At 39.8% G+C, this 72,089-nt stretch overlaps 1 protein-coding gene across 3 annotated transcripts; it reads right to left on the bottom strand.

Annotated features, from left to right (window-relative positions):
- Positions 1–7,167: 7,167 nt before the first annotated feature.
- On the bottom strand, positions 7,168–55,204 carry LOC124788509 (prostaglandin E synthase 2-like). 3 transcript variants are annotated; one of them, XM_047255789.1, is made up of 6 exons: positions 54,728–55,203; positions 54,416–54,625; positions 42,697–42,896; positions 29,041–29,152; positions 12,494–12,594; positions 7,168–7,696 (listed from the first exon to the last, which is right to left on the bottom strand). In XM_047255789.1, exons 1-6 carry the CDS (start codon positions 55,028–55,030, stop codon positions 7,435–7,437), a joined length of 1,188 nt encoding a protein of 395 aa, XP_047111745.1. In that variant the 5' UTR covers positions 55,031–55,203; the 3' UTR covers positions 7,168–7,434. The 3 variants fall into 3 exon arrangements, with proteins under 3 accessions (XP_047111745.1, XP_047111737.1, XP_047111752.1); XM_047255781.1 differs by having other exon boundaries at positions 42,697–42,899; positions 54,728–55,199; XM_047255796.1 differs by lacking the exon at positions 54,416–54,625 and having other exon boundaries at positions 42,697–42,899; positions 54,728–55,204.
- Positions 55,205–72,089: the final 16,885 nt, after the last annotated feature.

Here is a 72,089-nt window from a genome sequence, read left to right on the forward strand (position 1 = left end):
TCCGGATGGGGGTTTGTCGGGGATGGCCAGCTCGTCCCACGAATCCCCCGATCGGACTCCGGCTGTGGCTGTCTGGGATACTGCCCACATTGAGGCTGACCCCTCACCCGTGGTAGAGTGGGAGGTTGTCTCGAGGTGTGGCAGGGGGCGAACGGAAGGCCTCTCCAGTTTGTCTGACGAACCGGTTTCAGGCTCTGTCTCCGGCTGATACTGATCTTCGGTTGGACATGGCTGCTTGTCCTGTTCCAGAGGTTGCCCCTCAGTCAAGATCCGGGCGGTCACAGAGGGTGGGCTTACTGGTAGTTGGGAGCTCCAACGTCAGGCGCGTAATGGGGCCCCTTAGGAATATGGAAGCAAGAGAGGGGAAGAAAACAAATGTGCACTCCGTGTGCATGCCGGGTGGAGTCATTCCAGATGTGGAAAGGGTCCTTCCGGATGCCATGAAGGGTACAGGGTGCACCCATCTGCAGGTGGTCGCTCATGTCGGCACCAACGACGTGTGTCGCTATGGATCGGAGGAAATCCTCTCTGGCTTCCGGCGGCTATCTGATTTGGTGAAGATTGCCAGTCTCACTAGCAGGATGAAAGCAGAGCATCATCGACAGGACTGACTGCGGACCTTTGGTACAGAGCCGAGTGGAGGGTCTGAATCAGAGGCTGAGACAGTTCTGCGACCGTATGGGCTGCAGATTCCTCGACTTATGCCATAGAGTGGTGGGGTTTCGGGTTCCACTGCATAGGTCAGGAGTCCACTACACATAACAGGCGGCTACACGGGTAGCAGGGGTTGTGTGGCGTGGACTGGGCAGTTTTTTAGGTTAGATGGCCTCAGGCAAGTACAGAAAGGGCAACACCCTCAAAGGGCGCGGGGCAAAGTCAGGACATGCGGAGACCAAGCAGCAATCGGTATTGTGATTGTAAACTGTCGAAACTGCATTGGTAAAGTACCGGAACTTTAAGCGCTGATAGAAAGCACCAAAGCTGAAATCATTATAGTTACGGAAAGCTGGCTGAAGCCAGAGATAAATTCTGCTGAAATTTTTACAAAGGCACAGATAGTGTTTAGAAAGGATAGACTGCATACAACCGAAGGTGGGGTGTTTGTCACTGTTAGTAGTAGTTTATCCTGTAGTGAAGTAGAAGTGGATAGTTCCTGTGAATTATTATGGGTGAAGGTTACACTCAACAACCGAGCTAGGTTAATAATTAGCTCCTTTTACCGACCTCCCGACTCGGCAGCATTAGTGGCAGAACAACTGAGAGAAAATCTGGAATACATTCCACATAAATTTCCTCAGCATGTTATAGTCTTAGGTGGAGATTTCAATTTACCAGATACAGACTGGGACACTCAGATGTTTAGGATGGGTGGTAAGGACAGAACATCGAGTGACATTATACTGAGTGCACTATCCGAAAGTTACCTCGAGCAATTAAACAGAGAACCGACTCGTCGAGATAACATCTTGGACCTACTGATAACAAACAGACCCGAACTTTTCGACTCTGTATGTGCAGAACAGGGAATCAGTGATCATAAGGCCATTGCAGCATCCTTGAGTATGGAAGTAAATAGGATTATAAAAAAAGGGAGGAAGGTTTATCTGTTTAGCAAGAGTACTAGGAGGCAGATTTCAGACTACCTAACAGATCAAAACGAACATTTCTTTTCCGACACTGACAATGTTGAGTGTTTATGGAAAAAGTTCAAGGCAATCGTAAAATGCGTTTCAGACAGGTACGTGCCGAGTGAAACTGTAGGGACGCGAAAAACCCACCATGGTTCAACAACAAAGTAAGGAAACTACTGTGAAAGCAAAGAGAGCTTCACTGCAAATTTAAACACAGCCAAAACCTCTCAGACAAACAGAAGCTAAACGATGTCAAAGTTAGCGTAAGGAGGGCTATGCGTGAAGTGTTCAGTGAATTCGAAAGTAAAATTCTATGTACAGACTTGACACAAAATCCTAGGAAGTTCTGGTCTTATGTTAAATCAGTAAGTGGATCGAAACAACATATCCAGACACTCTGGGATGACAGTGGCATTGAAACAGAGGATGACACGCGTAAAGCTGACATACTAAACACATTTTTCCAAAGCTGTTTCACAGAGGAAGACCGCACTGCAGTTCCTTCTCTAAATCCTCGTACGAACGAAAAAATGGGTGACATCGAAATAAGTGACCACGGAATAGAAAAGCAACTGAAATCACTCAACAGAGGGAAGTCCACTGGACCTGACGGGATACCAATTCGATTCTACACAGAGTACGCGAAAGAACTTGCCCCCTTGTAACAGCTGTGTACTGCAAGTCTCTAGAGGAACGGAAGGTTCCAAATGATTGGAAAAGAGCACAGGTAGTCCCAGTCTTCAAGAAGGGTCGTCGAGCAGATGCGCAAAACTATAGACCTATATCTCTGACGTCGATCTGTTGTAGAATTTTAGAACATGTTTTTTGCTCGAGTATCATGTCGTTTTTGGAAACCCAGAATCTACTCTGTAGGAATCAACATGGATTCCGGAAACAGCGATCATGTGAGACCCAACTCACTTTATTTGTTCAGGACACCCAAAAATATTAGATACAGGCTCCCAGGTAGATGCCTTTTTCCTTGACTTCCGGAAGGCGTTCGATACAGTTCCTCACTGTCGCCTGATTAAGTAAGAACCTACGGAATATCAGAGCAGCTGTGTGGCTGGATTGAAGATTTTTTAGCAAACAGAACACAGCATGTTGTTACCAATGGAGAGACGTCTACAGACGTTAAAGTAACCTCTGGCATGCCACAGGGGAGTGTCATGGGACCATTGCTTTTCACAATATATATAAATGACCCAGTAGATAGTGTCGGAAGTTCCATGTGGCTTTTCACGGACGATGCTGTAGTATACAGAGAAGTTTCAGCATTAGAAAATTGCAGCGAAATGCAGGAAGATCTGCAGCGGATAGGCACTTGGTGCAGGGAGTGGCAGCTGACCCTTAACATAGACAAATGTAATGTATTGCGAATATATGGAAAGATGGCTGCTGTATTGTATGATTATATGATAGTGGAACAAACACTGGTAGCAGTTACTTCTGTAAAATATCTGGCAGTATGTGTGCCAAACGATTTCAATGGAATGATCATATAAAATTAGTTGTTGGTAAGGCGGGTACCAGGTTGAGATTCATTGGGAGAGTCCATCAACAAAGGAGGTGGCTTACAAAATACTCGTTCGACCTATACTTGAGTATTGCTCATCAGTGTGAGATCTGTACCAGGTCGGGTTGACGGATGAGATAGAGAAGATCCAAAGAAGAGTGGCGCGTTTCGTCACAGGGTTATTCGGTAAGCGTGATAGCGTCACGGAGATGTTTAGCAAACTCAAGTGGCAGACTCTGCAAGAGAGGCGCTCTGCATCATGGTGTAGCTTGCTATCCAGATTTCAAGAGGGTGCTTTGTTGGATGAGGTATCAAATATATTGCTTCCTGCTACTTATACCTCCCGAGGAGATCACGAATGTAAAATTAGGAGGCTTTCTGGCAGTCATTCTTCTCCCCCTGGAACAGGAAAGGGAGGTAATGACAGTGGCACGTAAAGTGCCCTCCGCCACACACCGTTGGGTGGTTTACGGAGTGTAAATGTAAATGTAAATGTATACAGGTAGCAGTAAAATCGCATACACAAGGTATCAAAGTATAAAAGTGCAGTGTACTAGCAGAGCTGTCACTGGTACTCAGATGATTCACGTGAAAAGGTTTCCATTGTGATTATGGAGACATGAAAGGAATTAACAGATTCTGAAATCGGAATGGTAGTTGTGACTAGATGCATGGGACGTTCTGTTTGGGAAATCATTAGGGAATTCAATATTCAAAGACCCACAGTGTCAAGAGCATGCCAAGAATACAAAATTTCAGGCAGTACCTCTCACCACAGACAACGCAGTGACTGGCGGCATTCACCTAACGACCGAGAGCAACAGTGTTTGCTTACAGTTGTCAGTGCTGACAAGTAACACTGCATAAGATAACCACAGGAATCAATGTGGGGACAAATGTATCCACTGGGGTGGTGCAGTGAAATTGGTGTTACTCAGGGTGTATACATGGACAAGGAAAATAAAATTTCCGGATTTTTCCCGGATTTCCCAGTTGAAAATACACTTTCTCCTGGGTGAAAATGCACTTTTCCCGTTTTAAGTGATAGTATACTTTTCCATGCCAAAAGAATTTCCTGGCACTTTAGAAAACGAAACTAAGGGGGGAAAAACATGTTTTGGAAAGATCTTTGATGTGCAGCAACATGTACACTGCATATTTTCGTGTTACGAATGTATATATTCGAATTCCACCAAACACCGCATTTTACTTTCCGAAGCACTGAAATCGAGATTGTGACGTGCTTTTGTAAGCCAGTCATAGCTCATGTCATGTGATCTCACCAGTTGATGACAGCATAGGACATGTGATGTAGTCAGCCAATAGCAAGATCACTCTTACGTAACGCAAATGCACAAGTAAGAAAGGTTAATGGTTTAAATTAATATACATAGTGTTGCTACATGAAAAACAAAGCTTTCACATATAATGGTGGTCTCAAAGATTAATAATCAGCAAGAGAAGCTTCCACATGTAATGTTCATCTTTCTTGCGCATGTTACACTTTACGTTACATCACACAAATGTGTCAGTAAAATTTTTAATAATGACGTAAATGTCTGATCTTCTGGGTTCAAAATTCTTCTAGATGGTCGTCCTCAAAGAGTTGTTTTTTAATTGAGAGTCAAACACTCTGTGATTTAAGAAATTCGTTGTACACTCTCGCATATAGTTCACCTTGTGTGAAAGGAAATTTACTTTGAAAGTAACGCTTTTCAAACCACCATTCGTAATATTTTCCTGTGACCTGTTACAAACTAATTCGTTCCAGCAGTTGCCAGAGAGCGCCAGATAACAGGCATCACTGCTCTTGCGCAGCTACGATGATGCAGGAAGCCCGTATGTTTGTACATGTGAAACATTAATAGATCTTGCACTATGTCACAAAAGAAACGGGACATCAGAGGATACTTCAAGAGCATCGGAATTTCATGAACCATACTAAAATGCATAATTCGGCTTAAAGTGCTCATTCGTATGTCCAGATTCGGATGTAAATTTTCTTGGCATACCAGTACTGAATCATCTCATGTATGGTTCTTTATTATGCCGTAATGCCATACGTGCTAGAAGATGAAAACGCGCACTTGAAATGCAGCGAACAGTTGAAACTAACCAATACCGTGCAATTAAACACTTCTTTTCAAATAAATTGAGTGCCTCAGTGGAAAAGATTAATAAAAGCCAAATTTCTTTAGAAAACCATCAAAAATAACTTCATTGTTCTGCTAGGTGATTAATGCTTGACTGCCCGAAAGGTGGAAATAAAATAAAATCTGAAACTAATAACATATTTTAGCCTTTCGTAATTATGAGAATGTATTTTAATTTATTTGATAGCTCCCGGCCACAGAAATTTGTTTTGTTTCATTTGATGTGAGAGCAATAAATGAAGAGGAAACAGCAAAACAACTAAACATAATCACAGGTCACATGGAGACTACCCACCTCCCCATTACTGCTCAGACTGCTCTGTGCATAGCCCCGGGTCTATGATATTTCCAAACTGGAGCAGTATGAGATAGTGGCGCCCAGCCACACATCCGTAGCCAGAAGTGGGAGAAGGTACTACTCATAAGCGACTCAACTGCGCGCGCACACAAGCTGTCTCACAACTGCTCAAACAAATCTAATGTAAACAGCTGTCACGTCATGCTCATGGGAGGCAAGTTGTTGTTAGGAAGCATTGCATAGTCTTCCCAAAGCCTTTGACACACTTTGCTGTCGGCAGACGCATGTATGAGCACTGTCTTTCGTTGTTGTATATGGCACATTTCCTTTGCAACTTAAGTTTTATTTTCGTTTTTTTCCCCTCTCACTCATGTTTTGTTGCTGCAGTATTATTCTACAATAGCGGGATACAGTAATATGCTTTGTTGGAGAATTGGTTCTTACCAGTCAAAATCACAAAAATTTAACTGAAAACTAAAACAATGAAAAATGCCCGGAATTCTAAAAAATTCCCGGGTTTTTCCCGGTTTTCTCCCGGATGAAAAAATTCCCAGGTTTATCCTGGATCTTCTGGACTGTATACACCTCGTTAATGAACTGTGGCAGTAGATGACCAATTCCAGTACCTTTGCTAATACGACATTGCCTGCAGCACCTCTCCTGGGCTTCTCACCATATCAATTGAACCCTTGATGACAGGAAAAGTGTGGCTGGTCAGCTAAGTCCTGATTCCAGTTAGTAAGAGCTGATGGTGTGGTGCAGACCCCACAAAGCCATGGATCCAAATTGTCAATAAAGCGCTGTGCAAGCTGGCGGTGGCTCCATAACTGTGTGGGTTGTGTTTACATGGAATAGACTGGGTCTTCTGATCCAACTGAACTGATCACAGACTGGAAATGGTTATGTTTGACTACTTGAAGGCCATTTGCCGCCATTCATGGACTTCACATTCCCAAACAACAATGGAAGTTTTATGGATGACAATGCACCACGCCATCGGGTCGCAATTGTTCGAGATTGGTTTGAAGAACAGTTCAAGTGAATGATTTGGCCACCCACATCACTCAACATGAATCCCACCAAAATTTATGGGACAAATCGAGAGGTCAGTTCATGAACAAAAATCATGCACCAGCAACACTTTCATAAATACGGATGGGTATAAAAGCAGCGTGGCTCAATATTTCCTCAGGGCTTCCCATGACTTATTTTAATCCATGTCATGTCGAGCTGCTGCACTATGCTATGAAAAAGGTGGTCTGACACAATATTAGGAGGTATCCCATCACTTTTTTCACCTCATTATACTAATAAGTGCTTGCTTTCAAAGAATACACCACTGGAAAGCATCCTTAATGTAACTTATTGTAATACTCATTTATAATTGATGCAGTCAAGCAAAGAAAACACATTAGTTAGGATTTGGATGTGTCGTGGACAATTTTACAGTAAATAACAGTCACTGCCAGTGTTCTTCATAATTGTTATTGTTCTTTGTACATTAGTAAGCAATCGTCATAAATATTATTCCTGAAGAAGTTTGCTTCACTAAATCACATAAACAGGAACTTAAAATAGGAACAAAGCTCTTTTTAATCTTGATTATTTTACCAGGCAATAAAATATAAATCATAAACTTTCCAAATAATTGTGACACTGGGTTACAACCATATCTGATGCATGTTAACATATCCTCGACAAAACTGACTCATTGGTAGTAACTCTGCATTTATTAATGCATGGCTGCATATAATAATGACTATTTTCCACAATGATCAGAAATGTTTCGCACATGTAATCTCAAAATGTCACTAATGGCAGTCAGTAAGGTAATCATCAACTGCTCATTGCCACACTTCCTGCATGATTCTGAACTGATTCTTTCATTGCACTGTACCACGGTCCTATCTTCGTGTTTGCGAGAAGGTCCGCAAAAGCATTACAACCTTCTATACTAGTCAGAGCACCATACACAGCCAAATCAGCTAAGTTAGGTCTGCTTCCTCCCAGAAATGGTGTCCCTTGTTTCTTTATAGTTTTTATCCAAAAATTGCATTCATCATAGAGAGACTGCCGAACATCGTCTTTCAGGTTATGCCTAAAACAAGAGCACAAACAAAATTTCAGCATACAATTAAGATAATTAAGCAGAACAAGATGAGAGAGAGAGACAGCATGAAAAAGATACTTGGATGTAAGGTATTTACAGCAAGATAATTTGGTTTACTGGTTTTTCACATGGAACACTTACTCAATATGTCTCTCAATATATTTGTATGTACTGGAAACTAATGACAATGTCTTAACAGATAATTGAAGGGCTCGGAGAGATATAGTCATAAGCCACAACTTTCACGAAATTGAGTTTTTCATGTTGCAGCATTCTTAACAGTGTCTTCTTCACAATGAGTTGAAAAAGTTCCGTGTTACTGCAACAGATGACAGGCTATGATGGAGTGCAGTTCTATGCTGTGCCATTTGGTGGTAGTTTCAGAAGATACACAGTCACAAGCCACGGCAAAATGGCAGGTGGGTCAGGAACGTCTGAAGCGTCTTCGAGTCTTCAACGCATATTTGACACAGACAGTAGTGGAAGTGAAGAGCTTTACCCTTTGGATTCTGACAGTGATGAATCTTGGCATCCATTGACCAGCAGTTCCAGCTTAGATGATGTTTCGTTAAGGAAATAAAACGGTTTATTTCTGGTGATTAATTTATTGTGGCTTGAGACTTTGTTTCTCTCAACATTGGCAACGCATTTGACAGCCATCCTGTGTGTTAATGATGAAACTTGATGGGCACATTTATATTACTGCTTAATGGTGCAATAATGTAGTTTCAAAGGCAAAAGATGTGTAAAAAATATTTTATCATTAATGTGATTTTAGTGAAATTTAATGTTTTATGTGGCTTATGACTATATCTCACGCAAATTCTTAGACTATTTTGCTCTTCATATTATACCTTGAAGTAAGTAGAATAAATTAAGAATCACCCAAAAAACCAAAGCCTTCACAGAAAAGAAAGCGACATTTTGATCAGTGGAAGAAAAATAAAGCAAAACGTCGACGAAATGCTGGTCAGCAGTATAAACCCACAAGACTGTTCAGGCTGCTACTATAGGAAGTCCCTGCATTTGTTCAAATAAATGCTTCACAAAACTGCTTGCAGAGGAAGAAAACATTTTTCATTCATTTTGGGACATAAGAAACTTTAATGCCCCGAATACTTACCTGATGAGCTGTAAGGAAATGGAACAGAAAAAGTGGAGGTTTGTTCACTATTTAAATACAAATGGTTTAATATTGTGTACATTTATTTCATTTTGTTATATTTGTCATAATTTCTTTCAAAGCTATCCAAAAAAGACTTCCAAGAAAATATCATCCAGGGATGTTACATTTTCCTGTAATGTGAGGGTATGCGGAATAGAAGTCATGATCTGCAAGGAAGCTTTCCTAAGGGTTCATGGCTTACAGATACATGCACGAGGAGTGAGGAATTTGCAACATCAAATGAAGCAGGGATTTGCAGTGCCAAAAGAAGATGGAAGAGGTTTGTATGTTACTCTGTGCTATAAGTTAGGGATGTACTCAAACTGGGTACTATACAAATATTTCTATTAGGAAGAGGATATAAGCTCATCTTTTCTTTCTTTCAGGAAAACATGGAAACTACCCATATAAATTTCAAGACGAAGCTGTACAAAGTGTTAGAGAATTTCTCAACGCCATACCGAAATGTAACAGTCATTACAGCAGGCAACAGAACCACAATAAAGTGTATTTGGATTGTGATCTCACAACTGCTTCCTTATTTCGAGATAAATACTCAGAATACTGCAACGAAAAGCAGGTTTCTGCAGAATCTGAAAGTAAATTCAGAGAAATTTTCGTATCTGAATTTAACATAGGCTTCAAACTACCAAAAGGTGACACCTGTTCAAAATGTGATGGATTTCTAATTGCAATAAATAAACCAGAATTACGCGCAGAAGTCACAGAAAGGAAACTACAATATGAACTGCATCTCAAAAAGGCTGACAGAGGACAAAATATGATTGGGTCTTTAACTGCTCTGGCTAAAGAAAATTCGAAAGAGCATCATGTGATAGCAATGGACATGCAGCAAACATTCCCCACACCTAAACTAACAGTAGGTCCAGCATTTTAAAAGAGGAAAATATGGACATACAACTGTGGTATCCATGACTGTGGATCAAATAAGAATTATATGTTTCTGTGGAGCGGGAAAGATGGAGGATGGTGTTCAGATGAGGTTGGGAGCTGCTTATTGAAGTACTTGGAGATAACTAATCCTCAGACAAAACATCTCCACATAATCATAGACAACTGCAAGGGTCAGACAAAGAATTGGATTATTATTGCTTTCGAAAGGTCCCTTGTTGCTACCAAAAGATTTGATTCTGTCCAGCATTACTTCCCTGTGGTAGGTCACACCATGCTACCCTGCGATCGTGATTTTGGTTGCATTGAACAGTATGCAAGAAACAGACGTCCAACAGTGTACACTCCAGATGAATGGGCAGAAGTAATAAAATGTGTGAGTCCAAAACATTTTATTGTAACTAAAATGGAAAGAGAAGACTTCAGAATTTTGGAAAGCCTGAAGACATTGACCTCAAAACGTACAGAATCCACGTCTGGAGATCCCCACCATTTCAGTGAAGCTACTCAATTTAAGTTTGAGTCTGAAGATCCCTTCAAGCTAAGTGTAAAGCACTCTTATTCAGACATAGGAGCTTTCATGTCAGTGGATATTCATTTCAAAAAGAAAGGAAGGCTAGTTGAACCAAATCCATATCAGCTGCCAATAAAATACAGAAAGCCACTACCAATTAATCAGAAAAAATTGATGATGTACTGTCTCTTATGCCATATATACCTGCAGCAAATCAAGATTTCTTTCGGTCATGTACTGGAAATAACGTGTACAATAATGAGGTACAGGAACTTCCTTGATGCAATTGTATAAATGAAAAAGTAATTTATACATCTCAGATACCTGATATGTATATACACTCCTGGAAATGGAAAAAAGAACACATTGACACTGGTGTGTCAGACCCACCATACTTGCTCCAGACACTGCGAGAGGGCTGTACAAGCAATGATCACACGCACGGCACAGCGGACACACCAGGAACCGCGGTGTTGGCCGTCGAATGACGCTAGCTGCGCAGCATTTGTGCACCACCGCCGTCAGTGTCAGCCAGTTTGCCGTGGCATACGGAGCTCCATCGCAGCCTTTAACACTGGTAGCATGCCGCGACAGCGTGGACGTGAACTGTATGTGCAGTTGACGGACTTTGAGCGAGGGCGTATAGTGGGCATGCGGGAGGCCGGGTGGACGTACCGCCGAATTGCTCAACACGTGGGTCGTGAGGTCTCCACAGTACATCGATGTTGTCGCCAGTGGTCGGCGGAAGGTGCACGTGCCCGTCGACCTGGGACCGGACCGCAGCGACCCATGGATGCACGCCAAGACCGTAGGATCCTACGCAGTGCCGTAGGGGACCGCACCGCCACTTCCCAGCAAATTAGGGACACTGTTGCTCCTGGGGTATCGGCGAGGACCATTCGCAACCGTCTCCATGAAGCTGGGCTACGGTCCCGCACACTGTTAGGCCGTCTTCTGCTCACGCCCCAACATCGTGCAGCCCGCCTCCAGTGGTGTTGCGACAGGCGTGAATGGAGGGACGAATGGAGACGTGTCGTCTTCAGCGATGAGAGTCGCTTCTGCCTTGGTGCCAATGATGGTCGTATGCGTGTTTGGCGCCGTGCAGGTGAGCGCCACAATCAGGACTGCATACGACCGAGGCACACAGGGCCAACACCCGGCATCATGGTGTGGGGAGCGATCTCCTACACTGGCCGTACACCACTGGTGATCGTCGAGGGGACACTGAATAGTGCACGGTACATCCAAACCGTCATCGAACCCATTGTTCTACCATTCCTAGACCGGCAAGGGAACTTGCTGTTCCAACAGGACACTGCAAGTCCGCATGTATCCTGTGCCACCCAACGTGCTCTAGAAGGTGTACGTCAACTACCCTGGCCAGCAAGATCTCCGGATCTGTCCCCCATTGAGCATGTTTGGGACTGGATGAAGCGTCGTCTCACGCGGTCTGCACGTCCAGCACGAACGCTAGTCCAACTGAGGCGCCAGGTGGAAATGGCATGGCAAGCCGTTCCACAGGACTACATCCAGCATCTCTACGATCGTCTCCATGGGAGAATAGCAGCCTGCATTGCTGCGAAAGGTGGATATACACTGTACTAGTGCCGACATTGTGCATGCTCTGTTGCCTGTGTCTATGTGCCTGTGGTTCTGTCAGTGTGATCATGTGATGAATCTGACCCCAGGAATGTGTCAATAAAGTTTCCCCTTCCTGGGACAATGAATTCACGGTGTTCTTATTTCAATTTCCAGGAGTGTATTAATGTGTAAAAATTATATATTCTGCTTGCTGTGTAAGAGTAGTTAAAATAAATCTTTACAAATTCATACTTTATGTTTTAAACAATTTTTTGGGAGATATAGTCATAAGCCACCGTTTACTACATCTTAATTAGAATCATTCTAAAATTAATATTTTATAGCATTCAGAGTGTTGACTATTTAACAACATGCTTTGCAAGTATTAAGCAAGTGTTTGCAGTGGAAATAAGGTTTCTATTTTGTATTAAACATTTTCAGACCTCTATGGAACTTTAAACTCGCTGTATCTCAAAACTACTTCGATGGGGCTTATGACTATATCTCTCCGACCCCTTCAATTATACTGTCTTCACAGTTTTCTATGACTCATTATTTTCACAAGAATTATTTACAGGATTAGTTAACTTTTCTCAAATGGACAATAAAGTACCTTCTCTTCAATCTCTTGCCAATAATCCACATTGCAACGGCACCAACATACACCATGATAAACCTTTCCCATGCTGGAAACAGTTTGTCCCACTCGCCAACCTGCAAAACAAGTGCATAATTTAGCACATGATCTATATATTGGAATTGTACGATAGGTGTAAATTTAATCCATAATTGAAGAAACTCTTCCGAAAAATGCTTTCAGGATTTATGTTTTGCAGTTCGTCTGAAAGCCTACTAGGTTCCCTGTTATTGTTTTACAGCTAATCCAAATTTCTTCACATCATAAAATATATTTATACTCAATTATTGTAAAACATTACTAAAATATCTAAGAGCATTAGTAAATTTTAAACAAAATAAAATGTATGTAAATGGTTGACAATTCATTTTCAACAAAGGGATAAGAAGAATACTCCTTTACTTCTCATTGTGGTATCTCTATGTATTACTACTGGTAGTAAGTCATTCATTTTAAAAAACATGGCTCTAAATCAGAAGCTAAAGCTTACAGATACACTGCTGACATGAAACTTAAGCATCAGGAGGGGAAGATGAAATGAAATGAAATTTCACAAATTGAGAGGTTATGTCATTACAAAATGAAGTCAGATTTTCAAAGAACTTAGCAATAAGAGCCCACTTATCACATGGTTCTGCACTCCCTCTGGCCTGAATGTATGCACTGTCTCAGTTTGGAAGGGTGTCATAAAGCCATTGTATCCTCTCCTGAGGCAAGCATCCCACAACTGTTGTAACTGGTGTTTCATATCCTGGAAAATCGAGCTGGGACAAGGCTGACATCCAAGATCCAAGCTGCCCCCCCCCGCCTCACACACACACACACACACACACACACACACACACACACACACACACACACACACACACACAGAGTCTATCAGGGACAGACCTGTAAATCTTGCTGGCCACAAGAGTACTTCAACATCACACACACCGTTCTCAGTCATGTGTGGATGATCATTGTCCTGATGAACAATAGCACCATCAGACTGTCCCATTAGAGGCAACATGAGGATGCAAGATGTCCATTTGTACCCTTGTGTTGTCAGAGTTCCCTCAATCAGTGCCAGCTGTGAACTAAAGTAACACCCAATGGCTACACACACTATGGCACCAGGAGTAATACTGCTATGTCACTCCAAAATATTGAAACAATGGGACCTCTCCCTAGGTTGCCACAGTACTCGCTACCGACTTCCATCTGGAATAATACAGAACCATCTTTCATCAATGAACACAATGTGACTGTATCCACCAGCCGTCCATGCTTCCTGGCCATGGCACCATTTAACACAGCTGTCTGTTACAGTGTTAACAGCAGGCTACACATGGGACAGTAATACCATAGTCCAGCTGCTGCTAGTCACTGACCAGAGGACCAAGAGGACAGAATGTTGCATGGAGTCCATTACTTGTTCTTGGACGGCAGGTGCAGATGGGACGAGGTTACGATGTGCTTGGTGCACAATGCGGCGATCCTTCCTTGTGTCAATCAGACATGGTCGACCAAAACACTGACGATTAGTATGCCTGCCCTCATGTTCCCACACAGTCCAACATCGGCCAGTCACATCCAAAGGCCCTAAAAATCTGGATATTGCTAGATTCAACCAGCCACCCAGATGGAGACCAACAATGAGGCCCCTTTCAAACTCTGAAAGGCATTGATAATGCTATACCACATGAGTATGCAGCACCTTCACACCCTTATTCAACATCTTGCACTACTCACACCCCTTATGCCCTGAAAGGCCTGGTAACAGCAATAACACACTCGGGTAGCTGTTCTACCGGCCGCAGAGTATTGCAAACCTTATCATTCAGATATCTGCCATAGTGTTTACAGATATGTAGTCACACTGACATCCCACCATGTCTTCTGGGAGCTTCACCTTTTTAGCCAAGCAGTATACTTTACACTTTATGTCATTGGCTTCCTTTTTTTTGGTAATAGCACTAGTGTTAGTAAGTGTTGTTGGGGCTGTAGTGCAGCTATAGTTGATGTGATGTCATTCTTTCCTTAGGTAATTTCAAAAGTGACAAGATGGAAATAAAACTTCAGTAAGGGAGTGATCGAGACAAAACACAAGGGTCTGTCTCCTCTCACGCAGTTTATATACCATAATGATAGTAGAAATTAGACAAATTATTATTCCACAGAACCCACCTTAAAAACATTTTATTTAATTTCAAAGCATTACTGATTTGAGAATCCTACAAATATACAGCAATGTTCTGAAATCTAAGCCATTGTTATTAAAGCAAGAAAATTAAGTCCTGAAGTAACAAATAAATTTTGTAAGCTACAGTAACTCAAAAACATTAGTTGCCACAAAACACAATGATAACAGTGCAAAGAATGGTACAGATAAAAACAAACTTAAGCTTCTGGGGAGTGATGCAGTTCCCCTTACTTGGAATATGTAGGTGATACTAACCCAAGTAGAACAAAGTGAGGACTCTAAATCAAGGAATTAATATAAATGGACAACACTAATCTACAAGACAAACAAAAGTAGGTATAAGAATAGTGACACTGAAAATGAAAAAGGTTTTCTCATTATCTGTGGTTACACGCTAAAAAGTCGGAGAACCAAATTCACGAATAAACTAACTACATATTCAGCTCAAAAGTAGGTTCACCAGATATCAGGTATGAACTATAAAGGTGTGTTCATATATGTAGTGATAAATTCATTTCAGTGCAGCAATGAGTAAGAACTTTGGTGATAAAAGATCTAAGGACTCAAACTAAATTTTTTCTAAATATCACATAAAAAATGAGCCCGTTACCTATACTGATAATATTTTAACATATTATGGACCCGAAGAATTGTCTGCTTTTTATTTTTTTTGTTAGGGACATTCTCACCATTCAGAACAGTTCACTGAACCGCCAAAAACACGCAGGGAAGTCCTACATAAAAAATTTACATAAAAAGAAATTTTAATGAAGAAAATTTAACTCTTTTTCATAATAATGTAAATGAAACACAAAACCCCTTTGTCCTAATATTTCAAACAGTGCAAATTATGTTAAGTTCTTAGGCAGTGTTCAAGGTGCAGTCAACAAAGTCTTTCCATCAGAATCTATCATAACAAAGTAACAATTAAATATAAGTATCCAACTGTTATTTTAGGCACTAGAATGATATATTTAACAATGTTGTGAATACAGCAAAATAAAAGCCAAATAATAAGCTAATTCCATGACATAAGAATACAACAATGACCGTGTGGTCTGTTGTCAAAGCTGAATTAGTAGTTACAGTCTGAAAGAGAGAAATTCCTGAAATTAAGCTTGATGGTGTCATTATTATGTGAGTGTGTGCTGTAAAGTAATGACTCCAAATTTTTTATTCCTTTCTCAGTATTAGTTAAGTACTACATGTCATGCAGATCATTCGGTCACCTTTCCTGCTTTGCTGACAAGATGCAACCCTCTGCCACAAGAGGGATCTGAATTGTTGTGTGTAATGTGGTGATGTGTAACTACATCAGCGCATGAGAAACAGCATACTACAATCAAGTTCCTGAAAGCATGAATCTGATGAATTCCTCCACACATTAGGCACCCTCTCCTATTCTGCGTCAACTGCAACAAATCAGTGTCTTTGGTTCACTGTCACTGTTCATCCTCCATACGGTCCTAACTTGGCCCCACCTGATTTTCAACTGTTTCCAAGACTTAAGAACACCTCTGAGAACTTCACCTTGATAGTGATGAAACAGTACAAGCAAAGGTGAGGTTGTGGTTTCATCAACAAAGTCAAAGATTCTACAGTGATGGTATCAAGAAACTAGTCCCATGTTGGGAGAAATGTTGTTCATTTCCAGGGTGACTATGTTGAGAAATAAATAGGTAGACACAGAGAAAAAAGCTCTAGAATGTTAATAAAGTTTGATTTATTTAAAAATCTTTAAGAGTTTTTGCATATTTGTAAATTCAGGTCAAATATCAGAGTGCTTTAATGAAATAGATTATCAAAACAGTAAATCCTTTAGCCTGGTTTAAAAATTTGAAAGCTCCAAATAGTTTTAAAAAAAATAGACATGGAAACAATTATATTGTCACTAAAAAAAAAAAAATCCTGAATTTTAAACTTCCTGGTGGATTAAAACTGTGCGCTGGACTGGGACTCAAAACCTGGGACCTTAGCCTTTCATGGGAAAGTGCTCTGCCGACTGAGCTATCCAATCCTAGCTCATGAGCTGCCCTTACAGCCATACTTCTACCCGTATCTCTCTCTTATCAAATTGGCACATACTCTGGTGTAGAGTGAAAATTCAGTGATGACTGTTACTGGGGTAGGGACCATAGCGTAGGGAAATGGATGCACAAGGAACATAGAGACTGAGCAGGATATGGGGTGACGGGAGAAAAGGGGGATCATGAAAAGCTGTTCTAGTCGTGGTGGGCAAAATGGTACAAAGAATGAACCTTATTTCAGTGCACAATTTTATGAACCATAGCCTTGTTGAAGTAGACAATTAATACATTCAGGACGAGGATAGTACTGGGTGATAATAGGTGCACTGTGCATTTCCTTGACTTTTATCATTTCCTTGACTTTTATAAGCATTTTCTCATGCCATTATTTGGCGAGTAGATCTATTATCTATCCAGTTATATTAAATAAGAAGTCAGAGAAACCAAAACTGTTGAGTATCTAATTAATAACTTGTGTAACTTCGCTTTCGCAATGCACATTGAAGCACGTGCTGTTGACATGGAGGATAGAAAATAGCAAGCTTTCCACAAAACACTGGTTTGTTGTACACCGTGTCATGTTGTAAAATGTTGTATTAATGTGATGCTTCAGCGCGTGTAATACCGTTGAGTATAGGCTGCCCTGTCCCTCTGAAGTAAATTATTCCACATGTGTTGACCTCACAAACACCCTCTGAGTGTGCAGCATATCAATGGCATCATTGATTGTCTTCTAATTTTGTTTTTGATCTGACAGATCAGTTTAATGTTCACTTGGGCAAGAATTTTCTCCACCTGGACCTTGACTGTATGGTACAATAGCGGTACATTGTTGTTCTAACCCCAGATCTTTGTCACTCTTGTTCTTTGTGCGTATGACTCTTTGTTGATGCTTACAGCATTAGCTCTGAAGGTGGTATCCAGCTTCTGGCTTCTGCAGTTCTGGCTCCATGTTGTCAGCATCACAGATTCACTGAGCACTTTTGCACTGCAAGTGTAATACAGACTTCTTGTGCTGTGGGTGCATTGTGGAAGTACATTTTATGTGAAGTTGCAAAAGTCTACACATGTAAATAGTACCATGTTTATTTTCAATCAAATTATACAGCAAGGTATTGTTCTTTCCAGAAACACACCTAATGTATCACGAGAATTGGAACTGCAGAAGAGGAGAGGGGGAGGGACCCATTAGGAATGTGTGCTGAACATCAAAAGGAATCATGTCACCTGTTACAAATATCCTTCAGATATTAACTGTACGCCATCAGGCCTGACTGATTGCCATATAGCCAAAGTGGATAATGTTGATCGATCACAACTAGGGACCGGATTTCAATGACTAAAAGAAAAAATACAAGTGAAATATGCCTTTATGACCTAAAACTAATACGAACATGACCTTAAAAAATAAAATACAACTTTACTTAAGTTTGTTTAAAAGCACTCTTGTTGATTTTTTGTGTACCATGTAACACAAAATTCACTTCTGAACAAATTGTGAGTATAGGACTTACTTTTTGCAGCGTTTGAAACTAAATAGCACTTATTTTTGAAATGTCTGTTTTTACTACAAAACACCACTTGTTTAATGTATTCCTGTCAATCTACAGTTTCTGCATAGTTGCACTAGATCAGAACATGCATTTTCTAGTTTTCTATTTTCAAAGATTTACAATTGTCTTGATGAGGATAGTTTTGTACACAGAAAGTTCCTCTGCACATCACAGACATCGCATATGAGTACATGAAGATAGCGAGGTAACTGTAAGCCAGCTTTAGTTCCTTTTCTTCGAATATTGTGACATTTCCAGAAAGACTGTCATTAATTTTGGACATTGCAGAATATCCACAATTCTGCTGTAGAACACTTTGCAATTTTTTGTTCACTTTGTCAGCCAAAAAGCCATGAGCTTGATCCAATTCACTCGGTACATGTTGCACAATATTTGGGTGTCACACAGCTGAATACCAGCTGCTTCCATTGATACAATGGCTTTTGATACCACTGAAAACTTGACACTGATGTATGCTAAGTTCCTAGACAATGTACCTGTAGAGAGCTCTTTTACATTTTTGATAGTACTTTATTCATCACTATCAAGATCACAAAAGATTGTCTAGCAGTATTAAGCCGAGAACTGCATTGTGTAAGAACAGGCTGAGAGGGTAGGGAGGAGCAGTGAAGGTGCTCGTTCCTTCAATTCCTGCACCTATAGTGGAGCTTTCACATAGATTTTCTTGCCACAGGAAGTGATGTACCCCATACTGGGGTAAGGAATCTGAAGCTTCTTGGCTGCTTTAGCCATGTATGAAGCACCACCTGCTACTAGCAACAAATGTTGTCTCTATTCACACCATCCAGCCACAGTAGCTTCACAGAGCTGTCAAACAAAATTGCAACTGTCGAGTTGTTTACTCTCTTGAGAGCTTCACATGTTAGGAGGAACGTCCACTTTTACACCACCAGCAAGAACAAAATTTGCAACAGAATGTCCACCCCCAACCTTTTGGTCATCTACATTAATTCTTATTTTGTTGAGCACCTCCTTGTAGCGTGTGGGTCAATAGTTCTTTTCCAATTTATATTCATCTGGAACTGGATGTTGGTGTACTTGGACAAGAACTGTCTGTAGCATTAGCTTCTTCAGTGGGCAAGAGACCATCATCTCACACACCTTGAAAAATGATTGCACAATTGAAGATGGACCTGTCTGTTCAAATAACTGTGTTCTGCTGCTAAATTGAACAATGGAAAATTCAGAATGGAATGTAACACAAGCATCAAAAGGATAGTTGCTACTCACCATATAGCAGAGATGCTGAATCACTGATAGGCACAACAAAAAGACTATCAGAAAGTGTACTCTTGGTCATATTGTCTATTTTCAATGAAGGCCTTGTTGGACAAAAGCCACTTTCTGTTGTGCCTATCTGCAACCCAACATCTCCTATATATGGTGAGTAACAACTATTCTTTTCATGATAGTGTTTGTCTGCTGTCATTTTTAGCACTTCTCTTAACACAGCTGCTGTGTTTGACAGTATTACAGTGTTGTTGCACATTTAGCTCTTTTCTGCATTAACTTTAATTTCAGACAGTTTACAAAATAATAATTCCCCATCAAACTGTGAATTGTGGTTTATAATCTAAGACATTTGACTCACGTGCAGGAAACATGTCAAAATTGCGGTAAAATTTCACCATAAACACAGAACAGCTGGTGTTACCAAACAGCATCATAATAATAATACAATTTTGTTATATATACATACAATAAAATCTAACACTTTGTTACCCCTTCCTCAAATTATCATTTCATCCTCTATGTATTCTTCTATTAAATAGTAGCATTTCTCCCGCAGAATCTGCTGAAGCCTCTTCTTTTAAAATTTCTGGCTTCATATTAAATATGTTTTTGCCCATTAACTTGTTATATTTTGTCATCCCCATATACTGTGGAGTCGCATATAATTTCAACTGGTGTGAGGACAGCACAAAATTATTTTCATTTCTCGTGTTATACATGTGATTAAAATGATTCTCCTCAAATAATTTTTGTCTGGTGTGTAGGAAGATTATAATTTCATAAACGTATATGGAGGGAATTTGTAGTTGACTGTGTTGACGTCTTCCGTAAGTTGATTGTTATGTTAGATTTTAAGTTCCTCACATTTTGAATGTTTGGTTTTGAAATGTACCAAATGGTTTTTTTTTTTTTTTTAACGTTTAGTTTCAATCATTTAAACTGGAACCAGTTTTCTAAGATATCCAGTGTGCTTACAATGGAGCTTGGATTTTTTTCTGTGTCATCAACTTCAATTAAAACAGGAGTATCATCCACCAACAGAACTGATGCGGAATTTATATTTGAGGGTAAGTCATTTACATAGAACAGGAACAGGATTGGCCCCAAAATGGAGCCTTGAGGCACACCTTGTGATACTGTACTCCATTTCAGACAATAACTCACTGCATCTGAAGGGATAGTTACTTTTTGTTTTCTGTTGTGTAAGTATGATGTGAGCCACTTTAGAGCATTGTCCTTAATCTCATATATTTGTGTAAGTTGTAGACAAGCAAGTCATGGTTAACTGTGCGAAATGCTTTTGTGAGATCACAGATATCTGAACCTTTACTCCTCTGATACAATGACTTGCATATCTTTTCAATAAAGGTATTCACTGCATCCACAGTATTTTTTTCCTGGTTGAAATCCAAATTGGTTACTTATAATAATATCATTTTTTTTAAAATACAATTTTTGATCTGGTTTGCAGCTAGTTTCTCTAACACTTTTGACACAACTGGAAGAATAAAAACAGGGCAATAGTTTCCCATGTCTTCCCTTGACCCTTTCTTGAACAGAGGTCTGACTTTGGTGTACTTCAAAATAACAGGAAAGCATCCCTGTTCAAAAGATAGTTTGAATATTTTACTTAAGGGAGGTGCTATTATGTCACACATTTTAGTGAGTATCCCATCCGACCCGGCAGAGTTTTTATTTTTTGATGATCTTATAATGTTCTCCACATCCTATAGTGTGACTTTTTTAAAATTCGTAAGATACTCAGCTTCTTGATGGAGTCCAAGGGGATTTACTTTACTCTGATACACTGTTACATTAACATCAGACATTGCCCCTTTTGTGAAGAATTCATTTAAACACTCTGATATTTGAGCTGTGTTTACAATAAAGCTATCATCTAGTTAATGCTGAAGAACTTATCTGCAAAAGCACAAATAAAACCTCGCACTTTCATGCTGTTGGAGCACTTTCCTTTTGGTATCTTGAACTAAGCTGGGTTTGCATTCAAACTGAATTACATCAGGTTTTGGAGCATATACTGTATTCAAACATTATGAATCAACTCAAAGGGAACGATCTATTGATACATAATCAGCATGGTTTCAGAAAACATCGTTCTTGTGCAACACAGCTAGCTCTTTATTCGCACAAAGTAATGGCCGCTATCGACAGGGGATCTCAAGTTGATTCCGTATTTCTAGATTTCCAGAAAGCTTTTGACACCATTCCTCACAAGCGACTTCTAATCAAGCTACGGGCCTATGGGGTATTGTCTCAGTTGTGAGACTGGATTCATGATTTCCTGTCAGGAAGGTCGCAGTTCGTAGTAATAGACGGCGAATCATCGAGTAAAACTGAAGTGATATCAGGTGTTCCCCAGGGAAGCGTCCTGGGACCTCTGCTGTTCCTGATCTATATAAATGACCTGGGTGACAATCTGAGCAGTTCTCTTAGGTTGTTCGCAGATGATGTTGTAATTTACCATATAATAAGGTCATCCAAAGACCAGTATCAGTTGCAAAGTGATTTAGAAAAGATTGCTGTATAGAGTGGCAGGTGGCAGTTGATGCTAAATAACGAAAAGTGTGAGGTGATCCACATGAGTTCCAAAAGAAATCCGTTGGAATTCGATTACTCAATAAATAGTATAATTCTCAAGGTTGTCAATTCAACTAAGTACCTGGGTGTAAAAATTACGAACAACTTCAATTGGAAAGACCACATAGACAATATTGTGGGGAAGGCGAGCCAAAGGTTGCGTTTCATTGGCAGGACACTTAGAAGATGCAACAAGTCCACTAAAGAGACAGCTTACACTACACTTGTTCGTCCTCTGTTAGAATATTGCTGTGCGGTGTGGGATCCTTACCACGTGGGATTGACGGAGGACATCAAAAGGGTGCAAAAAAGGACAGCTCGTTTTGTATTATCACGTAACAGGGGAGAGAGTGTGGCAGATATGATATGCGAGTTGGGATGGAAGTCATTAAAGCAAAGACGTTTTTCGTCGCGGCGAGATCTATTTACGAAATTTCAGTCACCAACTTTCTCTTCCGAATGCGAAAATATTTTGTTGAGCCCAACCTAAATAGGTAGGAATGATCATCAAAATAAAATAAGAGAAATCAGAGCTTGAAAAGAAAGGTTTAGATGTTCGTTTTTCCCGCGCACTGTTCGGGAGTGGAATGGTAGGGAGATAGTATGATTATGGTTCGATGAACCCTCTGCCAAGCACTTAAATGTGAATTGCAGAGTAATCATGTAGATGTAGATGTAGATGTTTATTGCATCAGATGCCACCTTTTTTGGTTCCAAGAGTTTTTTGTCAACTCTTTGCAGCAATGTCTTACACCTGCAAACCGACTAGCATGTTAAATTACTTTTTTCTTACAGTCCTGATAAATAAAGCTTTGTAGTAACTGGCATTTATTTGTGACAATATATCTGAAGCACTGACATGTAAACAACATTTTCATATTTTTATTTTTGTTAACACATTGCATACCAGCTGCCGCGCTGCGCAATTCTCATAACACGCGTGAAACGAGCGACCATTCCTTATCTGAATGTAGCTGCATGTACTGGTATCTGATGCTGTTGGAACTTGGCAGACATGTTTGTTTTGTGTTCTAATATTCTTGAAGTGTGTGATGCCTCTGGAAACACATCTTCATGTAACGGTAAATCACAAAACTGGCAGTAGTATCTTGTTTCACTTCTTTTACGGTGCACTGCACAAATTCTGCAAGGTTTTGCTGGATATTTCCTTTTTCCACTTCCCACAATAGTCTGAATAGTATGTTCTTGCATGTTCCCTGGCAATCAACCAGGTGTATCCTTGGGAGCTGCTCATTTTGTAGGTCTGATTGGGTCAGTTTCCTACACAGTTGCTGTGCCAACTTATTGATCACCTGTCCAGGCTCTTGCAACTTCTTTTAGGAAAACTTCTGCCCCCCACAACCATACACGCATTGTGAACTGTTATCATCATTCTCACCTCCCTTTTATCTTTCCATACCTCCAGCAGAATGTCACCTTGTCTTCAAAATTTAGTGTCACCTCTCTTTGGAGAATTGGCTTCTGTTTGTAGACATTGAGGAAGACCTCTGTTGATTCATATTGTACCACAAACTCTTGTTTTCCTTTCTAGAAGTGTTTTGGCAATAGCTGTTTTGTTGTAATAATTTTCTTTAGAAATGTGTTGCCACGTTGCCACATGCCAAGGTGAGGCGAAAGTACTGAGAGAATAGTTTCCTAAAGCTGTTTTCCTTCCCCAGAGTGGCGTGTTTGTCGCTGTTAGTAGTAGTTTATCCTGTAGTGAAGTAGAAGTGGATAGTTCCTGTGAGTTATTACGGGTGAAGGTTACACTCAACAACCGAGCTAGGTTAATAGTTGGCTTCTTTTACCGACCTCCCAACTCAGCAGCATTAGTGGCAGAACAACTGAGAGAAATTTTGGAATACATTTCGCATAAATTTTCTCAGCATGTTATAGTCTTAGGTGGAGATTTCAATTTACCAAATATAGACTGGGACACTCAGATGTTTAGGACGGGTGGTAGGGACAGAGCATCGAGTGACATTATATTGAGTGCACTATCCGAAAATTACCTCGAGCAATTAAACAGAGAACCGACTCGTGGAGATAACACCTTGGACCTACTGATAACAAACAGACCCGAACTTTTCGACTCTGTATGTGCAGAACAGGGAATCAGTGATCATAAGGCCATTGCAGCATCCCTGAATATGGAAGTTATTAGGAATATAAAAAAAAGGAAGGAAGGTTTATCTGTTTAGCAAGAGTAATAGAAGGCAGATTTCAGACTACCTAACAGATCAAAACGAAAATTTCTGTTCCGACACTGACAATGTTGAGTGTTTATGGAAAAAGTTCAAGGCAATCGTAAAATGCGTTTTAGACAGGTACGTGCCGAGTAAAACTGTGAGGGATGGGAAAAACCCACCGTGGTTCAACAACAAAGTTAGGAAACTACTGCGAAAGCAAAGAGAGCTTCACTCCAAGTGTAAACGCAGCCAAAACCTCTCAGACAAACAGAAGCTAAACGATGTCAAAGTTAGCATATGGAGGGCTATGCGTAAAGCGTTCAGTGAATTCGAAAGTAAAATTCTATGTACAGACTTGACACAAAATCCTAGGAAGTTCTGGTCTTACGTTAAATCAGTAAGTGGCTCGAAACTGCATATCCAGACACTCCAGGATGATGATGGCATTGAAACAGAGGATGACACACATAAAGCTGACATACTAAACACATTTTTCCAAAGCTGTTTCACAGAGGAAGACCGCACTGCAGTTCCTTCTCTAAATCCTCGTACGAACGAAAAAATGGCTGACATCGAAATAAGTGTCCGAGGAATAGAAAAGCAACTGGAACCACTCAACAGAGGGAAGTCCACTGGACCTGACGGGATACCAATTCGATTCTACACAGAGTACACAACAGAACTTGCCCCCCTTCTAACAGCCGTGTACCGCAAGTCTCTAGAGGAACGGAAGGTTCCAAATGATTGGAAAAGAGCACAGGTAGTCCCAGTCTTCAAGAAGGGTCGTCGAGCAGATGCGCAAAACTATAGACCTATATCTCTGACGTCGATCTGTTGTAGACTTTTAGAACATGTTTTTGCTCGCGTATCATGTCGTTTTTGGAAACCCAGAATCTACTCTCTAGGAATCAGCATATATTCCGGAAACAGCGATCGTGTGAGACCGAACTCGCTTTATTTGTTCATGAGCTCCAGAAAATATTAGATACAGGCTCCCAGGTAGATGCTGTTTCCCTTGACTTTCGGAAGGCGTTGGATACAGTTCCGCACTGTCGTCTGATAAACAAAGTAAGAGCCTACAGAATATCAGAGCAGCTGTGTGGCTGGATTGAAGATTTTTTAGCAAACAGAACACAGCATGTTGTTATCAGTGGAGAGACGTCTACAGACGTTAAAGTAACCTCTGGCATGCCACAGGGGAGTGTTATGGGACCATTGCTTTTCACAATATATATAAATGACCTAGTATATCGTGTCGGAAGTTCCATGTGGCTTTTCGCGGATGATGCTGTAGTATACAGAGAAGTTGCAGCATTAGAAAATTGTAGCGAAATGTAGGAAGATCTGCAGCGGATAGGCACTTGGTGCAGGGAGTGGCAACTGACCCTTAACATAGACAAATGTAATGTATTGTGAATACATAGAAAGAAGGATCCTTTATTTTATGATTATATGATAGTGGAACAAACACTGGTAGCAGTTACTTCTGTAAAATATCTGGGAGTATGCGTGCGGAACGATTTGAAGTGGAATGATCATATAAAATTAATTGTTGGTAAGGCGGGTACCAGGTTGAGATTCATCGGGAGAGTCCTTAGAAAATGTAGTCCATCAACAAAGGAGATGGCTTACAAAACACTCGTTCGACCTATACTTGAGTATTGCCCATCAGTGTGGGATCCGTACCAGATTGGGTTGACGGAGGAGATAAAGAAGATCCAAAGAAGAGTGGCACGTTTCATCACAGGGGTATTTGGTAACCATGATAGCGTTACGGAGATGTTTAGCAAACTCAAGTGGCAGACCCTGCAAGAGAGGCGCTCTGCATCACGGTGTAGCTTGCTCGCCATGTTTCGAGAGGATGCATTTCTGGATGAGGTATCGAATATATTGCTTCCCCCTAATTATACCTCCCAAGGAGATCACGAATGTAAAATTAGAGAGATTCGAGCACGCACGGAGGCTTTCAGACAGTCGTTCTTCCCGCGAACCATACGCGACTGGAACAGAAAAGGGAGGTAATGACAGTGGCATGTAAAGTGCCCTCCGCCACACACCGTTGGGTGGCTTGCGGAGTATAAACGTAGATGCAGATGTAGGTATATTTCTAGATTGGAGATACATCCACTTACACTTTCGTAAACAATACAAACAAGCACACCTCATCTGATACGTTTTCCAGGATTATATGTCCAGAAATGAAGCTGCCCTCTATGTGCCCAGAAGTAAAGCCCCCCCTCTCCATGGTACCATTCCTTCATCAAGAAAAATCTCCTGTCTGGTTTGTATATGGTCTGAAATTTATCTAGGAATTACTTTGGCACTGTTTTGATTTTGTAGAAACTGTTTTTCCTGTCCCCTTTGTAAGGAACTGTCATTGAAAATGCCGTGATTTTCATATCCACTCAAATCAATTTCTGCTCATTAGCTTGCCAAAAATCAATGACTCTATTAGAGGATCTGTTGACCAATAATCCTTCAAATAATCTTTTTTCTTTTGCCCCATCGAGATAATCATGGCCAGGGATTTTTTTCAGTTCAACAGCAGTGATATTTCTAATTTGGGAGACTTGGGAGATTCTTTACAATGGTTTTTTGTTTTGTTCATAATACAAGTTTGTTTGTGTAGACATCTGATGGAACAATTCATCCCTTACAGATAATTCCACAGTGATACTGATCTAACTGGAAAGTGTTTTTACACCTGGAATTTCTCTAAATGTTTCTAAAATAATTATCTTGTCCTTCTTCAGACAACTTATATCGTCAGAAGCTTCGTCATCTATAATGTTCACAATTGACTCACTTTGGTTGATTATAGCTGTGTTCTTTTCTGCAAACAATTCAGCAAGAATTTCGCTTTCCATCACTGTTTTCACACAATAAGGCACAAGGCAATAACTACAGTACTGACTACTTCATGGTACTGATTGTTGGTGGTAAAACAAAAGTTCACACTGTTGGTCTCTGCACTGAACTCTCCAATTCATATGTAACCTTTTGTTAAATGGAAATAGTTACTGGCATGAGCAACACGTCTCAGAAAATGCACGCGGAACGAAAAACGTAAATTTATGTGATCAGTCCACAGCAGTTGGATGTGGAAATACGTAAGTCTATGTGAGCCATATGCAACATGTTAATATATGCATTTTAGGCAAAAGTTGCCCAAGATATCACCTATCACAAAAAAAGATGTAAAAATGACTCTATATGCATGATAAAAATACATTTTTCTATACTACAATACCTGGATTTGTGCATAAACTGTTGTAAAATTCACCTTAAGAAGTTAAGGAAAAGATATGATTTATCATTTAAATCCTGGCCCTAATGTGTATGGTCTAGGTCATTATTTAAAAGGCATTACTCACAACAATCATAGTTAATTAATTTCCTTATACAACCCCAAAACAGTGGTAAGAAAGAGAGAGAATGAAATGACTATAGGACAGAAATATAATCACATCCACTTTATGAAATAGCTAGAAAAAAATAGTTAAGCTGTAACATGAGAAGCAGCCTGAAACAAATAACTGGTACTTGCAAAAACCCTTAAATTCCAGTACCTAAACAGTAAACAGAACCCACAGTAGCAAATCATTATACTTAAATCTTGATAATCATATTATATTTAGTCTTTCCATTCTATAAAAATTGTGCTTATATTTCTGTAGTATAATCGCTTCAGTACCTCCCACCACTATTTCGATTCTGAGTGGAAAATATAATTAATTACAATTGGTAATAACAATTCCATTATGTAACTAACTATCTCATGCGCACTAGTTATTGGTAACTACTTTTGTGCCCTTTGTACTTCCCATTTAGTGTAAGTGTGCTGTTCCCCAATGAATGTGTGATGCCTGTATCCACTTTGGCCTTACGGCATGGGGCTTGGTTAGTTTGTTATACTGAAGTTGACAAGTAAACCTTCGAGAATATATTTATAATTATCATAAACTCACAGTCTATACGTTGCCTTTGTTCTACAGGTTGCATATGATAATCTGCTATTAGGATTACAAGGCTGGTACTGCATTAAAGTTATTACATGAGGATTGGATATGTAATCATTGTGGGTTTTGTGAATGAAATCGTGTAGATTGCTCAATACACAACAATGTAAACTACGCAGAAGATGGCTGTTGTACGATTATTCATTACATTTATACGATGAATCAGCCACACAGGCACAAAATACACATCTGCACTGTCAAATATTGCAGAGTAAATGGCATTTGTTCCAATGTGTTAATCATTTGCTCAAAAAGTAAGTCACAAACTCAAAACCATTGGAAAGTGTTACAACAGATAACTGTTGCTCCATTTTTCCATTTAGTGTATTTTTGTGTACTTTGCATCTTTATTAAGCTGGGTCTTCAAAAGTTTGCACTTGCAACCCAAACTGACTTGTTTATTCAGACACAAAGTTTACAGTGTAAGTGTATTTAGCTTCAAATTTCATTTGACCTTCTGCTCACTACCACACCATACTCACAATGTACACTTTGTTATATAATTGAGACTTGCCTTCCTTTCTTATAATGCATATATTTTTCTTGTAAATAATCAATGAGTGTATACAGCGCAGAACACAGTAAAATATGAAAATTAAATAAAATGTTAACATATAGGAGTTATAATGAGTCAATTAAATGGATTAGGAGAAAGGAGAATGACACTACATGTCAAATATTGAGTACAATTTTACTACCTCTGAAAACCAGTTGAATGCTTGGAAAGCTTCTGCTCTTGTTCGGTACACATTAGGTGATAAGGTATGAACTAACACATCATCAACCCATTTTCTCCATTTCCTTTCAAGCCTATAAAAAAAGAAAGAAATGTAGTCATTGAGAACAAAAATACAAGAAACTGGATGCAAATTGTGCATATACCTTGTACAGTTTTTAAAATTGAAGAATAATTACAGTCAAGAAATAATAAATAAATATCTGGTTTCAAACAATGGAAAATCCAGGATGGAATGTAACAATACCAGAGAAGGAAAGTTGCTACTCACCATATAGCGGGGATGCTGAGTCGCAATAGGCACAACAAAAAGATTCACACAATTATAGCTTTCGGCCATTAAGGCCTTTGTCAGCAGTAGACACACACACACACACACACACACACACACACACACACACACACACTCTCTCTCTCTCTCTCTCTCTCTCTCTCTCTCTCTCTACCAGTTTCAGCTCTCTGAGACTGCAGACGTGTGTGCAAGTTGCGTTTGCGTGAGTATGCATGCGTGTGTGTGTGTGTGTGTGTGTGTGTGTGTGTGTGTGTGTGTGTGTGTGTGTGTGTGTGTGTGTCTACTGCTGACAAAATCCTTAATGGCCAAAAGATATAATTGTGTGAATCTTTTTGTTGTGCCTATCACAACTCAGAAACTCTGCTATATGGTAAGTAGCAACTTTCCTTCTCTAATATCTGGTTTCAATTAGATTGCAATAAGGCGCTGTAGAAAAATGTTGCTGCTGGAAACGACACACTCACTGCCTTAACAGATATTCAAATTTCTTGGTCTAAAAAGAAGCAAGTCATTTACACTCCAAAAGCCAAAATCTCCAACTTTGTACTTCATTTCTTTTAATTACAGTGTAAGCTGCAAGGAAATGTAATAAAAATCTTTCAAATAGATTCAATTCCAATTCTGTTGACATGGACTTTAAGAGAGCATCTACAAAGTGGCATTAAAGGGACTATGAATGACTACAAAACATTACGAACATAGTTCATGAACTCATGTTGAGACTGTGTCAGTTATGACACTCCCTGCAGGATTTGCAAGAACTAGTCACATGTGACTAAATGTGTGAATCCTGCCGTGGATTGTCAAAATAGGCCTATGGTATAAGTACATTGTTGACTTTCTAATTGCCATCATAATTTCCTCATATCACTAAACAATCTTTTGCAAACACATGTAGCACCACTTCTCCATTAGGTGCTGCTTTTCGCTTCTCCACCATTATTCACCTCCTAAATGTAATGCTATATATGTAATGCTATATATAATCGGATTCTCATAAATATCCTACATGGAAATGATATAACCTTGCCACTTAATCCATCAATTCTGATTTCTATTCATTTGCTCCTTTACCACACGAGAAGGCTCACACACTCCTTTTCACGTACATGGCACTTTTATAACGCGTAACAAAAACAACATTAATAACATTTCTCCCCCAGGAGTAAACAACTTTTACTATGTCACACACTGTAACTGCATTATATTTTTTGCAGTATTTGTAACACTGCAACTTCACTTTTTGAGAGAAGAGGCAACTGATGCTCCAGGAATTTGGAAAGAACCACCAGACAAAGTAGTAGTTGCTGAGTGTGGGCAGGATAAGCCACTGGAGGAACTGTCAAAAAGTAAGGCTTGGGTAGCAAGCAGCCATCCAACCAACACAAAGATAAAATAATTAACCAGTTCATTTGGATTACACGAGTGCAGCTGGGTGGTAAATAACACATTCCACCACAGAAAGAAATGTAGTAATTATGTAGTAACTGAGAATTAAATAACAGAGTTTTAAATTGCAGTCTGGCAAGGAACTTACTACAACTTAAGTAAGTTTCCAGAACTGTAACGATGTTTGTGAGGAAAATCTTTATTATATATTGATAAATGGGTACAGAATCCAGTTGTGTTACAGTAAATAAAAAGTTATTTAGTAGGTCTGTATGTTTCCTTCACTGTAGGTAGCCTGTCCTCTTGGTTCACATGACTGTATTTTGTTAGGTTTAATTGTGATCAAGTTTGATCAACTGATAATTCTCCCTGCATTTCTCTGAACCAAATATCTTAGAGAATGAAGTAGTCAGAGGGTTTTTAAATAAGTCTAATAGATTCACAGTACTTGTCTCACAGAGCTTCATAGATAAAGTGAGGCTGTCAGTCCTAATATACAATATATGAGATATGGACTTAGCTGAATAGTCATAAGATAATTTGATTATTACTGAGGCCCTTGAATGGTATTGCAAGCAATTGTAGTATATTTTAAAAGAACACACAAATGGCATTTTAAAATAATTCAACTAATATAAGTATGAAAATGACCTAATCTTGGTAGAAGGTAACTGACTTACAGAAGATTGTGTGTGGTTACACATCACTCCAGAAGAGTGATGAGCAACCCTACATCTACCTTGCCGACAAATGATGCTCGTGAACCGTGAAACAAAATAGTGATTTAATATTTGCGAGAGCAGACTGTTGTGTGGATTTATAATTTAATTTGCATGTGGCAAGACATCTCAAAGGATGACAAGCATATTAACTCAAGAGGAACTATCTCCTGGGGCATTTGTGCATGCTCCATGCATTGTCACCCCAAGATGAAGAAGTATATCAGCCCTTGAGCAAGGACAATAGTCAAAAATTATTACATTATGAAGAAAACACACAAACAATTTGAATTTATTCATTCTCTTATCGTACTTAGAACTATCAAGATGATGATTGTATTATTATGTTAGATCTTTAAAGTATAGGTAAAATTCCTATATTGAGAATGTCGCGTGTTCCATGTATCATTTACGAAGAGTACATGGAAAAGGTTTCTTTGTAGAAATTCTTCACATTTATTTCAAAGACTATTTTTAAGTTGATAACTTTATTGCTAAGGCTTCTCTAAGGATCTTCAGATTCTTTCATTTCCAGACTTGTGTATTTCATCTTTGATAATATTTATGGTGAATAACAATGGTATATTTCAAGGAGCAGCTTGCACAAAGGCATACAAAAACTCATTCTTCCAACACTCTGTCCATGCACAGAATAGGTAGAAACTGTAATGTACAGTACTGTAAAAAGTAACTTAGACACAATTTTCAAAATAATCTGCATAGTACAGGATAAACAAAACCTTCACCTGCAAAACATGCCACTAGAAAAGTTATAACTCTATAGATAAAACCTAACATGTTTTAAATTTCAGCGTGGACAAAATTGCTCAATCATATCAGATACGTGAAATCTATTAAAAGGACCCTTGCATGTAAGAGCAAGTAAGCATGCCGTAAATACAGTATTTATAAAAAGCTGCCCAAACATTCAGTCAGATCTTGATAAGATTTGAATGTGGTGCAAAGATGGACAACTTGCTTTAAATGTTTAAAAAAGAAAAAAAGGCAGTATTGAGTGCTTCAGAAAATGCAAAAATGTAATATACTATGAGAATATGAAATCAATGAATTACTACTGAATCCCAAACAAATTCCTGGGTGTAGCATAAGAAAAGAAAACCCTACTGTACAACTACACAGTTTACGAGAAACTGTTAAAAACAGTATCTACCATAAAATATCTAGGGGTAAATATCTAGAGAGACCTTAAATGGAATGACCCCACAAAACATAGTAGGAAAAATGGTTGCCAAACAGAGATTCATAAGGAAATGTAATTCATCCATAATCTTAAAAGGAAATGAAATTCATCCATGAAGAATGTGTCTTATACGGTGCTAGTTTGAATGAGTCTCGAGTATTATTCATCAATAAGGGGTCTTTACCGCACTGGACTGTTTGAAGAGAGAGAGAAAATCCAATGAACAGCGCATTTTGTCATGGGATCATTTTGTCGGCGCTAGAGCCTTACTGAGATGTTCAACAAACTACTCCAAGCAGACATTACATGAGAGGCACTGTGCATCACAGAGGTATACTATTGAAATTTTGAGAAAGAACTTTCAGGGGAAGAGTCAGACAACATATTACTTCCTTCCATATACATCTCACGTAATGACCACAGCGAAAATTTTTTAGATAATACACAGGCTTATCAACATATTAATATTCTTCCAATGTGTCATTTGTGAGTGGAAGAGGGTGGGGGGGGATCAGTTACTGATACCAGAAGTACCACACACCATTAGGTGTGCTAACATAGTACGATGTAGATGTAAATGCCAATGTTGTATTAAGACATATTACTTCCAGCATTAAGCACGACTGCAGCATCTGCAACAGAAAAAGGCCAAGAAATCCACACAATCTCAGTCAAGAATAAATAAAAAAAAGGGGAGCCAAATAAGATCCAGTAGTTACAGCTCATGAGAAATTAAACAACAAGTGGAACATAGTATTCTGGCAACAGAACAATAAATGCTGGAACTGAATGGAGTAACAGAAGAAAAGGGGAATTATTTAAGAAGAATTCTGAATTTTAATCAGAGATTTATTGGAAAAGTGTGGCTGTTGTCATTGACAACTGAGTAAACAATGTAACATTAAGAAATGCTACGCTAATTACACACACGGGAAGTCAAACTTTAAAAAGGAAATAATTTTGCCAATAAGTAACAGTTACAAGGCAAAAATACATTGCAGAGGAATTTTAAGTCCACAGGAAGAAACACTGGTGGCTGACAACATGCTTCAGCAATGACGCAGTAGCTAGCAGTATCAATGGCAGAAGCACAAGAATCTACAACAACCGGTCGGCACCATATGCAGTGATGTAGCTCAGCATCATCATCTTGATGTGATGAGCTGTACAAATTCACTGTGTTGAAGCCATATAAACATCATTTCTGCCCTTTTTATTGCTCATGAAAACCCCACACTGCATGTTGTACCACCATACAGCGAGATCTTCAGCGGTAGCAGTCCAGATTGCTGTACGCACAGGTACCTCTAATACCCAGTAGCACGTCCTCTTGCATTGATGCATGCCTGTATTCATCGTAGCATACTATCCACAAGTTCATCAAGGCACTGTTAGTCCATATTGTCCCACTCCACAACGGTGATTCAGCGTAGATCCCTCAGTGTGGTTGGTGGGTCACGTCGTCCATAAACAGCTCTTTTCAATCTATCACAGGCATGTTCGATAGGGTTCATCTCTGGAGAACATGCTGGCCACTCTAGTCAAGTGATGTCATTATCCTGAAGGAAGTCATTCACAATTGTTGTCCATGAAGACGAATGCCTCACCAATATGCTGCCGATATGGTTGCACTATTGGTCGGAGGATGGCATTCACGTACAGCCATTATGGTGACTTCAAAGACCACCAGCGGCATACGTCAGCCCCACATAATGCCACCCCAAAACAGCAGGGAACCTCCACCTTGCTGCCCTCATTGGACAGTGTGTCTACGGCGTTCAACCTCCAAACACGTCTCCGATGATCGTCTGGTTGAATGCACATGTGACACTCATCAGTGAAGAAATGTGTTGCCAATCCTGAGCGGTACATTTAGCATGTTGCTGGACCCAACTGTACCATGCTGCATAGTGTCGTGGTTGCAAAGATGGACCTCGCCATCAACGTCGGGGGTTAAGTTGCACATCATACAGCCTATTGCACACACTTTGAGTCATAACACCACGTCCTGTGGCTGCACGAAAAGCATTACTCAACATGGTGGCATTGCTGTTAGGGTTCCTCTGAGCCACAATCCGTAGGTAGTGGTCATCCACTGCAACAGTAGCCCTTGGGCGGCCTGAGCAAGGCATGTCATCAACAGTTCCTGTCTCTCTGTATGCCCTTCATGTCCAAACAAAATCACTTTGATTCACTCCAAGACACCTGGACACTTCCCTTGCTGAGACCCCTTCCTGGCACAAAGTAACAATGCGGACATGATCGAACCGCAGTATTGACTGCCTAGGCATGGTTGAACTACAGACAACACGAGCCGCGTACCTCCTTCATGGTGGAATGACTGGAACTGATCAGCTGACGGACCCCCTCCATCTAATAGGCACTGCTCATACATGGTTGTTTACATCTTTGGGCAGGTTTAGTGACATCTCTGAACAGTCAATGGGACTGTGTCTGTGGTACAATATCCAGAGTCAACGTCTATCTTCATCTTCAGGAGTTCTGTGTGTGTGTGTGTGTGTGTGTGTGTGTGTGTGTGTGTGTGTGTGTGTGTGTGTGCGCAGAGGTGGGGGAGCACGCATGCACGTTGTATGGTTAAAAACTGATGATTTTTATATATACTTCAACAAAGTCACCTGCTATTTGACAGTTTTTAATTGGGAAAAGGTTACTGCAGACTTTTATAGAACAATTTGGCCCTGATTTAAAGTCTCAAAGTGCATAGTTAAATGCTAAGCTAGATAACACTACTGCTGACTTAAAGATGCATTGTGTGGAACTGGAATACACTTTGATGCCACTAGCATGAAGGAGTTATAGTTACATGCTAAAATCCTCAGGAGATTCACATTCTTTGAGAATTTTTGTAGAATGACACCTACGTCGACCCTAGTTATAATTGTACTTCATGTTTCATTTTCTGTATGGTGTACAGCTACAGTGTAACTTTCCACACTTTCTACTTTTAGCTCCATAATTTTGCATTAACCAATATTTCTAATATAGCAACATGTGCTCCTTCTACCACTTCAATAAGTCATTTCAGTTATATGATTCATCCAAACATTACCTCTATATATTGGTTAAGAAATTAAATATGTTCCATCTGCAACAGTCCTCTCACTGTAGCTCCCACTACTTTTAAATTCACTAAAGAAAAAGTGCCCCCCTGTTCTCCAAATAGCAGCAGTCCTACAGAACAATATAATGTTATGTTTGTTTCCAATGACTCTCTAATCCAGATCATGTATGATGCTCTATTTGACAGAAACTCTATAATACTACTGCATACCTGTTCAAAGAAATCAGCTAAATTTTGATTAGGCGATAAGTCACACAAATCTGAGGGCTGTAAATTCAACTAAATACTTAGGGATTACAATTACAAATAACCTAAATTGGAACGATCACATAAATAATATTGTGGGTAGAGCAAACCAAAGACTGCAATTCATTGGCAATCATGAAAACAAAGGCGTTTTTCATTGCGATGGGATCTTCTCATGAATTTCAATCACCAGTTTTCTCCTCCGATTGCGAAAACATTCTGTTGGTACCCACCTACATAGGGAGAAATTATCATCACGATAAAATAAGAGTAATCAGGGCTCGCACAGCAAAATTTAAGTGCTCGTTTTTCCCGTGTGCCATTCGAGAGTGGAACGGTGGAGAGACAGCATGAAGATGGTTCTTTGAACCCTCTGCCAGGCACTTTATTGTGAATAACAGAGTAATCATGTAGATGTAGATGTAGATGCATGCAATAAACATACTGTCAGTGACAGCACATTAGTTCTTACACAGTTGAGTGAAATTGTAATTGTGATTTATCAGTCTCATAATATACATCATCTTAACCGTTAGATTCAGTTACAGGAGACTTATCATCAAAAATTATGGTAAACTTCACCATGACCATAGAACAACTGATTTTATTATTATTATTATTATTATTATTATTAAAAAAAAGCAGTTGTTCCATGGTCATGGTGAAGTTTTACCATAATTAATATTATATATATTACCCCCCTGCTTTCATCCTCCACTACCAAATAGTACCATTCCTCCCACAGAATTTGCTGTAGTCTTATTTTTTTAATCTCTGGCTTCATCCCATATATATTATAAATGTGAATGTTTGTGTGTATGTTTGTTCCACATTGAAATGACTGGACGGATCCTGAAGAAATCTGGAACAGAATTAGCATATACCCTTAATTAACACATGGGCTACATTTAACAGAGTGTAGTGCAAGACATTTATCGATTTGAAGATCATAAAGTGAAATGTGTTACAATACTCTTGAAAAAAGCTATTTGCTCTATGACTTCTGAACTGTATTGTATTTGTGCAAATGCTTTTATTGTTTAATATCTCCCACATAATATGATTCGGGGTAAAATATTCCGGAGGTAAAATAGTCCCCCATTCGAATCTCCGGGCGCGGACTACTCAAGAGGATGTCGTTATCAGGAGAAAGAAAACTGGCGTTCTACGGATCGGAGCGTGGAATGTCAGATCCCTTAATCGGGCAGGTAGGTTAGAAAATTTAAAAAGGGAAATGGATAGGTTGAAGTTAGATATAGTGGGAATTAGTGAAGTTCGGTGGCAGGAGGAACAAGACTTTTGGTCAGGTGACTACAGGGTTATAAACACAAAATCAAATAGGGCTAATGCAGGTGTAGGTTTAATAATGAATAGGAAAATAGGAATACGGGTAAGCTACTACAAACAGCATAGTGAACGCATTATTGTGGCCAAGATAGACACGAAGCCCACACCTACTACAGTAGTACAAGTTTATATGCCAACTAGCTCTGCAGATGACGAAGAAATTGAAGAAATGTATGATGAAATAAAAGAAATAATTCAGACTGTGAAGGGAGACGAAAATTTAATAGTCATGGGTGACTGGAATTCGAGTGTAGGAAAAGGGAGAGAAGGAAACATAGTAGGTGAATATGGATTGGGGGACAGAAATGAAAGAGGAAGCCGCCTGGTAGAATTTTGCACAGAGCACAACATAATCATAGCTAACAGTTGGTTTAAGAATCATGAAAGAAGGTTGTATACATGGAAGAACCCTGGAGATACTAAAAGGTATCAGATAGATTATATAATGGTAAGACAGAGATTTAGGAACCAGGTTTTAAATTGTAAGACATTTCCAGGGGCAGATGTGGACTCTGACCACAATCTATTGGTTATGACCTGTAGATTAAAACTGAAGAAACTGCAAAAAGGTGGGAATTTAAGGAGATGGGACCTGGATAAACTAAAAGAACCAGAGGTTGTACAGAGATTCAGGGAGAGCATAAGGGAGCAATTGACAGGAATGGGGGAAAGAAATACAGTAGAAGAAGAATGGGTAGCTTTGAGGGATGAAGTAGTGAAGGCAGCAGAGGATCAAGTAGGTAAAAAGACGAGAGCTAGTAGAAATCCTTGGGTAACAGAAGAAATACTGAATTTAACTGATGAAAGGAGAAAATATAAAAATGCAGTAAGTGAAACAGGCAAAAAGGAATACAAACGTCTCAAAAAATGAGATCGACAGGAAGTGCAAAATGGCTAAGCAGGGATGGCTAGAGGACAAATGTAAGGATGTAGAGGCCTATCTCACTAGGGGTAAGATAGATACCGCCTACAGGAAAATTAAAGAGACCTTTGGAGATAAGAGAATGACTTCTATGAATATCAAGAGCTCAGATGGAAACCCAGTTCTAAGCAAAGAAGGGAAAGCAGAAAGGTGGAAGGAGTATATAGAGGGTCTATACAAGGGCGATGTACTTGAGGACAATATTATGGAAATGGAAGACGATGTAGATGAAGATGAAATGGGAGATATGATACTGCGTGAAGAGTTTGACAGAGCACTGAAAGACCTGAGTCGAAACAAGGCCCCCGGAGTAGACAATATTCCATTGGAACTACTGACGGCCGTGGGAGAGCCAGTCCTGACAAAACTCTACCATCTGGTCAGCAAGATGTATGAAACAGGCGAAATACCCTCAGACTTCAAGAAGAATATAATAATTCCAATCCCAAAGAAAGCAGGTGTTGACAGATGTGAAAATTACCGAACTATCAGCTTAATAAGTCACAGCTGCAAAATACTAACACGAATTCTTTACAGACGAATGGAAAAACTAGTAGAAGCCAACCTCGGGGAAGATCAGTTTGGATTCCGTAGAAACACTGGAACACGTGAGGCAATACTGACCTTATGACTTATCTTAGAAGAAAGATTAAGGAAAGGCAAATCTACGTTTCTAGCATTTGTAGACTTAGAGAAAGCTTTTGACAATGTTGACTGGAATACTCTCTTTCAAATTCTAAAGGTGGCAGGGGTAAAATACAGGGAGCGAAAGGCTATTTACAATTTGTACAGAAACCAGATGGCAGTTATAAGAGTCGAGGGACATGAAAGGGAAGCAGTGGTTGGGAAGGGAGTAAGACAGGGTTGTAGCCTCTCCCCAATGTTATTCAATCTGTATATTGAGCAAGCAGTAAAGGAAACAAAAGAAAAATTCGGAGTAGGTATTAAAATTCATGGAGAAGAAATAAAAACTTTGAGGTTCGCCGATGACATTGTAATTCTGTCAGAGACAGCAAAGGACTTGGAAGAGCAGTTGAATGGAATGGACAGTGTCTTGAAAGGAGGATATAAAATGAACATCAACAAAGGCAAAACAAGGATAATGGAATGTAGTCTAATTAAGTCGGGCGATGCTGAGGGAATTAGATTAGGAAATGAGGCACTTAAAGTAGTAAAGGAGTTTTGCTATTTGGGGAGCAAAATAACTGATGATGGTCGAAGTAGAGAGGATATAAAATGTAGGCTGGCAATGGCAAGGAAAGCGTTTCTGAAGAAGAGAAATTTGTTAACATCCAGTATCGATTTAAGTGTCAGGAAGTCATTTCTGAAAGTATTCGTATGGAGTGTAGCCATGTATGGAAGTGAAACATGGACGATAAATAGTTTGGACAAGAAGAGAATAGAAGCTTTCGAAATGTGGTGCTACAGAAGAATGCTGAAGATTAGATGGGTAGAGCACATAACTAATGAGGAAGTATTGAATAGGATTGGGGAGAAGAGAAGTTTGTGGCACAACTTGACCAGAAGAAGGGATCGGTTGGTAGGACATGTTCTGAGGCATCAAGGGATCACCAATTTAGTATTGGAGGGCAGCGGGGAGGGTCAAAATCGTAGAGGAAGACCAAGAGATGAATACACTAAGCAGATTCAGAAGGATGTAGGTTGCAGTAGGTACTGGGAGATGAAAAAGCTTGCACAGGATAGAGTAGCATGGAGAGCTGCATCAAACCAGTCTCAGGACTGAAGACCACAACAACAACAACAACAACAATATGATTCGAAGTAATTAATATAATGCTTATATAATCCTCACAGTGTTTAATCTATACTCCCATACAAGCACTTTAAGACTCTCAACGGTGGTGTCATTTGAATGCTGTAGGACAGAGACACATCGTGCCTTTACATGTATAACGTGATAGGCTTTTAGTGAGGCTGGATTGGATTATGACACGGGAGCCCTCACACGTGAAGGCTGATGATGTTGTTGCACATACAAATATAATGAACTTTGCGCTGTACCAAACTAGAAATTGCTGATTTTCTTTCTTCGTTGATCTAGAATGTTTTTGTTACTGTTTTACACTGAAGTGGCTGGACACTTCTGGATGAACTTTGGAATGGAGATAGCAAATACCCTGAACCTTTTATTAAAATATCACTGTTCCCAGGGGATGGTCAATGTTATTACATTAGATTTCTGGCTTTCCACATACACCTAGATATTTATGATCTTTCCTGTTCTAAGCATGTCGCGAAGAGTTGTGAAATTATTTATTCCCTTTCCTGGCACATTTTGTAATTTGCTACTCGGTGTAATGTATTCTGTCAGCTTCTCTCATTGTCCGGGTTTTTTTTTCTTCTCCCCCCCCTTCTCTCTCTCTCTCTCTCTCTCTCTCTCTCTCTCTCTTTTCTTTCTTTTCATCTTTATCTCCTCTTCCCTCTTTGACGTCTATGTCCGCTGGGCCGCAACTGACATTAACATTTCTTTATAAATAACTGTTTAACTGTAGGTAACTCCACGAGGCGCAGCTAGTATTACATATGTTTTTACCAATTACTTTCTTATATATTGCCATCACCATATATTGCAGGGTCCATGCATAAAATTTAAATTTGTGTGTTGGTAGCATAAAATTCTCTTTATGTCTTGTGTTGTATGTGCAGCTAAAATGATTCTCTTCAAATAATTTTTGTTTGCTGTGTAGGAAGATTACAATTTCATGTGTGTATATGGAGGGAACAGTTAGGATCTTCAGTTTTTGAAATACTGGGTGACAAGATTCTTTTTGCTGTGCAGTACATATGTATCTGGTAATTTTCATCTGCAGCTTCAGTATTCAAGATAAACTACTTGAACTTCCACAGAAAATTATACCATGCCTAATGACAGATACAAAATAACTATGATACACTATTTTTTGAGTACTAAAGTCAGTACCATTTACTACTATTTCCACTGCAAATACAAAACTACTCAATTTATTTGATAGGAACTCAACATGTATGTTCCAGCTTAAGTTCTTGTCCCTGTTTAGGTCAAGGAATCTGATCATGTCAACTTCAACTTCTTCCATGTTCCACACATTTTTAATGTTCACTCATCTCTTCAATAAAAATTATTCACTGCATGCAAGTGTTTTTCCTTGTTGGAATCCAAATTGGTTATTTATAATAATGATTTTTACGATAACATTTTGGAGCTGGTTTGCGGCTATTTTAACACTTTCTACAGGTTTGTGACAGCTTCCCATGCACCCTTTATCTTTACTTGAACTGAGATCTGACTTCAGCATACTTCAACCCGCCAGAAAACACCCCTTTTCAGAAGATTGATTAATTATTTGAGTTAGTGAGGGTGCTATTAAGTGATACATAGTTTTCATCATTTTAATAGGTATTCCATCCCACCCAGCAGAGTTTTTATTTTTTACTGATAACAGAACATTTAGCACATTCTTTATAGGCTTTTTTTTAAAAAAAATCTGTGACATACTCAGCTTCTTGGTGGAGTCCAGGTGCTACATCAATATCTGACTTAGTTTACAATAGGCTCTCATCTGCTTTAATCCTAGATATTTGGAAAGGATTCCAAAATTCAAGAAACACATTTGCTTGACTATAATCACCTTATTCCTCCTGGATCTAGTGAACAGTGAGCACTTCGGAACTCCAAGTACAAAGGTGTTCAAAAATTTACAGGCAAGTTTTCACATAGTAAAGACTGTGTTATCATTTTTCTATAACAAGTAACCAAAACACGCAAAAAGCTGATTCATTTCCTTTAATTTCAAAAAATGTCTATTCAGCTGAAAGGGCTTGTTTATATATATGCAGGTAGCATGACAGTTCAGTTGAGAAGTGGATGCTATGCTCTGGCAGTGAAAGAATGGAACTAAAAAACAAGCAGCCGTATCAGCTATCACAAGGGATATTATCTCAAGGAGACATACAGTTTTTAAGTAATTCTGTATGATCATTGTCAATTTTATTTGGTGGGAGAAACTAGAGATCTGGGACATAAATTTAAACTGTGCATGTTCAACAAAAATATGAAAAGGATAAACTGCTACTCACTAAATACAGGAGGCACTGAGTCACAGACAGCACAATAAAAAAATTATGCAGAAAAAAAAGACACACACACACAAGCAAGCAAGCACAACTCTGTGGTGAGCAACCTGTCCTTTCCTTATTATTATTATTATTATTATTATTATTATTATTCCATCCTGGACTTCCCAACATACCTTTTAATGTTTCATAATTTATCAAAAACTGTTGAATACAGTTATAAAAAAGACTTTGCCAAATAAATAAATAAATAATAAAGAAACTAAATCATTCTTCTGAATTTGAAAAATGTGAACAACATCACATAAATTTTGGATAGTATTGTTCTAATGTTCCAAATACTTACAAGATATCTTCCTTCGTCCTATCTTTAGGGATATTTCCATGAAACATCAGAAAATAGCGATTCATTATCTCCTTTTTGACAGTTCCATTATCATCTTTGTACTCAATACTGGGATAAAATTTGACGACATCTTGTAAAGTCTGGTCTCTTTCATAAAGGTACGACATAAGTGCCGAAATAATCATTGAACTGTCATTCAGCTGCTGCAAAGAGAAAACAATTTTGTAACACTTAGGCACTCATTTTCCTTTCAGTTTAAGATGGTTCATGTAGAACGAACTGTGATGGTAAACAAGTGTGAAGGATACTGACATTCACACTAACTTAAACAATTTGTAGGCACCACTTGATTTTCTTAGTAGACAGAATATCTTGTATGCCTCTTAACTTTTTGTACAATTCCTTTTCAAAGCAACTGCAAAGAAACCAGTTTGCTATGTGCCAGCATTAGTTTTCATCCCCTTCCTTTTGCCACATACTCATTAAGACAGTATCATACATTATGGGGCAGACATGTAAGGCATCAAACTGACGACAGTTGAAAAGCTTGTACCATGTGTGATTAGAGATGGCTAAGTCATTAGTCATTTTATCTGCTGTATACAACAATTGCTTATTATTTTATTTATGTTAATAATTACAGGAAAATATCACACAAAGGTTGTTTACTCAACTTCACTGAAATTACTGTTTGATGCTCCAATAAAAAGATAAAGCTGACAAAGATTAAAAGGTGTCAAGTGCAGAGTTCAAAAATATATCTTCAAAATGCACTGAGAGCTTCATGAATATTTTCCATGGTACATGGAAGTTAAGTCCTGCACTGATTCCAATAAAAATCAGCAAGGCACACACAGAAATATTTAAGGAAAAAAGCTTCTTAAGATGAAAATGGGATGAATGTATACTGGTGAAATATATGGAATTATTTACAACATGATGTAAATAACTGAAGTTATTTCACCACTTGTTTTGATTTTTTCTATCTTGCCACAGCTACACAATGAGCCACAGAATGCTACAAACTTATGATGAGTTGCTAGACACTTGAAACCAATAATGGCAACAAAAAATAATTAAAAAAATCATCACAAAAGACAACTGGTTTCATTCATTTCTGAAAACCATAATACAATGAATAATTAATTAATGTACTGAGATGGAAATGGGCAGACCACATTGAAAGATAAAATGAAGAAAGGTGGATGACAGCTGACCTCACATGAAGCCCAAGGTAGAGTAACCATTTGCAAGGAAGACCACCAGCTGACTGGGATAAAAACATTGGAAGAGTGCTTGACTTCACCTAAACTGACATAAGACTGCTACAGAACAAGAGTGGCCTGAACATTCAAGAAATTACTGCTCGATTTGGAGAGGCAATATCTGTCTAGAGACACGCAGTTCACTACAAAACTAAACACACTGCAATCATAACGGAAGAAGAAAGAGTGATACACATTGCTACCTGAAGAATTTGTCTCTTAGGATAGAAAGAACTTACAGGCTGTAGATTATTTCTAAAAGAAACACACAATACCCCACATGCTCTACGTTTGTGGTTCCAGCTTTCATGAGCAGCACTAGCATGATAAAAGTGATTGTCTGGCGAAAGGCACTGGTTTGGTTTTGGTGATGCGCCATGGCTTACCTGGATTTATGGGAGAATGTGTATGATGAGACGTCCTGCAATTGTTGTTTATGACTAAGACTGCTGAGGATTATTGGGCTAGCTTAAGTGAGTAATATGTGGTCATATTTGTGGCCAGCAAAGGATTGATTTGGTACATTAACCAGTACACTCTAGTCTCCAATACTGCCACTGTGTCTAAAGACATCTGGCATTTTGGTGGCTTCAGTTACTGGCATGTTAGAAGGGAACAAATATTACTCCTGCAAAACTTGCCTCTGATGGTTGTGGCAGTATAAAGGAATTGATGGTATAAGTCCATGTTGTTATCCTGTGCTATGTAATATTGCTCTCATCTCACCATAGTCTTCCTGAATTTTACACCATAGGGCACAATTCGTTGATCAGATACAGCATATTGTGTGGGGAAAAGTGTTGAAGGTCTTAATCTTATATCACTTTGTCTACATAATGGCCACAGACATTTATTAAGTGTATTTAAGATAGGCTCTCACTAGTTAAATTATTGAAACATTACTGGAGGATTACTGCTTTTCATTCCAATTGATCCACAGTGAGGAGATCATCTGGGATGTAGAACATGCCAGAAAACAAAAATACAAAATAACAACAGATATATTAATGTACCTACCATGGATCCCAAATGAAACTGCCTTGTGAATATGGAATTGCTCAAAGAAAAATTTTCAATACACTTAGGCACATTATTTGGCTATTGTAGCCACACATCATAAAATTAAAAAATATAAAGAACATTATACAGCATTTATTTACAATGATCGCATTACTGCATACAATTTGTGCAGAAGTGAGGCTGTACTCAATGTGCACATTACGTGATATTGTCCACCCCTGATAGGTGAGTGGTCAGCACGACAAAATTTCAATCCTAAGAGCCCGGGTTTGATTCCCAGCTGGGTCAGAGATTTTCTCTACTCAGGGATTGGGTGTTGTGTTGTCCTAATCATCATCATTTCATCCCCACTGATGCACAAGTCGCCGAAGTGGCGTCAAATCGAAAGACTTGCACATGGCGAACGGTCTACCCGACGGGAGGCCCTAGTCACACGACATTTATTATTATTATTATTATGTGATATTAATAACAGCATAAATGCATCAATTTGTTCTACATCTACATCTATACTCTGCAAACCACTGTTAGGTGCATGGTAGAGGGTAAGTCCCATTGTACCAATTATTACGGTCTCTTCCCATTCCACTCGCTTACGGCGCCCAGAAAAATGACTGTTTGAATACCTTCATGCATGCAATAATTATTCTAATCTTATCCTCATGATCCCTAAGTGAATGATATGTATGGGTTTGCACCATATTCCTAGAGCAATTATTTTAAGATTATTGCTTTAAACATTGTTAATAGACTTTCTCGGGATAGTTTACGTCTATCTACAAGAGTCTTCCAGTTCAGTTCTTTCAGTATCTCTGTGACATTCTCTCACAGAGCAAACAAACCTGTGGACTATTCATGCTGCCCTTCTCTGTATATGTTCAATATCCCCTGTTAGTCCTATTTGGTACGGTTCCCACACACTTTAGCAAAATTCAAGGACCACGTGCACAAATATTCTACTCCCATCATTCTCACTTCTGTCTTTTTATTAGGTGGCAGACCCAGGCACGGAGCCACTTAAAGGCAATGAGGTGTTCCATAGATGGATGCCACTTACGGTGCTGAGCCCACCTATGATCTCGAATGGCCTCTGTAATTTCCAAAGACCACCAAGGTACCACCATCCATCGGGGCAGGCCCAAGGAACAAGGGATTACTAAATCATCTGCCAAAAGAATGGCTGCTATTGTTTTCTGGACTGCCTCATCGATATCTCAATGTGGCAAAGTCAACAGCAGAAGTAAAAGCATTCTAGTCAGTGCTGTTTAGAGCACATCTGCTCTGGTGTCCAGGAAAATGACAGTGAGGGAGGGAAAGGAAGACTGGGAAGTGTTCACTACCTCACATGTCATCGTGGCCCCTCCACTGGATGGATGAGTGAAGACAAGGACTGTAAGTAGAAAGGCCTACAGCCCAAAAGGTGAAGTGTGTGTGGGTACCAGTAGTGCCAGTACATTTTCGAGGTCTTTACTGTGGCCAGTGACCATGGTTCCACGCCATAAATGCAAACAGTGTGTTCCGAGACACTTCACTGTCACAAGGTAGGTAAATATCGCACGTGGTAATATCCTGAAATCCCCTTACCTGAAAATCAACTGCCTCCAAAGTGCATTAAGATGGAAGAGTTCACATGTAGAGGGTCTAGAACATATGGGAAAACTCTGCTCAACACCCTGTCATAGGCAGCATGATTCTTATAATATCCCCAAATTCCATGAAGGGCTGGGGTTTACATTGCTGGAAACCAAGTCTCCTGAAGGGCAATACAGGAGGCAGATGATGTTCTTAAAAGATGTCTTATCTCAGCCAGTTGTTGGAAGAAACCATTACTGGAGAATAATTTTTTTGATTCACAGTGAGGTCATGAAGGGATCAAGGGGGCAGGTTATGCCTTAGGGTCACCTGCAGCCACTGGTTGAGCGGTTATGGCATCAATATACATGGGTTCTGGGTTCCATTGTGTGGTGCAAAATGGGGCTTCAGGGGTGCCAGAATCTCTGCCAGAGCCACAGGAGTGGAACAGGCAGGAGATGGTGATGTGGGAGCCACCAGAATGTCCTCCTTGGAGGACTTTTTCCTTGTCTTTCCTCTCCTTGATGATTGTGAGGGCTTCTCAGAATCAGTTTCAGGTAAAAAGGGTGATCACGAAGCCATGCAACCAGCAGCCTGTGGCTCCTTCAGCCACTAGCTGGTATCTGGTTGTAGACTGGAGGAAACCTTAGAAGAAAGTGTCCAGAGGGATCCCTTGCTGGTGAGAGAAGCCAGAAGAAGGTGATTTGTTTCCAACGTGGGGACCAATGTCCCTGGTGGATGGGAACTCTCACTGATCCCGAAGTAGGTGTGGGGGAAGCAGCAAGAGGTGGAGCCCACAACCGTCATGGAGGTAGGCATGGTTAAGCGGCCCAGAGGACCCACTGTAGGAGTGTAACAGTGGGAGTACCATCACCAAAGGGACAATGCCATTGTAGCTGTAGCAAATGACATTACTTGACATGCTGGGTGCAACCACTCTTATTTCTTCTTCTTGGCTTCTTGGTGGCTGAGTTTGTCCACAGTCTTGTATTTTCTTTTCTCTCTAGAGAACAGTACAATCTGGTGAAAAGGGAAAGAGGTGCTTTTGTCATTTGACAAGGACGGGGGAGGTGCACAGGGAGCATTCACATGCAGTGCTCATCAACAGATGGGGCCAGCATTGCAACATTAAGACATGAGCCCAAATTTCAAGCACTTTAAGCACTGCGAGGGGAAGGGGGGACATACGGTTTCACATTGCATCAGTATACCATCTCCTTGACCTTTTCAGGCAATGAATTAATGAATTGCTCTCAAAGACCCAGATGAAGGCACTAATAGCAAGGCTACTGTCCTTTGGCTTCTTATGTACACAACAGACAAAGTTTACACTCCATCGCTCCAAGTTGGTGCATAGCTCATCATCAGACTGTAACACCTCATCTCTGGAAAATGATGCCCTGAACTAAATTTAGACTTTTGGGGAGTGACAGTTACCCAGCTTGTTACACTTTCAGTTTTAGAGATAGATGACACTTCCCCAAACTTGCCTTCTAAGTTCTCCACAAACAACAAGGATTTTGTGGAGAGTAAGTATTCACCATCAGTCCCTGTACAAACCAAGTATTGTGGGGAGTATTGCTCTGCTTGCTACTTAGCCCTATGTTCCTCCCAAGATATAGCCAGGGAAGGCAAAATTTTAGGATCGTATCTCTCTCTGTATGGAAGGAGTACTGTCCTTTATTAGAGACAGCTGGGGCCACATGGTCACCAGAGGAAGATAACTTCATCTGCTTCAATTGCAGCCGATCAACCATGGTGCCACCCACTACAAACGGGGACTCTCCCCACGGGCACCACCCAGCCACAACAGAGGCTACCTGGCCAGCAATCCATTGCTTGGAGTCCCCATACCCCAGTCATGATGAGCACATACTCCCTGGCATCCTGGGGAATTTTCAGCTCGGGCACCAACCGTGCGATCCCTGCGTAGTTAGGGGCCTACCACCTTGCAGGTACTTGACAAATCCCTCCCCCAGTAGGATGGCTACCATGCTCAGTTTTGGTTGTGTTACCTTACTAAAGGGAAGAGTGCACAATGGAAAGGCACAAAGGTGGTGTACACACGTCATTGGGAAACCTTCCCTGTGTGACCCGCACTTCTGGAGAATTCTGAAAATTGGTAGCAGGTCAAATCCAATAATGGGGACCATATGTTTATATGGTGAAAAGTTGTAGAATATGTCAGAAGTGGGAACTCGAGGCCCAATCATAAACCAAGCACAAGTAGAGTCGCCAACAACAAGAAAACTGTCTGATGTAGAGGCAAAAGAGAAAGGTATAGTGGAAGTATAAGCATGCAGCAGGGAAGGGAAGTAACGCTGCAAATGCTGTGGCCCTATGGTAGTCAAGCACGTACCTTCAATCGATTAAACAATTTGTGAGCCCTCAGGAAGGGGGAGGGGGGGGGGGTTGTACACGGCACGGAGTCAATATTTTGTACATGGCACGGAGTCAATCTTCGCACCACGTTACCAAGGTGCAGCTTCTTTCAGATAGTACTTTATTATGGATAACTACGTCATTTGCAAAAAGTCTGAGGTTAGTATTAATGTTGTCTGCAAGATCATTAATATATAACATGAACAGCAAGGGTCCCAACATATTTCCCTGGGGCACACCAAAAGTTACTTCTACATCTCACAAAATAAGGTGCTGCATCCTTCCTACCAAGAAGTCCTCAATCCAGTCACAAATTGCATTTGATACCCACAAGTTTGTACTTTTGATAATAAGCATACGTGTAATACTGAGACAAATGCTTTACAGAAGTCAAGAAATACTCTATCTACCTGACTGCCTTGATGCAATCTTTCAGTATGTCATGTAAGATAAGTGCAAATTGGGTTTCACATGATCAATGTTTTCAGAATCCATGCTGGTTGGCATTGAGGTGGTCATTTTGTTCAAGATACCTCATTATATTTGAGCTGAGAAAACATTCTAAGATTCTATGACAAATTGATGTCAAGGATATTGGACAATAGTTTTGTGGATCATTTCTACTACCCTTCTTGTAGACAGGTGTGAGCTGTGCCTTTTTTTTTTTTTTTTTGCCCAGTTTTTTTGTTTGAGAGATCTATGACAGATTATAGTTAGAAGAGGAGCTTACTCAGCTGCAAATTCAGTATCTGGCAGGAATTCCATGGGGCCCCTAGAGATTTGTTTAATTTTATCGATTTCAGCTGTTTCTCAACACCACTGACACTAATACTTATCTCACTAATCTTTTTGGTGATATTAGGATTAAATTGGGGCATTTCTCCTGGGTTTTTATTTGTAAAGGGACATTTGGAAACAGAGTCAAGCATTTCAGCTTTTGCTTTGCTACCCTGAATTTCAGTTCCTGTCTCATTTGCTAGGAGACTAACTTTGGCGCCATTAAAAGCCTTTACATGCAACCAGAATTTATTTGGGTGATGTGAAAGATCGTTTGACAATACTCTGCTACGGCAGTCACTAAAGGCATCATGCACTACTCTCTAAACAGCCAAACGTAATTCATTCAGCATCTCTCTATTTATAGCCCTACAGTATGTTTTACACCTATTATACAGTAATCCCTGTTTCTTTAGAAGTTTCTTTATAGTAACTGTACACCATGGGTGTTCCCTCACATTATGAACTGTTCTACTGGGTAGGTATCTTTTCAGTGATTGGTCAATTATATTTTTAAACTTGAGCCCTGGTTCCTTTACATGCTCCTGTGCTGAAAGTTTCAAGTTCCTCATTGAGATATGACACTAGGCCTACTGATTTTTTGTTCTATCTAGTTTACTGAATATATATAGCAAATATATATATATATATATATATTTGCTTGTTTTAGCTGTCCCTTGTACTTTGATAATCATTGTTACCACAACCATGTCACGATCACTGATACCAGTTTCCAAGTGGACATCCTCAAAGTGGTAACAGGTAACGATTAGATCCGATATATTTTCATCATGAGTGGGGCTCCTAAGTATCTGTTCTAGGCATTTTCAGAGAAAGCATTTATTAATGTTTCACATGATAGCTTATCATGCCTACCACTCACATAACTGTTCTTTTCCCAATTAGTTTTTGGATGATTAAAGTCTCCACCAATGATTACAGTATGATTGTGGAACTTATGTACAAGAGAAATGAGGTTTTCTCTGAAGTTTTCAGTTACATCAAGGGATGAGTCTGGTGGGCAATAGAAGGAACTGTCATCACTTTATGCTCACCCTGATAACGAGTCTTGCCCAAACAATCTCACATGCAGTTTCAGTTTCTATCTCAGTGGATTATAGTTTCTTGTCCACTGTGACAAATACACCACCTCCATTTCCCACCTGCCTAACCCCTTGATATACAATTAAATTTTCCTTCAAAATCTCACTGCTATCAATTTCAGGTTTCTGTCAGCTTTCTGTTCTTAGTACTACGTGAGCTTTACTGCTTTTCATGAGTGCTTCAAACTCTGGCACTTCATTGTGAATGCTTCGGCAGGTTACCATAAGGATTTTAATACTCGCACTTGTGGGGGGTTTCTTTCAATCTTACACTGATATTTCTAGGTTTCCTACAGCTATCATTATCTGGGTTGGATGGAGAGTCACATAATCTAAAAACCCTTGAGTTCACGCCACACACAATCGGCAACCTGAGTAGCAGCATCTGATGGGTAGTGCACACCTGATCCATTTAGGGGGACCCTAAAAAATTCATCAATGGATTAAAAGGAGTTGGCCACCAATAAGTTCTTTACACTCTTTTCAAATTGAATTTTATTATTAGTTAAACTTTTTATGTACACTGGCATGTTATTGGAAATGTGTGCTGCTGAATAGTGCACACCTTTCTGAACCAAGGTAAGTGACTATATCTTTGTGACGGTTATTCTTATTTAGTTCACACCAAAAATAATTCATATTGCATGATTTTAGGCTCGGAAAACTTTAGCTTGGTTTCATGTGTTACCCCGGAAAATAATCTTGTATGACATTATGGAATGAAAGTAAGCACATAAGCTTCTTTTATTTTTATATCACATGTGTCTGACAACATTCGCATAGGAAACTGAAATTTGTTTAGGCACTTCAGCTGCTCTATCATATGCCCCTTCCCCCCCACCCCCTAGTTAAATTTATTCTCAAGCTGCAATGCCAAGAATTTAACACTGGCAACTTCTAAGGTGTGTAAATAGTTTCTTACATTTTAATTGATTAATACCTCTTGGAGTACTGACCCAGATATCAGTTACACTTGCTGAATTTGTGTAAATGATTGTTCCATGATTTTAAAAAATAAGGTTTGTGTTACCCAAGTTTCTTACAAGTTTGGAAACTTTAATAGCATTTACTGTAGTTTAAATGCATGTTAATAATTTTAATTTCATTTTTTTTTTAATTTGTCCACTTGAACATTAAAATTTAGAAGGATGTAGTTAATGTTTAGTTTTAATAAATGTTTGAAAGTGGTAGCCTGCCTCTTGACACATAGTCCTCGCTCGACATACCACTTTGTGCACATTGATATCTTTTGCTGCATCATTTGTACTTGAAAAACCAAACACAAAATAAGTGTCCTACAATTCATAATAAGGTTCCTTTTCAAATTTTATATTAGTCCATGAACAGATATTACACCTTTAGCTTCATTTCACATCCTTGCATCACCACACACTAATAGATCTATGGCAGAAATGTCTAAATATATGATAACCCTCGAAATGTTCAGTAGGTTCTTCCACATGACAGGTTGTGCAAATTGTCTATTGAAATTACTACAAAGCAGATTCTGCTGAGCAGAATAGTGTTGGTTTCTTGAGCAGTAAAATTTCAATACCACTTAAAGTTTCATTATAAATGCTGAAAAATTATTATCTGATGAATGATAGATGTGAAGTAATCTCATTATTTTAAATGATTTGATTTCCACCACACAATGCAGAAAGTGATTTCCTGTCATTTAAATGTCTTGATATTTCAATGGGATGTATCAAGCACTACCCACCTCTGCTATCAGTACAGAAAAATTTAAAATCAATAGTGTCTCTTGTCAGACTCGAAAGAACAAGCCTGTTCCCTCACCATCCGTACTCAACTATATAAATTACATTGCATGGCAGAAGTACTTGTTCTTGGTAATACTTTTCTAAAACCGTAATTTTCTACTACCAGTGTAGGGCCAGTTAGTTGTTAACATTACTATGTCAGCTGTTCCAATGCCTTTGGCAGTCTCACTACAAAAATTACTTAAAACTGGTGGCTTATAAAGGTGCAGGTATATTCTATGTGTTAGCTGAAGAGTGAACATCACGTCTGGCTGAATAAACAACATTTCCCAGAAGAAGTCTACAACTGCCATACAGGATGATGGAGCATAAATTTCTAGTCTACTAGTGAAATACTCTGTGCTGCAATTTACATAGATTCCGTCTGCATGTGTTTGTTCCATTAATTATATTAATTACTGATTTCTATATTTCATAATAGTGTTAAGGAAATGAGTGGAAAACAAACACTCCCTAGCCCTGTCTGCGCACTGTCACCACTGATTCAAAAGATGTGCCACGTGAGTGTCAGTATAACTTTGTGAAACAGCCTTTCTGCTCCCTGTGATATAGTGAGGTAGAGACAGTGCAGAGTCCACTTCCTCTTCAATTTACAACCAGACTACACCAATGCGACATTTTCCCCCCACATTTCAATGTTTGACGCATTCTGCTGATTTTTCTCCCAATAATACTTTTACTAACATTTGTTTCATTAGGCTGATAATACTTTTGAAGTTATAAGAATACAACTGCAAAGTAGGTGGCAATGGTCAACAATTTAAAGCACAACTTCTGCATGCAAATGAGAAGCATACCCGGTACTCCGAGTCTTTTGGACTGTCTTCTACACCAATGGTCAACAAACTCATTAGACTATAATGCAGTTTCATTAGGCATCAATTGGAAATTTTTAAACAACTTCAAGCCTAGCATAAAATGAACATCAAGCCACCACACAAAAATCAAACTGTCTTCCAACATTTCCCATTATGCAAGTTTGTTGGGTTAATAATGCCTGCCTCGGAATGCAGTAATGTAATGGTTAAAACAGAATCCTCTTAGTCATGAGGATTATTCAAACCCCAGTCCAGTCATCAAGAATTAGGTTTTATGCACAAATCTTAAATTATTTAAGACAAAAATGCTAGAACATTTTCTTGAAAGGACACAGTTAATTTCCTTCCCTAATCTGGGTGTGTCATTAATCTGTAATTACAGTTTCACTGTAATGTTAAACCTAAGCTTCTTTCTTCCTAACAACAACAACAATCATGTAAATAAATAAACCACCTGAATGCATTTCACCTTAAACATTGCAACAAATACACAGACCCCTCATGTGAGATTATTTTATAGTCTCAGATCTTTCTGGGATCGAAAGCACTGGAAATGTCACTTAAATGATGACAGCTTACACCTGTCAATATCAAAAAGCCTGAAATGGCTGTAAATTAGCTTCTTAATCCATATACACAGAAAACTGCTCACGTCGCTCAGAAGACAATACAAATTAGCAAACATGCTTGGATTTATTAAATTGAAAACATGAAATTAGTGTAGCTGTGGGTATTTTGGGACGACTTTATAGGGCTGATTGCACTTTGCCACAGAAATTGGCGGTATTCCCGGATATTAAGAGCGCCTCCTCCTCATATACATCCAAAGGAAATACTTTAATTGCAGAATGCCCAATCCTGTATTAAAAACATGAGTTAACTTTTCAAATTCTGTATTATGTGATATTCAAAATGGTACCACTGATTCCTTCAACTGCTGTCAACTGCCTGTTATGATTTTGATGATATCACATTTCTTCAGTGTGTAAGAAACATACCTGGTATCCATCTTCAACTTGGGCTAGGAGTATGGGAACCTTTTTATAATGAGACCACTTTATTTCCTGTCGCAAAACTGGGTCTACTTCAACGACGTCATAAGAAAACCCATGGTAATCAAGAAAGGCACGAACTTTGCAACAAAATGGGCAAGTCGGGTACTGAAACAGTTTCAGTTTTAATCCTGTGTTGTCCGTCGGACTTACAACCTGCAGGTGAATAACAATATGGACATCAGATTTCTAGTACAAGAGATTTTGTCTAAATAAAAGTAACAATTAATCGAAAGAATATGGTGTTTATCTTCTTACCGAACGTGAAGTCGCTACATCGGGAAGTGACTTCAACACAAAAGATTCTGCACCAGTTCCCTTGTTTAAAATTGGTACACGCGCCTCGTACATTTTATGGAACGAATATCCCGTACCAACTAATGCCCCAAGCCCCACGCTAATTAATCCTAATCTTGTCACACTCATCCCGGGCTTTGCTCCACTCGATGAACTATATGAGCTGTTTGATCGAACATTAAACTTGCCTTCTTGAAACAAGTACGGAGAACTACGAAGTGCTTTCGATATGTTCTTAATTCTCCAAAAGCTACACGTTGCCATTTTTAAAATAATGCTATCCAGTCCATTGCACCTCGGTTATATCATAGCCTGTCACGTTATTTTTGTTATGGTCTATCACCAAAGTGTGCGCTACGAATCGCTGGACCAATCACCGCAGCTGCTCCGTGAAGCAGTTTATACTTCGTTCATCGCACTTGGCACAAGAAGGGAACACTATTTGATGTTATGTAACACACAGAAAATTCAATAAAGGTCCGTGGTGGCATGAGAAATAAGTAATGACTTTATCAAGTGAGGTTATAAATTGTTTTTGGTTTTCGCCATGGTTTCCGCAGAAATGAAATATTCATCACTGGCATTTACGTCTCGAATGCGAAAATCAAATTTGTGACCGGTTTCTCTATTACGTTGGGTTCTTCATGTGGCTGTGTCGTTGGGACACGAACATTGTAACAGAGTCTGTTATAAAATAAAAAGAATTTTATAGATCAAATAATGTGCTACGTTGCTCTTTATAGTTTAGATGTTGCGATTTAATCAACGTAATCATAGACACAGCGTATGTAAATTACGTTACTAGACTAGCCCAACGCGGTGTATGATACAAGCAGCACAGCTTCCGGAAGATGAAAACCGAATTTTGGAAACTGTTTTGAGCCTACAACTGTTTTCTAGATCAATCAAATAGAAGTTTATGTAAACAATTATATACTTCTTTGTGTTTTCCGATATTCAGTTGTTCTACACAAATCGCGTCTGGAAGACTGCTGTTCCAGTTTCTGATTTAGTCAGCTCAACGGCTGTTTCTCTACAGTGAAATGTTAGAGGCAGACAATATTGTACTCAGTCTGATATTTCTACTTCTGCTTCACTGCACAAAAAGTGACCTTGTCCAGATCAGCAGAAACAAGCACGTTTTAAAAGTGGTTGTGCATTTACACGAGAGCGAAAACTGACTTTAGAAGCGGCAATCCGGCGGCTAGAACAGCATTTCCAGAAACGATAATGGAGTATTTACGCCATCATCAGTGATACACAAAGTCTGGATATAGTACCGGAATTGAGAAACTAATAATGATAAAAATTGTTAATGGGCAAAGCAAACTTCATGGCTGATTGTGGCGGCATCGCGCAATCATGTAGCGTTAAAACCTAGTTTACTCGACGACACTAGGTTGCAGGCAACTGCGCTACCAGCCACTACACAACCGCGCCGCGCGTTTGCGCAACTCGGCGAAACTAAACACTTTCGGCGTGTTCAAACTTTGGCACCACTAGTTGCATGAGTTTTGAGGTTATGAGTGTTCGTAGAGTGTAGACAAACTGAAATATGAAGTGGGGATGGAGAATTTTTTTTAGATATCTATGCTTAGCATACGTGTTTGTGGTTGGCTGGTTGGTTGTTTCGGGGAAGGAGACCAGACAGCGAGGTCATCGGTCTGAGAGGATTAGGGAAGGACGGAGAAGGAAGTCGGCCGTGCCCTTTGAAAGGAACCATCCCGGCATTTGCCTGGAGCGATTTAGGGAAATCACGGAAAACCTAAATCAGGATGGCCGGACGCGGGATTGAACCGTCGTCCTCCCGAATGCGACGTGTTTGTGGGATTTCAGAGATGGTGATTACAAAAATAAGCTGAGACGTTCATGTGCGATCATAACATAGGTGGTTTGACAATATCCGAGCCGCAGAGCAACATTTATTGAGTTAGGAGCACATATACAACTGAATTATGAAAAATTGCTATGGCAATGCTCTCGTCTGCAAGACTAAAATCCCATCGCTCGAGTTGGCCAACACCTTGTTAAGGAATATTGTTGACAGGAGAGAAGGCTATACAAATTCAAGAAGCTGCATTCTTTATTAAATATGCATTTATTTAAAAAGTCGCTGCAGTGCTCCCCATTCATATATGTTAGAATTTTGAATTATTGCCACTGTACAGATCTATCTTCAAGAGAGTAGTTTGCAAACCATTCTCTACTTAATGCGGCCTGCTTCGAATAATTATTGTTGCTAATGTTAATAATTATTACTGCTAAGGTTAATAATTATTGGTGTCAATTAAATAGCGTCACCACCAACTAAAACCGTATCTTATAGCATGTCGAGTGTTCTCGATTGTAATGCACGCAATATGATATGTAATTTCAGTTCTGGCGACAGTGCTTCATGCATTACAGTACCTTTATTCCTTATTGCATAATTAACTCTATTTAAAAGAAACGTTAACAGTTCTGGTGACATTCCAAGATACTTAAAAGAACTTCTTGGATCTTCCGTTATAAATTATTTCAGCAAGGATGCTGAGCAACCGAGCTGACGTCATTTCTTCAACCGGTCACGAATCGAAACACGTTTTAATTTTTTTATCGTGCAGCGATTCCACGCAACAAGCTTTAACTCCATCACAACTCGTGCGACGTGCAGCTGCCAAAACTTTCATTTCAGACACGACTCAGGGACGCACAATACGACGAAACTGAAGTGTATACTTACGTAGCCGTGTCTACAGTAATGTATAAAACCACTTGCGTGCAACTCATTCCACGCAACGAGTGGGGCAACCCAATGGCGTCGTGTAAACTAGGCTTTATGCTTGCCGTGTGTGTACGTTTACAAACACCGCGCCCTCAAACATTTCAAGCCAGACATCAGACCCATTTTGGTTTTGTTACTCTTTGATTATGCTTTTTATTTTTTGTATCTTCCATGCATGTAGTAGTTCTTGCATAGTTACGAGATAACTCTGATGTTTGTTCCCTGAATGTTTAGTTATTCTGAACTGTAAGTAATGCCAGAAAAGAGAAACTGGCAGTGATGACGAGGACGTCCGTGCAGTTTCACACAGTGCGACAGACGAGGACTGCAAAATCTGAGTAGCACACTGCACATTGCATACCATTTTCCAAACTTAGAGAAATAACACAAGTGCACCTTTAAGTATGGGTCCTTTAAAGTGTTGCAAATTGGAGTGCATATACCCACAACAACTTTACTGCCACTAACACGGCAATATCTCCAAAAACAAGTGGGTCCACCATGTGCAAAACATAAATTTAAATATACATGCACTTGTGTAACCAAGTGTCGTAATATAAAACTGTTGAGTCTGTAATCCAGAACAGTAGTAACCTACATAATAACATTACAATTACTTCATAAATAATGATAAAAGTCAATTTCTTATTAAATAGAAACCTTGAGCTCATATAAATAATTTGAACAAGTGACATTCCAATATGTCACACGCTCCCCCTTGTGTCTCGCACGGTAGAGCGTACGACTTTCCAAGAGATCAGGTGGTTCTATTTGCGTTTCGCGCGTTATTGCCGTCTACTGCGTATGTACGCCAGGTATATCCCGCGTGGATGGTGTAATAGGTCTACATGAACCCTGTAGTTACAGATATGCACGCTCGGGGCACTGGTGCATAGGTGTACGGTTTACGCGCATCGTGTAACTGGGGCTTAACGAACGAACTAGCCATGTATTTATCGCCGTCTCCTGTGGTTGCGATCAATAAAGATAACGTTAATTGTTCGAGGGAATGTTTGTGTATTCTGGTTCCATAGTATTAAGCACACGCAGGCCCTAATGGTTGAACGACATCTGCACAACTTGCACCAACAAAGTGGTGACCCCGACATGACTTAATCTGCGTAGTATCATTGAATTTACGAGCGTTTACAGAAGAGATTTGCAAAATAACTGAGGCGGATCCCACCTTGTCAGGACTGGCCTTAAGACTACCATCTATTGGGCCAAGTAACCGCACTTTGTCGTTTGCACAGGTGGAAGCTAGTTTTTTCTATTCTGGAACTTCGGAGGACGCGACCAAGTTTGCGCTGGTAGTAAGTCAGTTAGGTCACCTGTACGCCGCGGAAGTGCAAGATATAATTACCTCGCCACTGGAAGCTATCTCATACGACCGGCTTAAAGCAGAATTGATCCAACGAGTTTTAGCATCGCAAGAAGAACGAAGCTGTGAGATTCTCATTCAGGAGGATATTGAAGACAGAAAGCCTTCGCTGTACTTGCAGCACCTGAGAAGCGTAGCAGACGTGAGAGCGGTTCCAGACAGCTTACTGCGCACGATATGGAGCAGTCGTTAGCCACCGCCTGTCAAAGCACCATTGGAGATAATACCATAGTTATCAGATAAAATCCAGGACACAATTACACTGGCTCCAGTCAATGGAATCACTGCACAGTGCGCTATCGCGACACCAGCTGTTTCGCATGCAAATTACGACGTTCTGGCGGCCAAGGTAGATCTATTGACGAAACTGATCTGCGAATGGTTGTCTCGACGCGACCCGAGCAGCGACAGAAGCTAGTATCGATACTGCCGACGCTTGCGCAGCGGCCTCTCCACAAGTGAGCCTGAGCAACAACGTATCTGTTAGTATCACCAGAAATTCGGGGAGCAAGTGTACAGATACACTACCAAATGGCAGTGGCTGTCGGAAGCAGGCGCCTCCTCCTATTGTCGATCAATGTCTGTGCGCCTGTTTGTTAGTGATTGGCAGTTCTGCTGGAAGTATTTGACAGACACTGGATCCGATTTGTCGATTTATCCACGCACTTGTTTCATAGGAAGCGACCACCCAAATTATTCTGTCTCAAAACTACAAACAATTCGGTCATAAGAATGTACAGCACTCTGAACTTGAAAATAGATCTGGGTTTACAGCGAGCCTTCACTGAGGATTTTACTATTGCAGACGTTGCTGAACCTATCATCGGAGTGGTCTTCCTCCCCCATTACAAAGTACTGATGGACATGTAATCTCTATCACCGTCTCCTGCCACACTGCGCCAAATTATAAGAGCCGTTAACTACAGCGATCACCAGCCCACAGAACTCGCATATGTGTGGCGTTTGAAAATGCCAAAAAGAGCATCGCAGATGCCACACTACTGGCACATCCTGAGCCAGCTGTACCTCTGTCGCTAATAGCTGACGTTCGTCAGAAGGCTATCAGTGTAGCTCTTCAACAAGGATATAGTGACACATGATAACTACTCGCATTTTTCCCACACAAACTATCATCCTCACAAAAGCTGTGGAGTGCCTGAAACAGAAAACTTCTGGCCGTTTACAATTCCATCAAATACTTCAGGCCTCAACTGGAAGCAAGGGACTATTTTATCTACAGCGACCACGTCTGCTAACTTATGCCTTTTGCCAGGACAGTTTGAACTGTTCACTGAGGCAATACAATCAGCTAATGTCCATCACAATTCAGCACACGAACATCTGGCGTACCTCCAGTATTGACAATGTGGTGCCCGATTATTTGTCTCAAGTCAGAAGCATTACTAGCATGATGGATTACGCCAAACTCGCCGCCACTCAACAGTCAGATAAAGAACTACAAAGGACTTTTATCAGCAGAACATTCGGTGCTGGATCTCCAACATATCCAAATTTCAGGGAGTGATGTCAAGCAGTATTGTGACATGACCACGTAAAAACCGAAGCTGTTCCTATCAATTTCCTTCAGATAGGATGTCTTCAGTATGCTACATGACTTGTGTCACCATGGTATTTAGTCGATAACCTAACTAGTGGCCAATCGTTATGCACGGCCGGGTATACAGAAAGACTGCCGTGAATGGTCAGGTGTTGTCTTAAATGCCAATGCAGCAAGATGCACCACCATCTGCAAACACCAATAGAGAACTTTCCAATCATGATGGCCCATTTCAATCACGTTCACACTGATGTTGTCAGTCTGTTGACATTGTTCGATGGCCAGCATTACATACTTACGATGACAGACTGTCACAACCAAGGGATGATCAACCAGAATTCCTAGGTTGACTGCGAGAGCACATGCCCTGAATCTGCCTATCCCAGCCTCACAGGCACGGTACAGCTGCCATCTTCGCGTATCAAGACTTGATAACCTGTTCACACATCATGTTATGCATAGAAGGCACCAAACTGTCATTGCAACCGCCATACTCAGGACTCTACGGTGTAGTCACAAGAGAAGACAAGTCAATTGACATTTCAGTTAATAGAAAGACGACCGCTGTTTCTATAGATAGGGTTAAACTGGCTTATGTCTTCCAAGAAGCAACAACGCCAGAGCTTCCAAGACTTCAACCTCACCCAACAATCGCCTCATTACCAGCTTCGCAGCCACAGGTGCAGATTATATAAACAGGCCTGCCAACATGCACTTCAAGACCAGGTCGCCACATATACTTTCTAGCCTGCTATTTCGAATAAAGCTCCACTTCCACCATGGGGACTGGTGTGGCAACATCGTGCAATTACGTAGTGTTGTGTCACGTGCGCTGTATGTGTATGTTTACAAATTCTGCTCTTTCAGACATTTTGTGCCAGACGCCAGAGGCGCTGTATATATATATATATATATATATATATATATATATATATATATATATATATATATATATATATGTGTGTGTGTGTGTGTGTGTGTGTGTGTGTGTGTGTGCGCATGTGTGTGCGTGAGTATGTATGGGTGGGTGCGTTTTGGTTTTTTTATCCTTTGATTACCAGTATGCTTTGCATTTTTTGTGTCTTCTATGCATTTAGTTAGTTCATGGATAGTTATGAGATAACTCTGATGTTTGTTCCCTGAATGTTTACTTATTCTGAATTGCAAGCTCAGAATGATCTAACAAGCTATGTATTTATCGCCATCTCCCATGGCTGGGATCAATAATGCTAACAGTAATTGTTCAAAGGAGTGTTTGTGTAGTCTGGTTCAATTGTATTAAGCACATGCAGGTTCTAATGGTTGAACTATAGTCTATACAAGCTGTACTGACATGTATGTTCTTGAACAATTTTGTTTGCTAAACTGCTGAGAAATGAAATAACATTTCAAAACAACAATAAATATTTTCTAGCGAAAATATATACATACATACATGTCAAACCATATTTTTTGTAAATAAAAACGCCTTCTCTTTCTGCACTGTGTTTTATTTTCCCTGGCGCGTTTCGCCGTTTTTGACTTTAAGGCATGATCAGTGGGCTCTATAATGATACAGTTATGATACACTTTTGTTTTGATATGTATTAATCGTAGATTACAAAGCAGTTCACTTCTCGCTTTTTATGTGAATAAGTGATTACTTAAGGTTCTTCCTGTTTTTAGTTGGCATCTTGTCACCATGGTGGCCGCAGTACCACTCTGCGAAACATAAGCATGCTTTTTGAGTTTTGACATTTTTCGTTCCACTTTTCTTTTTGTTCACATTTGTTATTTTGATGCAATATCAGCCATATGTCTCTAGTATAGACATAACACTAATGTAGATATAACTACTGTGATTTCAATTTGTATCTCATTCAGTTTCGTTTGTTTACATACACGGACATGTTACCAACTTAGTGAAGTATATGCTGAAATCTAACGTCTATTCATTTCTTTTATGTTTATATTTGAGAGAGAGAGAGAGGGCGCGCATGTGTGTGTGTGTGTGTGTGTGTTAGAGAGAGAGAGAGGGGGGGGGGGGGAGAGAGCGAGGGAGAGAGTGTGTGTACATGCATGGATTTTTTTAGTTTTGGTTTAAATAATTTTGTGGAGAGGTTCATGGACAAGTGAATAGAAATGGGACAGAGAGGTATTAATATTATTATTATGATAATAATCCCCTGTTGTAGTGTTACTCTATTATTTTATTTAGTAGAGTAAATAATGAGCTGTTTGGCATGTGTACTTGCTCATTCAACACAGTTTTCTTTTCTGCCTTGGTTTTTAAGTAGGTGGTAATGCTCTTGCTGGGTTTCAAGGTATATTTTTTTTATTGTTGATTCTAATTATTTTCATGTGTTCTTCTCTAGTGGTTGGTTTGTAATTGTGTTCTCTTAGGCATTCTGCAAATGTGGAGTGGTTTGTCCCATACTTCCAAGCTCTCATCTGTTCTTTGTATCTGACATCAAATGTTCTACCAGTTGGTCCTATGTATTTGCCATAACAGGTGTTATCTGTGATCAACATATATTTGCTTTATGGTATATATTTCTGTCTTTTGGCAGTTTTGGAGTGTATTTTTGGATATAATTGTCTGTTGTGTATACTATGTTTATTCCCTGTCTTTTGAAAATGTTGGTGATTTTGTGTGAGATTGTGTTTGTGTGTCATTGTGTACCAACTTGTGTTTTCTCTTATGTTTTCCTGATTATTTCGTGTAGTTATGGTAATGAGTGATTGCGATCGTATTTGGTTCAGTTATGATGTTGTCAATTCTTGTGCATTCTGATTTTATTTTACTTTTAATTTTGTTGTTTAGCTTTGTGACTATGTTACTGTTGTACCCATTGTTTTGGGCTATATGCATTATTACATCCAGTCTTGTTGATTTTTTCTTTTTTCTTTTTTTTGTTGAGTGGATCTGTATTGAGTCTATGGAGCATGTGCCAAAGTACTGCTTCTGCTTTTGTGAGTGTGGGTAGGTCGAGGATTTGGGGATGATAATGTCAGTTGCTTTGGGTTTATGGCAAATTTCAAACATATGCTTATTGTTTTGCTTTAGATTGTTATGTCCAGAAAGTTAATTTTGTTATTCTGTTCTCTTTCCATGGTGAATTTTATGGTTTTATGTGTCTTGTTGGTGTCAGCATGTAATTTTTCAATTTTTGTTAGTGATGCATCTATCGAGCAGAGGATGACAATCATATACCTGATCGAATGTATTATGTTGTATTCTTTTACTACTATTTTTGTGAACATCATCTGTTCTTGTGGTTTATAAAAATATTTGCTAAGGCTCCTGATACTGGGGACCTCATGGGAATCCTTCTTCTTGTACTCTGAAATTCTCAGACATTAATTTTAACATTTATCTTGCAAGCCTGTAATTGGGGTATTTTCTGAAATCCAATACTGGTCTCACAGGAACATTTGGTTTGTGGATCTTTGGTTGGCTTCAGAGGACAGGTGCATGGGGGTTGATCTGTGTCAGATTTCTTTTATTGTGTTATCCAGTGTGATGTCTAAGAGTGTTGTGTATGTTTACTTTTGTCTGGAATATGTTTGTTGTGTCTGATTTTAATTTTGTAATGTCATTTTGTGAGATGAATTCTTGTACTTTTTCAATGCATTGTTCTTTGTTTATAAGTACTGCTGTATTTTGATTTTGAAGTTGTTCCCAAGTTTTTTGTGTGTTATAGCTTCTGTATTTCTGTTATTTTTGTATTTTGATATTGGTTATTATATTATAGATTTCTTTGTTTACTAGTTCTCTTGTTAATTCAGTGTTGGCACTGCTGTTTTCTCTCCTATCTTCCCTTGGCAATACACTGTTTTCTTCTATAATTAGTCGAAAGTCACACAAAAGCAGATGCACAAAGAATGGAAACAGTTTGTAGAAGAAAGATTAGCCAACTCAAAAAACTTCAATTACAACACAATAGTTCTACACACAATCAACAAAAACAAACACACACAAATTCTACCCAAGATTAGTGAACCTTACAGACACACGAATAAGCTGTAAAGGAAGGCCGAGCAGTTCTAGGCACTTCAGTCTAGAACTGCGCAACCGCTATGGTCCCAGGTTCGAATCCTGCCTCGGGCATGGATGTGTGTGATGTCCTTAGGTTCGTTGGGTTTAAGTAGTTCTAAGTTCTATGGGACTGATGACCTCAGATGTTAAGTCCCATAGTGCTCAGAGCCATTTTTTTGTAAACTAAGACGACTTTGGAGAGATGATTAAAATACAATGTAAATTCAGAAACAGATGAAGATTATATAAAAAGATCTAATTTTTTCATATCATATATCAGAGCACACCACCAAGAGAATGGAAGAGCAACAGTATATTTGGTTCAAGCGAGAGGATCGACAGCAAACTGGTAGCAATTCCCAGCTAGTCTGATGACTTCATCTCAAATGAATAGTACAACTACTTCTACTTCAATACATATATACACCTTTTGGATATCTCTCCCAAGAGAGTGGTTCATTTGAATAGAATGCATTTTTAGCAGTATTGCATTCGCAGCAACAGGGATAAACTGAACCTTATCTTCACAAGCATAGACAAAGTGTTAGTTAAAGTGGTAGAAGACCTCATATCACAACCAATTTCTGAGCTTTCCTATCAAAGCTTTAAAGAGACAGCAGTTAAGTGTCTTGCAGTACCTAAAGAACTATGCATGCATCACATACTCTATGTCGAAGATACCAGAAATTGAAGTCCCTCAGAATTATTAAGACATTTACATATATTGACGAGAGCTGAATCCGTTTTTCGAAGAACTATTACGGATGATAGGGCTCAATCATCTCCCATTGATGAACAGTATTGTCTTGGGGGCACACAGGAACCTTCTGCTATCGACATTAACAGACAAAGCTGATGCCATGTTCCATTTGTCCACTGCTATACTTACTCAAACTAAGTGCGCTATAGCAGTCCTTGCACACCATTTTCTGTAGTTCACAACAGAAGTACAAAGAGCAATGCACCACTGCTGGAGATTGATGCCACACGTGCAGAAGTGGACCTGAAGAAGAATAAGCTTTATGCAGTTTTAAGGGACCTACAACACTGTTCCAGTGTTCTTGAGCACGAGGTTACCATCAACGGCTGTACAAATGATGAAACAGGTTTCACAACACGGCAGCCTCAAACCGAAGTTCAACAGAAGTCACGTTTCCAAGTGGTGCTGATACCACAAGAAATTTGGAGATCGAGCTAAGAAGTGTGTGCAACAGTGCAGTTACCCAAAAGCCAGAAGCGACCAATAAGGGGCGTTAACGATCACAAATAACGTTACAATCGTCCCGCAACCACTGTATTGAGGCAAGTATATCACAACTCCACTTTGTCACAGGGTACTTCTCTACCAAAGTCACACATACTAGTGAAGAGTACTTTAGCAAAGGCCACAGTGAAATGAGTAACTAATAATAGACAGCACTTCGGTTATTAGCATCTTGCCTCTGCATTGCACAGAGCCAACATCTAATCATCTAAGTTGCACACTGAAAGCAGCAAATGATGGAGTCATTCCAACTTTCAGTACAGCGCCCCTTGCAGTGAACTTCAGCTCACGAATAGACAGCAAATGGTGTTTGCAGTAGCAGCAGTTTCTCATCCAGTCTTGGGAGTAGATGAATGTACACAATCGGCAGCTACTTACGACACAAGATTCTGGCTGTGAGGATGAAAAGTTCCAACACAGCTGCTGCCGACAGAGAATATGATGGCCCATTTCATCAGCTTCTTTTGAGTTTACCCAGACTTGGTAACACCAAGCATACCTTGGAAGGAAGCACAGCATTCAACAATACATTGCATTTGAACAATACCTGGACCACCAGTTAGCTCCGGAATGTCATGCAGCATCCAAGCAGCATTTCGACATATCGTTAGCAGAAGGTATTGTATGCAGACTGGACAGCCCTAGGCACCACTGTTTCACTTGGTATGTAAGAAAGATGGCACTTACCGATCATATGGTGATTTTCGAGCTTTGAATGCGAGGGTAGTTCCTGATCATTATGCATTCCAAATATCCGACATTTCACAAGTGCATTACACGATGCCAAGATTTTCAGCGTGATTGATTACAGTAAGGCTTATACCAAAGCGCCGGAGCGCCTGGTAACTTCCCTAAGACGGTTGTTATCAACGTATTCTGGATATTCGAATTCCAATTATTCCTTTTAGTTTGCACAACGTGGCTCAGACGTGGCAGCATTTTATAGATGAAGTTTCGAGAGGTGAGTTTTGTTTTGCTTATACAGATTACTTTTTGGTTTTTTCACAGAATGAGCAAGAGCACACAGAACAATTAACAGCTGCTGTTTCAACGCCTCCAAGGGTACAGGTCTCTTAAGTGCAAACAAATGCACGCCAGGAAAACCACTGATAAGGTTTTTAGGATACAAGGTTTCAGACAAGGGCATCAAACCTCTCCCAGATTGAATACAGTCAGTAGTCAACATGCCACAACCTGAAAATTAAGAGAATTGGGTCTTTTTCTGGAAATGATAAACTTTTATAGACATCATTTGCCAAACGTTGCGCAGATTCAGGCCCCTCTAAAAGCTGTTTGTAGGGGAAAACGTACCATTGACAAATGCTCATTACCTTGGACACAGAAGACGACTGAAGCAGGTAATAAGCTTAAGGACACTTTACAAGTGCTACCTTACTCTTTCATCCACAGCACATCATGCAATTAGCTTTAACAGTAGATGATAGCAAAACAACCTTAGATGCATCATTGCAGCAACAAGTGGTCAGAATTTGCAGCCATTGGTATTTTTTTCCCCACAAGTTCACTCAGGCTCAGACCCTGTGATAAGCAATAGACCGTGAACTACTTGCAATACACAAAGCAGTGGAGTTCTTCCGCACCGAGCTTGGAATAAGGACTTCGACGATTTACACCAGTCACCGTCCACCGTCCTCTTGTCACTGCTTTCCAAAAGACCAACCAGCAAAGTTCCGTCCCCCCCCCCCCCCCCCCCACCGAAGCAACAGACACTTGGAGTATATAGGGCAATTTAGCACGAATATACGACATTTACGTGGCTTCTGTAATATTGTCGCAAAGTGTCTTTTGCTGGCATACAGCGCAGTTGGTGGAGCATCATGGTCAGACATCATTATCACGCAGAGCAGCGACTTTTGAACTAGAAAGCTTGGTGCACAACAAGAGCTCCAGTTATAAGTTGCAGGAAGTCTTCATCCCAACTTCACAGGCCATCTTATGGCGTGACATAGTGGATGGCCAACCACGCCCATACTTTACACTGTCACGTCACGATCCGATATGCAAAGTTGTTTATGGTCTTTCCCACTCTGGCGTTCACACTCCTGCACATGCAGTGACTCAGGACCTTACATGGCCAAGAGCTGACTATCAGTGCCGCCAGATAGCAAAAGCCAACAAATAAAGATCGGTCAGCACACTATGATGGGCGATGTAGTCAGACCCATCACAAGATTTAGACGTCGATGTGGACATTGTCAGACCACTGCCATTTGCCAATGGGTACAGATAGTTACTGACAATGATAGACCACTCCACCCACTGGCCAGAAGCTGTACCAATTATTGACATTTCAACAGAAAGCATGGCGAAGGAATTTGTTTGCACGTGGATCACTGGGTTTGGAGTTCTGGCCAATGTGACTTACGTTCGCAGTTGACAGTCGGATTGCTCATCGCTTATGGAACTCAAAAAACTGTGTGGAATCTCCCACCTAAAAACTGTGAACCACCACCCCACGAGCATTGGGATTGTGGAGCATCTACACAGAACCTTAAATGTGCCGCACATGTGCCATGAAGATACCTGGAGCGACGCATTACCAGTGGTTCTACTGGATTAAGAAAAGCTACAAAAACAGGCAGTTACCTGTTTCTGAGTCAGATAGTCTGAGTTCAACAAACATATGTGGCAGTAGAATTCACAGAGAGCTAGGTAATTACAAAAACTCCAGCAACAGAATGCAAAAGTTTACATACACACTGTACTTGGCAATGCGAAAACTCATCCCAGTAGCCCCAGTTCATCATGGCATCAAGCAAGCATTTTGCCACAAGGATATTCAAAGTTGTTCGCATATTTGGTTTTGGACAGATGTGGACAAACCACCATTGTCTCCTCCATACGTTGGCCCATGTTAGGTACTGCAATGAGGCCTACCCACATTTGTTATTTGTCAAGATGCTAGACCCTACAGTCTTAGTTGAGAGAGTGAAGTCTTCATACGTTGCACATGAGAAGCCTCCAGATCCAGCTCAAGCAACTTCTTCAAGACAAATCCCTTCAGAGGAGTACACAGCTTCGCCAAATTATGACACTGATGATTCCTTTACGGCAGTAACTCCTGCAGGACGCAGCTCACTGACATTGAAAGACCCAGCTGCACGATGCTTCTTCAGTTGGGCAAGTCAGAGAGTCAAACATACCAATCAGTACAAGTCAGGATCACCACTCTTCTAACCTACAAAGACACATGCCCAAAGAATGCAACCAAAGGAGCCTACAATAAAGCAACCTTCCCCAGCTAAAGTTCCATCGCCCTCTACAACAACCCATAATATAAAACATTGGACACTTCCGAAGTTGTATTCTCTCGAGCAGGACAGGAGATATGCTGGAAATTCACCTCAATTTCCTGTACCCATGGTTTTGGCCTACAGGCTCGTCTGTCAGAGGGAACCAGCCGTTGTTTATCACTTGCAGAGGACCACCCTACAGCTCTCAACCACACTTCAATGAAGGACCTGTTCCGCTGCACTCTGCCCCTAGAAGCACTGCACAGCTGGTCCGTTCCACTCTCAAAACGGGGGGGGGGGGGGTACTATGTCGAAGCGAAGAGTCATCGACATAATCCAGAAATCGACACATGAACGTCAATGTGCTGCAAGAAGTTTAAGAATGTTTTATTCTTAGACAGTTCAGTAACTACAAGTGAACAGTTGGAGCTGCACAGTCTGGCCGCCTTTCTGCGGTCGCCCCCCACCCCCCCCCCCACCCGTTTGAGTCCTTCTTCAGGAATGGGTGTGTGTGCGTTGTCCTTAGCGTAAGTTAGTAGTGTGTAAGCATAGGGACCCATGACCTCGGCAGTTTGATCCCATAGGAACTTACCACAAATTTCCAAAAAACAGTTGAAACTAGCCAGTAGTGTGGGATGAAACACTTCATTTCACATAAATTTACTCCTTCTGCAGAAAAGGTTAATAAAAGCCAAATTTCCTTAGCAAACCAACAAAAATAACTTCATTGTTTTGCGAGACGATTAATGCTTGATTGCTGATAATGTGGAAATAAAATAAAATAAGAAAGTTGAAACTAATAACATATTTTGGTCTCCCATGATTATGAGCATGTAGGGCCTATTGTAATTCACTTGATAGCTTTTAGCCACATAAACTTCTTTGTTTTCATTTAACATCAGAGCTGCAAATGAAGATAAAACAGCAAAATCGTGAAATGGAAACACAGGTCACATTAAGAGAACTGCCTACTACAGCTCAGACTGCTCTCCACACAAATGAATCTGCCAGCTTGGGCACGCCAGAAAATTTTCTGCAGGTAGCATCTGGCTGGTTGCTGTTACTGCTCTACAGCTAACAGCAACACTTCAAGTAGCCAGACGGAGGAGAGGGCACTCTCATACCTGAGTTCAGCTCTGTGCATGCACATGAGTCCCCCGGCAACTGCTGAGATGAACCTGTGATCAAAAACTGATGATGTCATCCATCAAAACTTCCTTCCCACGAAATCTTGAAGGTCAGTTCACACTGGCCATCACATCACAGTATGTCATGTCCCATCAAAACATTCTGCATGTGCATTTCAAATGGTGACATCCACACTGTTTGTTACATCACATAATATCACTGCACCATCAACGTTGCTCAGGAAGAAAGTATTCACATCTGATGTCATCATCCATTGTTAATCATGTGACCTCCAATCACATTTGCTTCCCACATGCAGCCACATTTCCATATTTCGTTTCATCGTGACTTTTGTGGTTAATATCAGTTGTTATACTCTGTCTTTGTTGTTCATTATTTTTGTTATTTGTCGTAAATTATTTTGTTTTGTTATTTCTTTTGTTCAAATATATAAATTTAAATAAATGACGATTGATTAATTGAAGCAGTGAGGCAGCAGTCTGAACTGCACAACACGAGCATACTAAGTTACATACCATCTACTATGCTTATTGAGAGTAATTTTATACATACCGGTATTCAATATTTTACAATGAAATAGATTGTAGTATAGTTGCAACTTCAAGTGAAAAAAGTACTGTGGGTGGAATCAGATTAGTTACTAAGTGGAACTTACTGGTATGTTGTGAAGCATTTGTAATGTTTCATAAAGAAATGGACAGAATCCTTCAGACACCGAAACAGTAGCAAAATGATTTTTTGTGAAGCATACATCAAGTAATGTGTTAGAGTTGTTTATTTAAATATGTATTTGTGACAGGCTTATGCATTGTGAAATAACTCTGTGGACTGTATGTAAAACAGTTTTGCAAGCATAAGTGGTCAATATTTATGTGGTTTCACTAGCTAACCCCAGTATAGATAAGACACTTGAACTATTAAAAGCAAAATATAAAATGTAAAGAAAATTTATAAATCTTGATGGGAAATGTATTGAGGGAGACAAAAAATTGTATTGTATAGGCAACTAAACTTAACCTTAAACAAACCAATTTTTTACAGGATGTGATGGCAGCTTGCAACATTGTTTTCCTTTTAGTAATTCTAACAAGGAAACCTCCCCATCGCACCCCCCTCAGATTTATTTATAAGTTGGCACAGTGGATAGGCCTTGAAAAACTGAACACGGAACAATCGAGAAAACAGGAAGAAGTTATGTGGAACTATGAAAAAATAAGCAAAATATACAAACTGAGTAGTCCATGCGAACATAGGCAACATCAAGGATAATCTGAATTCAGGAGCGCTGTGGTCCCGTGGTTAGCGTGAGTTATGATCTGTCAATTCGTTCATTGACGTCTCTGTTCACCGTAATAAGTTTAGTGTCTGTGTTTTGCGACCGCACCGCAAAACCGTGCGATTAGTAGACGAAAGGACGTGCCTCTACAATGGGAACCGAAAACATTTGATCACAAGGTCATAGGTCAACCGATTCCCCCACAGGAAAACACGTCTGATATATTCTATACGACGCATTTGACAGGAATATGTTGTCGACCCACCTAACTTGTACACTTGACGAATGGGTAAAAAGATTCTTCTACATTGCTCGATTTAGGTTTTCTTGTGGATGTGAGAATTACTCCCAAAAAGTGATCAAAACATAAGAGTTTGTCACATAAACTGCAACAAATGAATCCAACAGTTTCACAGTCGCACACTTTTCCCTGTGCTGTCAAAACATATGTTTTTAACGTTTTCAAATTTTTCCGTGTGTAGACCGTCAAATCCTCCATATGTCCAAACAAATCTGAACATGTCCTGGAATTTTGGAGAGCGAAGTTGATTATGTGTGAGTGCCTGAACTTTGATAATTGTCTGAAAATAAAAAATAAAATTTTACGTTCGAAGGAAAACTTGAACCCAGGACTTCTCTTTCCGCAGCTGCTCACGCTA

Source organism: Schistocerca piceifrons, chromosome 1 (assembly GCF_021461385.2).
Source record: "Schistocerca piceifrons isolate TAMUIC-IGC-003096 chromosome 1, iqSchPice1.1, whole genome shotgun sequence".
Taxonomy (NCBI): Eukaryota; Metazoa; Arthropoda; class Insecta; order Orthoptera; family Acrididae; genus Schistocerca; species Schistocerca piceifrons.

Excerpts from the sequence above, each read along its gene's own strand:
- LOC124788509 (XM_047255781.1), bottom strand. The coding sequence starts at position 55,030 with ATGGCAACGTGTAGCTTTTGGAGAATTAAGAACATATCGAAAGCACTT. Across the intron at positions 54,626-54,727 it reads ATGTAGCGACTTCACGTTCG|GTTGTAAGTCCGACGGACAA; the intron begins GTAAGAAGATAA and ends ATTCACCTGCAG. Across the intron at positions 12,595-29,040 it reads CATTCAACTGGTTTTCAGAG|GTTGGCGAGTGGGACAAACT; the intron begins GTAGTAAAATTG and ends CTTGTTTTGCAG.